General features: G+C 35.2%; 3 protein-coding genes across 3 annotated transcripts in view; all 3 read right to left on the reverse strand.

Moving 5' to 3' along the window:
• The window catches only part of LOC138328453 (cilia- and flagella-associated protein 337-like), a 47594-nt gene extending 20984 nt beyond the window's left edge, over positions 1-26610 (reverse strand). The window contains 4 exon segments of the mRNA XM_069275258.1: positions 469-534; positions 984-1124; positions 24610-25177; positions 26452-26610. Coding sequence (XP_069131359.1) covers positions 469-534; positions 984-1124; positions 24610-25177; positions 26452-26462 — 786 coding nt within the window. The 5' untranslated portion in view covers positions 26463-26610.
• Positions 26611-31025: 4415 nt separating this feature from the next.
• LOC138328454 (muscle-specific protein 20-like) lies at positions 31026-59520 on the reverse strand. Its single transcript, XM_069275260.1, has 6 exons — positions 59362-59520; positions 39655-39721; positions 38914-39000; positions 38159-38232; positions 37279-37483; positions 31026-36124 (listed from the first exon to the last, which is right to left on the reverse strand). The coding sequence occupies exons 2-6, from the start codon at positions 39703-39705 to the stop codon at positions 35924-35926; spliced, it is 618 nt and encodes a 205-aa protein (XP_069131361.1). The 5' UTR covers positions 39706-39721; positions 59362-59520; the 3' UTR covers positions 31026-35923.
• A 2396-nt stretch (positions 59521-61916) lies between these two features.
• On the reverse strand, positions 61917-69336 carry LOC138328455 (alpha-glucosidase-like). The gene is made up of 10 exons (XM_069275261.1): positions 69044-69336; positions 67526-67705; positions 66779-66939; positions 65697-65822; positions 65319-65426; positions 64699-64823; positions 64115-64298; positions 63534-63719; positions 63033-63164; positions 61917-62291 (listed from the first exon to the last, which is right to left on the reverse strand). Exons 1-10 carry the CDS (start codon positions 69279-69281, stop codon positions 61932-61934), a joined length of 1800 nt encoding a protein of 599 aa, XP_069131362.1. The 5' UTR covers positions 69282-69336; the 3' UTR covers positions 61917-61931.
• Positions 69337-72089: the final 2753 nt, after the last annotated feature.

Consider the following 72089-nt stretch of genomic DNA (forward strand, 5'->3'; position numbering starts at 1 on the left):
AAAAGGATGAATTCACACAATATAACCATAATTCTCGATACAGGAAATACGGCTATACACTTACATTCAAACCTGTCTATAAAGACCACCCACCCATTAGACAAAGGAAAATTAGTCTCTAAAGCCAAGTGGTCTTTATACACAGGTCAAATTGTGTTTTAAATTACCACCAAGAAATTGGCCTAATTAACCAGGTGATCTATTTACTATTGGACAGGTTGCACTGTAGTGCATTATATTTTGACGAATTTTAGTTCTGTTATGAAAAAGCGCTCAAATAAAATTACCGCTAAAATATGAACGTTCACATATCCAAATTTTAAGACAAACCAGGACTTGTTAACAGCGTTTACAGAAAGATTAACGTATTCACCGCTGAAAATACATTTGGACTCTTCTACTTCTTGACCTGGGACAGCCCATTATAAAATTTCAGGGGGGGGATGGGCTAAAAGAGGAAATACTTACACTAAGGACACTAGGGTCAAGTTTAGAGTGCAGTACGGGGACCATAAAGGGGGAATCTCTAAGAGTCTGTGGAAACAGAAGACAGTGCAGAAGTTTAGTGTCTTATATCTAAGACACTGTGGAAATACAAGATGGTGTCATGGAGTTAGTCTCGCAGGACTGAACATCCGACAAAAACAACCTCCAGAGGCAGAGAGCAGAGCACATGAGCGAGAAGAGAGGAAGCTAATCAGAAAAGGAAAGATCAGTGAGACATGAAGAAGAAATTTCGTATTAAATTTTCAAAGAATTAATGTTCAGATATTTGAGGAGAATTATGAAAGTATGATTAATTCATTCAGAGAAAGGAGAGTTAATATAAGGAAGGAAAGAAAAGTGAAAAAATGTTGTTGATTTGTTCATTGAATAATGATTTGTTAGTAATAGAAAGGAATGAAATGGCAGAATTTATCATGATTAAATGTACAGAAAAAAAATATTGAATGATAGCAACACTTTTTGAACTTGAGACATACTGTGGTTCCCTTGAGGTGTAGACGCTCCTTGAGCAGAGATTTAAACTCGTCAAGTTCGAGTTCCCCGGACCCATCTTCATCAGCTTCCACGAACGCCTGCTTCAGGATTTCCAATGTGTCCAAGTTAATCTGCTCCTCAATCTACAAAGGGAATCAATCACAGGAGTCAAGTACACATCATATCTTATACATGTATACCATGAATATCCCTATCATGATGGTAGTATATGATTTTAACAATGTATGTGCTGTTACCATTTTGCTATATCAATTTATAATATACTTATATATATATACTGTATAATAATGCATAAATTTGCATGTACATACCTGTCAGTTGAGTAAAATCATAAAGTAAAATGTGTATTTCAGAAAAAAAGTTATTTCAGGAGCCATTTTTTAACTAATTTACCCCTGAAGACACATTTCGACTCTCCAAAATCAAGTACTAGAACAGTCCATTGTGAAATTTCAGGGGTTAAAATGGTATTTAATAATTAGAATTTTTTTATCATTAATAGAACCCAAAATCAATGTTTTTTTGTCTGGATATTTTATTACAACTTATTGCAATAAAACTGGACAAATAACATAGATCATTATAAATCAGCGATATATATTTTGTCTGACTTAATTCATATGAACGAGATGAATAACAGACAAAATGATTTGAATTGCTACTGAAACAGTATATTGGCAATCTTGTTCTCTCAAATATCAAAAGAAAATAAAGAAAATAGTACAGCTGTACTGTATAATGTAGTTTATAATGCATTTGAAAAAAAAAAATACGAAAAAATCATTGAATTTTAGAATTACATATTAATTCATTATAACTACTTCTACAGCCTTTATAACATGCATGCTGTTTCCCACACCAACACACCAGAATTTTTTATCTTCTGTCTTTACATAGTTCAGAGTTGTCTGTCCTTGCAGGAAGGTGTTTATTGTGACATCATTAGATAACAAATGAAAGTTACATCATTTTTTCTGATCGTAACTAGTCCTTTAGTGTACTAACCAATTATACAGTATGTCGTATGTCTAATTCAAGGAGTTTCGAAAATTACAATGGTTATATACTCAGAAATTCTTATTGTCAAATCTAACACTAACCCATAAGGGTAGACAACTCTGTAATATGCAGTATACCTCTGTAGGCTCCAGTGGATTACACCACAGAACCTAAATTACAAACTTAACATTTTAACTGCTGGTCTTAATTGAATTTCACTCATTATTAGTTTAACAAGTTTAAATAAAGTAAATCAATATATGTTGGGTCATATTTGATGTATGTAAACATACTATAACAAATAGACAAAACCTTTTTATTTCTAAGACTATGAGAAGTACACTTTCAATTCCCTACCATTTTGCCTGGTGTATTTCATTTATCAATATTTAACAGTTATAAGATCTTAAAAACAAAAATGTTAAAATAATTTTTACATTAGCTTCTAAAAATTTTTTTTCTTGTTTCTAGGCCTAAAACTGTCTTTTAAATGTTTCAATTTCAATTCAACTCAAATCCAATTAGAGACTTTTAGGTACTTTTTAGTCTTTATGTACTGTTCAGATTTTTTTATTTTATAAAAGTTATTATTAGACCCATGCTCTCATGGATAGAACTCTTAAAGTACAAGATGCAAGATTTAAAATGAGTAGTTAAAACCTAATATGAAACCATCATTTTGCTACATTGATTGCTTGCCATTAAGCTCTAATCTCAGACTTTTTTTAAAAATTTCCCATCCTTGGTTACCTCCCCTTTATTTTAAACCAAGAAATAGATATATAATGTAATGTATTGATCAAAATGACAAAGCCATAATTCTAGGAACCAAAATCACATTTATTTCTTAAATTAAGCTCAGTATAGAAATTTAGCTCATACTCATTAATTTCCCCAGAAATAATTAGAAATATTATCAATCAATTACCCTCAATAAAGCATTTTTCTTTCATACCTACAGGTGTAATACTGACTGGTCTAGGGCAATACACTCATGTCACCTGAGGCTGTATTGCATGGCTACCCATGCAATAAAGCCTTGTGACATCACGGCGTCAACAAAATCTTTTTTTCCTCGGCAAAATTTGAACATTTTTTTTCGCAAATATGATACTATAAAAGATGCAAATAACGGAATTTGTGTTGAAAATATCATGTAATTTTTCATGTATGGAAAATTGACTTCCAGTCGTGGATTTCTTCGAATTTATTTCAAAATGGCGGGATATTATAGTTGCAAAATTGCAATAAAACGTCCAGGTATGAAAGAAAAATACTATTTCATAAGTGGATATGAAGGATAGGGATATTCTACCCCTGGATCACAAAATGTTGCAAAACCCTCGGCAAGCCTCTGGTTTTACTACATTTTGTGACCCTCGGGTAGAATATCCCTATCCTTCATATCCACATATGATAGAGTCTTATAATATATACCAGTATTTATTTCCAATAAATTAGGGATTCAAATAGCATTAGTCTAAGATTCAATTTTATTCATAAATATTTATGATATAGATGTACAATTGGTAATTATCTGACCATGATTGACCATCAGATGACCATGTACTGAAATATACACTTGAGTTATCCAGATGAAAAGCTGACAAATTAAAGTCTATAGCTAACAAATCCTGTTATTGTATTTTGATTGGTCTCACTATTTATTGTCTTGTGTCTGTTGTATTGGTCTCACTATTTATTGTCTTGTGTCTGTTGTATTTCGACCATTGATTGGTCTCATTATTTACTTGTGTCTGTTGTACAAATGTATTTCGACCATTGATTGGTGTCGCCTATTTGCTAGAGTCTTAATCTTCTGTAGTGTATTGTTTCCCATACACCAGAACAGCTCTGAACAATCAATGGTATTACAGTAGTCAACCAAATAATCACAAAGAATGCTGCAGAAAATCTGAATGTAAAAAGGAGGCATTTCCATGAATTTATCCATAAAAATGCATAAAGATAGTTATTTTTATATATATATCTGTCTAGGAGTCATTTGCAATTATCCATAAAAAGCATGGTCTTTTTATATCTATAAAAACAACTAAGTGCATAAAGATGTTATTTTTTATATATAATCTGTCTTGCAACCCCTACCTGGTGTCTCTTTATTTTAAAAACAAACTAAGTCATGATTTTAAAATGGATGATTTTTTATTGAAAATATATATACTTTGGTAGATTAGAGAAGGAAGCAACTTTAAAAACATCATTAATATTAATATATTTATATTAAACTTTTTTTTTCCAAGAAAAGATTTTAAGTTTGTTCAGGTATATACTATACTTCCAGAGTAAATACAATATGTACAGCTATGGTATGGTGCCTATACCTTATAAGATCAATCACGGTATACAGGTATCACCATTCTCCAAGGTCATATGGTCAAAGGGTGAAATTGGTCCAGATAGGTAATTAACTAAGACACCCCTGAATATACATTGGACTCTTCCTACTCAATGACTGAATCAGTCCATTATGAATTAATGGGGTGAGTCAGTTACGGTGTCTGATGATTCTTGTTATTTTTGTTATTTATACCCTTGGTCTTAGCTGGATCAATTAACCCTGAAGCTAAGTTTGCACATGTTTACATCACCGGTATATAAGTGCCTGAAACAGACGACCACTGAATCGGCAGTCAATATCATTCCCGAAAAAGAAATCTAACGTCGCTCTCTAGTATTTTTGTGACAATAAACTCTAAAACAATTTTGTTAAAATAAATTATCTTTTTTAATACACACAACTGATTTGACCTTTTTGAAAACAAATATTAGATTTTCTATGTTAACTTGCTACTTGTTAATAGCTTAAATTTTAACTTTTGCAATATTGGAACATTTTGTTTATTGATTATTTATGTATCATCGAAATAATTTTGTCAGTCTAAAGTTTTAAGTTTAAGTTGCTCGGTAACTTATTCTGTCTTTTTGTGATACAGAGTTAACTCCCCTCCCCTTGTGCACCACTAATGAAGTGAAATGTCATTAATAAATGTGAGAAAATACACACAAACTGATGACATCATCCTCATAATACACACAAATTGATGAGATCATCCTCACAAACAAATGATGCAAAATTTGAAGGATTCTGGTATATGATTTGCTAATGATTGCATTGGTGGGGAACAAAAGTAGAACCCATCAGAAAATTTGAAAAGGTAGATAACTCTGTATTACCAAATTAAGACAGAATATATGGTTTATAAGGTTTAATATTTTAGTTGCTTTGATCATGCTATTTTATGTTAATATTAACTTACCCGTTCCTCTTCATCATCTGAGTAATCTTCTAGAAAGTTCTACACAGAATAGTAATAGAGATTTAAGTTTTCCTTTGTTTAATTAACCCTACTAATCATGCCATAAAATTTTAAATACAATTTATTGTAATTATTGTTTGTTTTGTTTCTTTATAAGCGACATGCATGTTGATGATTTAGGGTAAAAAAGGTTCCAATATTGCAAATTAAGCAAAATGTGAAATAATATTCATTGTATCATAATTTAATGCAGCATTGTGTAAACTGGGACATTCATTTTTTCTCTTTTACTGTGTAAATCAGTAGGCTGTTTGCATTATTATGGGACAATTAAAGTTCAAGAGACAAGCTGTAGGATTTCAATATGAATTATATGCTTTATGGACTGTTTTTCATAAATGTATTACATAACTCAGATTTTTCAAAAATAGGTTGATCATTTAATCACTTTGTAAACAAGAGTAATGTTCAGTTACAGGGTTAACTCCCTTTGAGGCCAATGAGTTATATGAGTTATCCCCCCTTTAAGAGCATTGTAGAGTATTTCCCTTTTTGAGGCCTACAAATATGTCTTTATTGAAGATAAATACCTTTGACAGATTGTTGTACCCATTTCATAAACTACAATATGTATTGCGTCAGATACAAAACAAAACAAACTGTAGTCTTTATATTTTATAAAATTTAACTTCAAAACCTTAAAAAATCACAAGCAGATTAAAGTGTTAAAATAATTCAGTACACTTCAATCAATCAAACCTATTTATTAATAATCAAATCTGAAAAAAAAGCTTTCATTAAGTATCTAAACTAAGTTTTCAACAATTAACCAAAAATAAACTCTAATTATGAAAACATTGTCTATGTGTGTTATTTTCATTCTTTATCATTAGATTTCAATTTCAATACCAAACAAAATCCTGAAAACAAATTCAATATCACAATGAAACATATTCAGCCCAAAAACACCTCAAGAGATCTCGAGATCCCTTAACTCACCGCCCGCTGAAATGCTCCATAATCCTGAATCTGTAATTGTAAATATGCTTTGACCATCACTAATTGACCATTGGTCAGTTTTCTGTTTTATGTTGAAATGATTTGGACTCTTTAATGTTTTACGGTTTACCAAAAGATGAAATTGAACCATCAATTATCAAGACAAGAGATGCTACAACTGAATTAATAGTAAAGACTGAGGACAGAAAGACTAAAACAACATCAATAGAGTAGCAGAGTTATCTGCCCTGATGAGATCGAAATTTGAATTTGCTTCTCACAAATTTATGAAGTTTACATCAACAACAAATGAATTTATAACAAAGACCCAGATTTTACTTGACGTTTCAGTATTGAGATTAAAACATTCATGGAAATAAGAAATATACAAGATAACAGTATATTGAAAAGATGGAAACATTACATAACTGTACAGTATGACAAGCCATCAATAAATCAGTTGTCTCCCCTTATTACCAATCAATGCTTAAGTAATTAGGGCATCAAAGAAAAAGTAACACAAAGGTTCAGATACAACAATTATTGTACATGCATATAGATCAGCCAAAGTAACAGAAATGGTGAGGTTACATGACTTTTGGTTGTCTATATACACTGAAGAAATTTGATACTTCATCAAATGTACTTACATGTACATACAGTATACAGAGAGAAATCAGGAACGAATATCGCAGTTAATTAATACATAAAAAACATATCTTATTAGAAATATATAATGGGTACGTAGTGCTTTAAAACAAGAACAGTTTGAAATGAATTTGTTAGTATAGGGAACAATGTATTTAGATTAGTATAATGCTATCAGTGCATGGGTAAGGTAGGAAAGGGGAGACAACCAATATTTATTTTAGGCCTCTTCAATTAGCACTGTGTTAGTTTTTATAGATATAAATGTAATCATGTTTATAGATCACACTTTGGAACTTAATATATATATATATATAAAATTTGCATGCATAAAGTCAGAGAATGTTCAGATGTATTCTTTGTCTGAAATCCATGGATACCCCCCCCCCCCCCTCATCTTAGCTTTATTGACAGATGAGGAGGATTGTTAGAGAATCAGCTTGAAAAATTAATGGGAGGTCCCAGAGAAAAATCATCAACTAACTATCGGTACTTTTCATCACCAAAAAATCTTGGACCATCATGAGACCTTACATACCGGTAAATACATGACTTGGTCACCATGGTGATACCATCTTGGTTCCGAGGGAAAATACTAATTCTAAAGTTGCCATGGATTGATGACTAAGTTCAAGATATACATCTGTACATTTACATTTCATCCACACATTGAATGATTTCAAGTTCAAGTTAATCTAAAGTTGCAATTATGGCCAACTTGTGATTAAGTTTTAAAAGGACAACTTTAAAAGAAACCTCTATATATATGTAATTATATAAGGCTATATGAATTGGAATACTGCATGTATGCCTTATCAATGACTATCTATGTACAACTTCAATAATTATTTAAAGAACCAATTTTATTCATATAATTACCTGTAAGTTCTTGAAATTTAAAACTATGAAAAATTGAAATTCTAGAGATCTGATTGGATTATATTATTTTCAAATATTTTTTGACCAATCAAAACATTCTGTGTTCCAGATTTTAATTTGAATACAAGTTTGCCATTATACAATATACAGAATCATTTAATATGAAATTGTAGTGTACATTTTATAGTGAAATATATTCGTCATTGAACATCAGACGATGGAGGACGATGGAGGAAATGAGATATTCACACACAGGATGATATGATAAATTCCGCCACAACCACGTGCACGGAGTACTTACTGTCTTGAACTTTTTAAACTACAAAAAAATTGGGAGTTCAGCAATCAGTACTCGATCATTCAAAAGTCATAGAAATAAATTTTAGTATTATTACTGTCTTATATAAGTCCTGGATTCGTATTCAGAACTTCTATTGTCTTGTATATCCCTTGTCCAACTCATTCAAAAAAGCACACATATCCTTAAAAGGAATTAATAATTCACCTGAAATTAAATTGTATGTCTTGAAAAAAACCATCTGAAATATAAAATATGACAAATAAAACTTTTATTCAAATGAAAAATATTTAAACTTGGTAAATCTGAAAAGAAAAAAAAAGAAACCATAATTAATTGTCTACAACTACATCTACGAATCAATTATTTATTTACCTCAGATGTTTCACTATCTGGTTTTTTAATCCTATGCTCAGTTTTATCCTCAACAATATATTTTTCCCTGCGTGAAACAGGTTCTGTCAGAATACCATCCCCTGTTAAAAACGTTCCAACACTAAGGACACTGTGATGTTCCGACGAAACCCGTGTGGGAGACAAATAAGTTTTACTCTGGGCTCCCGAGAAATTACGGAGAGCTTCCTGTACATCCACCATACTGATTTTCGAAATTGAAAATCAGAATCTTCTACGAGTTTGAATTCTATAAAAGAATATCAGTTGGATACAAGTAAACATGGTGTAGAAATTTAACCTCGCTACACCTGTACTAATATAAACCCGTCGGAATTATTATCTCCCACAATATTAATGGAGAACAAAACGACATGTACACACGTTCAAATACCATATGTTGTAAATCCGAGGTATTTAAACTTTAAATCCTATAAATGGAAACAGGTTCAACTGAAATCCTTTCGACGTGCACATATGAACTATAAAACACCTTGATATTTAATAAGACGATATATGTTAGGAGACTAATAAATTAACTGTTTAAATTCCCAGTGCTTGGGTGACGACTGTCACGTTAATTAGCTAGAATATTAATTATACTAGGTCTAAGGGAGGTCTATATACAGGTACGCTGATTCTTTAGAAATATTTCTGAAGTGTTTCTCTCTGAGCTATGGTGTGTAACAACACACCCCTACAGTCTATAATGCCTGTATTCTATACAATTCTGTGTGACTACCCCATAAGGTGCTATATGCACCAAGTCTCATTGTTGATGAGAAATAGAACATTGAATAATTTGTATCTTTATATCTTCAAGCTAAAACACTTTGATCTGATATGATCAGAATAGAATTGATGTTAATTATAATAAACTCTAGCTGTCCTACAATACTCATTAGCTATCACCACAATGAAAATGAATGGTTCAGAAGCTCAAGACAACAAACTGTAAACCGACAAAACAACCCTGTGAATGCCATGTAAAAGTTAAACATACTCTGGTGCCTTGATTATCATATACATGTATAATAGCTAACATGACATAGCATCTTTTTAGGATGTGAAATTTTAGATCCTAAAGAGTTCTTCTGGCATAGATTGAAGGCCAAAATGTAGGTCGCAGTGACCTAATTTCAGTATATCATACATTGCCTTACCTCTGTTGAATGACCAATGAGCAACAAATAAGTTTTGATGTCAATTAAGTAGTTTAGGAGATAGAGCCTGCATGTGAACAAGTAAATGTATTTGTTTTATATCAAAATTAAAAATGTATGTCACAGTGACCTACATTTGGTAGCTGTCACACCATCTGACCTAGATAAATCTGAGCCTTACCTATATATAACTTACAGACCCAGAGAGTCCATTGTCACAAAGTGGTAAGCCAAATGCAGTCCAGTCTAGATCTGCTGACTTGAATGTCCAGAGAGACCACATGTGAGTGGTCAGTCCATCACCCTACCTTTTTCCTGTGTGAGGCCAGTCTGTTGACCAGCAGTTTCCACAACGTCCCCACCCTGGAGATAGTCCCCATCTTGGATTCAGCCAGCTATCGCTGTCCTTAGGTTACCTGGATTATCCAACCCACACACTATCCCCTGATCTTTGACAGCTGAGTCAGTTAGACATGATTTATATACTTATTATATACCTGAAATCTTACAGTTTTATTAGTTTGGTCAACATTACAAACTTGTGTAACAACACAAATTATCCCTATAATTTCCTCATAGATTTATAACATCTAAGTGCCATTTACAATCCTCCGTTATCAGCGACATCACTAACCGAGTCATAACCGGAGGGTGTATACCCGTATAATGATCATAAATACTGCTTTTCTCCCTGTAAACACTATAGAAATCACCGTCACATTGAAAACACTTTTAATATCGCCAACAGCAGCCAGTGGACATGAAAGTTTGGTAGAAGCGGGCGATAATTTGGAACCTAATTTTCTAATTAGCCGAAATAATTACAGAACGACAGTATTGTTTTGGTAAACAACCGTATCATTTCCTGGAGTTCAAAATCAGATTTTATCATCATCAGTGTCGCTGTTACCACAATCTTCAAGTACAGTACAGGCTTCAGGTAATATAATATTTTTTAAAGGTTGATTTTGAAAGGAATTTTCCTGCATTGCATAAATACTTAAATTAAAATGCACTTTATCTTCTTAAAAAATGTATTTCAATACATCTCTGCGGGTGTTATTTCTCAGTCTGAATGTAATCTGGTTTTGACTAATCGATGGGAGAATCATAGCACTCGAATGGAACAAAAAAAGAAAATCAATTCCACCTTCGCTTCATTTAACACTCGGCTGGAACTTATGGAAAATCTTTGTGAAATGCCCACAGCAGGAAACTCATTGGGAAACAGATAGCATAACAAAAGATTATTCGTGAAAAATCTATATCTGATACTGTTATGTATACATTGTGTAGGCGTTCGTCAAACACATCAGTATCGTGCCAAAATCATGAAAATGGAAAAGTATCAAAAAGTGATAATTTTTTTCTAATCTCTATCATGCTGATTTATTGATTTTATATCAATAATATTTCGTTGGATGCATAAAATAAAGCTTGGAGATAGAAAATGATAGTTGTTTGTATATATGTTAAAGTTTATCTCAAAAATCAACTGTGTCAAGACACAAAAATGTCAAATTCAATTTTGTAGTATTAAATCTATATCTTCCATCTGCTCGGACTTAATTATTTGTTACAATTGTTTACCAAAACTTATATTATTCTATTATTATCTCAATAAATAATAACTAAATTTATAATGATTTAAAAACATTGGAAAGGGACACAACTCTGTCTGTAATTTGACCCCTTTCATATATTGTACATAATACAAAAATACAATACAGTAGAGTGGAAGTCATACTAATTAAGAAACTAAAGTCAATTAAAGACTTCCCTCCCATTCTATCTCCTCTAATCACCCACCTGTAAATCCCCATACAGTTCCTCCCATGCTGAACCAGAATCATTTCCATCAAGAGTTATTTCCCCTTGAATTGTCTCCTCTCTTTGAAGGTCGTTACGCGATTCATCCGACCACGGACTTCCTGTACCATAGGTCAAAAACACACCTGATTTGGGGGTTGGCTCGTTTACTTCCATTTTTTAGTCACACAACACTATACTCGTAATTTTTTCTTAAATGAGCGGTTCTAACAACTAAAGATAATCGTAGATTTGAGTCCTCACACAATTTCTTCACAAAAATCCAAAATCAAGGAATCCAAAGTTTTTTTTCTTCAAATTCTGACTTTTTCCACCAATTTTTATACAACCAATTTTTATTTTAATCCTTGAATAAAGTTTTTTTTCAAATCCTGCTTTTTGGCGATATACTTTTTGTCTGCATCACTTTCTGATCTGTGTTCGTGGGGGAGTATAATGTATACACCCAAGGCGGTACCTACATTACCCAAGTGTCTTTGTGATTTGACGACACAATGTCACTTTGTAATGTTCCTCACGAGCACTGATAACAGCGTCAAATCGGCCATACACAAAATCTAAATCCAGCCAATTTGGATCATGTTTGCTCCATGTTTATCCTTCAATTGATTGTACAAAGACCATTATTGTCAGCAACAGATGAAAGGACAACAGTCAAATAACATATATGTTATATGTTACTAAGAATGAATAACACAGGTAAAAAAAATCCAGGTGAATACAAATTTAAGATATGTTCCACAATCCACATAGAAAATAACAAAATGTCACAAAGAAGAAATTACATTAGGCTGAATTTCATTCCAAAACTCAAATATCCTTTTTTCCTGCAACCAATGTCAAACATTCGGATAAGATCAGCAAACGTTGTATCGTCCATTCCCCATAGTAATAAAAATATTGTCTAAACACAAAATCTACGTTTATGCAAATATGAATTCATTTATCCATATGCGAAAGAGGAGAAAGTGAGATGGTTGCCATACAACGTTTCAATGGCCTTCCATACCGTACACAGAAAATCCATCATGTTTTTCTCGCTTTTATTGAGGACCGTATCACTACAGGAAGTGGATTTACACACATCAACGACAGAAATCTACATGAAATCTACGGTCCATGCCCGGGATTATGACAGGTGGGTGGCACTTAAGAATTGATTTTCAGTAAATCAAAGAATTTCTTATTTGACAGAAAAATAAACACCGTCGAATTACTCACCCAATAATCAGATAAACCTAATTAAATTGTCAGGTTTATTAGTCAATAAATAACAAAAATACAAGTTTTCTATCAACTAAATATTTATGAAATATTTCCTTTTATAATTAATTTTAATGATCCTGACTGGATAATTCACGCTATAAGGGCCAAAAATAATATGATCATTATTTTATGATAAACTTTCTCTGTTCATCCATTAAAGAATAAAACAAAATTAACTAAACAATTAGCAGATTTCAAATCAGATATGCAAATTTATCAAGCAGTCATACTAGATTTGAAGTACCTTTTGAGACTCTCTATATAGATAATTATCAGCCACTTGATTTGACTTGACAAGACCTGTCCTAGTCTGTGTACAAAACAACTAGTTCTTAAAAGTCCCTGGATTAACACACAAAGAGAACTTGCTCCAACAAACATCATGCTTTGACAAAACGTCTTCACATGGCTTAGTTGACCTTTCTTAAAAGTTACTCCAGACAAAGTTCCCTGCACAGTAGACATATTTTATACCCTATCTTGTAGCTCAGGTGAAGAACAGTTCTTTGTGAATCACATCGCAGATATCAATAAAATTGAATCATAAAAGGCCAATAGGCTAGTGCATTCAAATTAATTTGTATCATAGATGTACTGATTGCCAAAATATGTCTGTATGATTAATGACAAAGTCAATGTCACTATATCTGACAGAAAAAGGGACAAAAAAGGGCCCCCTAGCTCCTTTTAACCTAACCCAATCCCATCTACCTCTTTTAAAAAAAGAGACAAGTACAAAAAGGACCCCCTTGCTCCATTCCACGCAATCTAATCCCATCTACCTTTTTGAAAAACTAGAAAGGGACAGAAAAGGATCCCCCTTTCCCCCAAGAAATCCCCCTACCCCTTTTTACCATCCTACTCCATTTACGTCTTTTACTCCTAAGTTGTAACAGGACAGAATCTATAATTTCCTTGAAGTTGTCTCCCCTTCACTCTTCCTCATCTTCATTTCTAGTGAAGAGCATTTTGCAGCAAATGATTGAGTACAAGCATTCAATACTCATGATTAATTTTCTAAAAAGTTCTCTAGTCTAGTATCTGCTAATTAGTAATTTGGACCTTCTGAAAATTAATTCCTTCAAATATTTTACTATTTACAACATAACAACATCATATGTTTCAGTGCAAAGTCGAGAATAGTTACGATGACATAGCTCTGAACGACGGAGGAACAATTTCTGACAGATGATCGTCGTCACTCTGAGGGTGTGGAGACAGGGTATGATTATTTGTTTTAAGTCAAGAAGTACACATAATTTACAAAATTATTTTTTTTATTTCTTTTACAAATAGTGATAACCTAAAAACTTTTTTTCTTGTTTACACTATTGTAAATTTATTATTTATCTCAAATATCAGGATACAATTGGCCTTTTATTTTAAGTCAGAAAATTGCAACTAAAAGGCATTCTGCCAATGAGCACACACTTGGAAAGTGTATTTACATATCTGGGTTTCCAAGATGTTGAGGTGCTCCAAAGAGAATTAGTTGTCAGGCATAGGTATTAGGTACATTTTTTTCTATATTAAATCAATATCTACAACTTCAATATTTTGATGTTAAAAGAAAGCACCCATTAAAGTGAGTGACCATTGCATAACTCTACTTCTATAACTAGTTGTTTTGGTTTTTTTAAGGGGGGGTGGGGGTGTTGTTTCTGTCTTTTATTTTTTTATTTCCTTATTAAAGTTTGTTTTGAATACATACCAATACCTTTAAGTTATTACCAGATAAAGAAAAGAAATAAATGTCTGACAACTCAAACACGGAAAAATCTATATGTCAAATGTCATCATATGTCACCATAGGTTATCTTTAAAGGACAATCGATTTCTGTTTTGTTTAATCCTGGATTTTAGGAAACCTTAACTAAACACTATCTACGGAGCATTTTCCAACATGTATGTAAGACTGCTCTTGTTTGAAGTTTTCAAAACAGAAAATTAAAGTTTCAACTTAATTCTTCATCAAATATTGGAACCTTCAAGCACAATGCAGCTCTGTACTGTGTTCATTCCAACAAGCATCCCTGTCATAAAAAATGTCGATGTTACAATAAGCATCCCTGTAATAATAAGTGTCCATGTCACAATAAGCATCCCTGTAATAATAAGTGTCCATGTCACAATAAGCATCCCTGTAATAATAAGTGTCCATGTCACAATAAGCATCCCTGTCAAAATAAGTGTCCATGTCACAATAAGCATCCCTGTAATAATAAGTGTCCATGTCACAATAAGCATCCTGTCAAATAAGTGTCCATGTCACAATACCCTGTAAAATAAGTGTCCATGTCACAATAAGCATCCTGTATAATAAGTGCATGTCACAATAAGCATCCCTGTAATAATAAGTGTCCATGTCACAATAAGCATCCCTGTAATAATAAGTTTCCATGTCACAATAAGCATCCCTGTAATAATAAGTGTCCATGTCACAATAAGCATCACTGTAATAATCAGTGTTAATGTCACAATAAGCATCCCTGTTATAATAAGTGTCCATGTCACAATAAGCATCCCTGTAATAATAAGTGTTAATGTCACAATAAGCATCCTGTCATAATAAGTGTCCATGTCACAATAAGCATCCCTGTAATAAATAATGTCACAATAAGCATCCCTGTATAATAAGTGTCCATGTCACAATAAGCATCCTGTAATAATAAGTGTCCATGTCACAATAAGCATCCCTGTAATAATAAGTGTCCATGTCACAATAAGCATCCCTGTAATAATAAGTGTCCATGTCACAATAAGCATCCCTGTAATAATAAGTGTCCATGTCACAATAAGCATCCCTGTAATAATAAGTGTATGTCACAATAAGCATCCCTGTAATAATAAGTGTCCATGTCACAATAAGCATCCCTGTAATAATCAGTGTCCATGTCACAATAAACATCCCTGTAATAATAAGTGTCCATGTCACAATAAGCATCCCTGTAATAATAAGTGTTAATGTCACAATAAGCATCCCTGTATAATAAGTGTCCATGTCACAATAAGCATCCCTGTAATAATAAGTGTCCATGTCACAATAAGCATCCCTGTAATAATAAGTGTCCATGTCACAATAAGCATCCCTGTAATAATAAGTGTCCATGTCACAATAAGCATCCCTGTAATAATAAGTGTCCATGTCACAATAAGCATCCCTGTAATAATAAGTGTCCATGTCACAATAAGCATCCCTGTAATAATAAGTGTCCATGTCACAATAAGCATCCCTGTAATAATAAGTGTAATGTCACAATAAGCATCCCTGTAATAATAAGTGTCCATGTCACAATAAGCATCCCTGTAATAATCAGTGTCCATGTCACAATAAGCATCCCTGTAATAATCAGTGTCCATGTCACAATAAGCATCCCTGTAATAATAAGTGTCCATGTCACAATAAGCATCCCTGTAATAATAAGTGTCCATGTCACAATAAGCATCCCTGTAATAATAAGTGTCCATGTCACAATAAGCATCCCTGTAATAATAAGTGTCCATGTCACAATAAGCATCCCTGTAATAATAAGTGTCAATGTCACAATAAGCATCCTGTATAATAATTGTGTCATGTCACAATAAGCATCCCTGTAATAATAAGTGTCCATGTCACAATAAGCATCCCTGTAATAATAAGTGTCCATGTCACAATAAGCATCCCTGTAATAATAAGTGTTAATGTCACAATAAGCATCCCCCTGTCAAAATCAGTGTCCATGTCACAATAAGCATCCCTGTCAAAATAAGTGTCCTTGTCACAATAAGCATCCCTGTAATGAATAAGTGTCCATGTCACAATAAGCATCCCTGTAATAATAAGTGTTAATGTCACAATAAGCATCCCTGTAATAATCAGTGTCCATGTCACAATAAGCATCCCTGTAATAATAAGTGTCCATGTCACAATAAGCATCCCTGTAATAATCAGTGTCCATGTCACAATAAGCATCCCTGTAATAATAAAGTGTCCATGTCACAATAAGCATCCCTGTAATAATAAGTGTCCATGTCACAATAAGCATCCCTGTAATAATAAGTGTCCATGTCACAATAAGCATCCCTGTAATAATAAGTGTCCATGTCACAATAAGCATCCCTGTCAATAATAAGTGTCCATGTCACAATAAGCATCCCTGTTAATAATAAGTGTCCATGTCACAATAAGATCCCTGTTATATAATCAGTGTTATGTCACAATAAGCATCCCTGTAATTATCAGTGTTAATGTCACAATAAGCATCCCTGTTATAATAAGTGTTCCATGTCACAAATAAGCATCCCTGTAATAATCAGTGTTAATGTCACAATAAGCATCCCCTGTCAATAATAAGTGTCCATGTCACAATAAGCATCCCTGTAATAATCAGTGTTAATGTCACAATAAGCATCCCTGTCAAAATAAGTGTTAATGTCACAATAAGCATCCTGTCATAATAAGTGTCCATGTCACAATAAGCTCCCTTCACCAATGTCACAATAAGCATCCCTGTCAAAATAGTGTGTCCATTGTCACAATAAGCATCCCTGTCAAAATAAGTGTCCATGTCACAATAAGCATCCCTATAATAATCAGTGTTTAATGTCACAATAAGCATCCCTGTCAAAATAAGTGTCCATGTCACAATAAGCATCCCTGTAATAATCAGTGTCCATGTCACAATAAGCATCCCTGTAAATAATAAGTGTAATGTCACAATAAGCATCCCTGTTATAATAAGTGTCCTGTCACAATAGCATCCAGTGTAATAATCAGTGTTCATGTCACAATAAGCATCCCTGTTATAATAAGTGTCCATGTCACAATAAGCATCCCTGTAATAATCAGTGTTAATGTCACAATAAGCATCCCTGTTATAATAAGTGTCCCATGTCACAATAAGCATCCCTGTAATAATAAGTGTCCATGTCACAATAAGCATCCCTGTATAATAAGTGTCCATGTCACAATAAGCATCCCTGTAATAATAAGTGTTAATGTCACAATAAGCATCCCTGTAATAAATAAGTTAAGATTGTCCATGTCACAATAAGCATCCCAATATCTGTAATAATAAGTGTTAATGTCACAATAAGCATCCCTGTCATAATAAGTGTCCATGTCACAATAAGCATCCCTGTCATAATAATAAGTGTCCATGTCACAATAAGCATCCCTGTCATAATAAGTGTTCCATGTCACAATAAGCATCACTGTAATAATAAGTGTATATGTCACAATAAGCATCCCTGTAATAATAAGTGTCCATGTCACAATAAGCATCCCTGTCATAATAAGTGTCCATGTCACAATAAGCATCCCAGTCATAATAAGTGTCCATGTCACAATAAGCATCCCTGTAATAATAAGTGTCCATGTCACAATAAGCATCCCTGTAATAATAAGTGTCCATGTCACAATAAGCATCCCTGTAATAATAAGTGTCCATGTCACAATAAGCATCCCTGTCATAATAAGTGTCCATGTCACAATAAGCATCCCTGTCATAATAAGTGTTCATGTCACAATAAGCATCCCTGTATAAATAAGTGTCCATGTCATCACAATAAGCATCCCTGTAATAATAAGTGTCCATGTCACAATAAGCATCCCTGTTATAATAAGTGATCCCTGTCACAATAAGTTATCCCCTGTCATAATAAAGTGTTCATGTCACAATAAGCATCCTATAATAAGTGTCATGTCACAATAAGCATCCCTGTAATAATAAGTGTCCATGTCACAATAAGCATCCCTGTAATAATAAGTGTCCATGTCACAATAAGCATCCTGTAATAATAAGTGTCCATGTCACAATAAGCATCCCTGTAATAATAAGTGTCCATGTCACAATAAGCATCCCTGTCATAATAAAGTGTCCATGTCACAATAAGCATCCCTGTAATAATAAGTGTTAATGTCACAATAAGCATCCCTGTCATAATAAGTGTCCATGTCACAATAAGCATCCCTGTAATAATAAGTGTCCATGTCACAATAAGCATAATCCCCTGTATCATCCTGTAATAATAAGTGTCCATGTCACAATAAGCATCCCTGTAATAATAAGTGTTAATGTCACAATAAGCATCCCTGTAATAATAAGTGTCCATGTCACAATAAGCATCCCTGTAATAATAAGTGTATGTCACAATAAGATCCCTGTCTGTCAAAATAAGTGTCCATGTCACAATAAGCATCCCTGTAATAATAAGTGTCCATGTCACAATAAGCATCCCTGTAATAATAAGTGTCCATGTCACAATAAGCATCCCTGTAATAATAAGTGTCCATGTCACAATAAGCATCCCTGTAATAATAAGTGTCCATGTCACAATAAGCATCCCTGTAATAATAAGTGTCCATGTCACAATAAGCATCCCTGTCAAAATAAGTGTCCATGTCACAATAAGCATCCCTGTAATAATAAGTGTCCATGTCACAATAAGCATCCCTGTAATAATAAGTGTCCATGTCACAATAAGCATCCCTGTCATAATAAGTGTCCATGTCACAATAAGCATCCCTGTAATAATAAGTGTCCATGTCACAATAAGCATCCCTGTAATAATAAGTGTCCATGTCACAATAAGCATCCCTGTAATAATAAGTGTCCATGTCACAATAAGCATCCCTGTCATAATAAGTGTCCATGTCACAATAAGCATCCCTGTAATAATAAGTGTCCATGTCACAATAAGCATCCCTGTAATAATAAGTGTCCATGTCACAATAAGCATCCCTGTAATAATAAGTGTCCATGTCACAATAAGCATCCCTGTAATAATAAGTGTCCATGTCACAATAAGCATCCCTGTAAATAATAAGTGTGTCACATAAGCATGTCACAATAAGCATCCCTGTAATAATAAGTGTCCATGTCACAATAGTCCCCTGTAATAATAAGTGTCCATGTCACAATAAGCATCCCTGTAATAATAAGTGTCCATGTCACAATAAGCATCCCTGTAATAATAAGTGTCCATGTCACAATAAGCATCCCTGTATAATAAGTGTCCATGTCACAATAAGCATCCCTGTATAATAAGTGTCCATGTCACAATAAGCATCCCTGTATAATAAGTGTCCATGTCACAATAAGCATCCCTGTAATAATAAGTGTCCATGTCACAATAAGCATCCCTGTAATAATAAGTGTCCATGTCACAATAAGCATCCCTGTAATAATAAGTGTCCATGTCACAATAAGCATCCCTGTAATAATAAGTGTCCATGTCACAATAAGCATCCCTGTAATAATAAGTGTCCATGTCACAATAAGCATCCCTGTAATAATAAGTGTCCATGTCACAATAAGCATCCCTGTCAAAATAAGTGTCCATGTCACAATAAGCATCCCTGTAATAATAAGTGTCCATGTCATCACATAGATAATGTGTCCAATGCATCCTGTAATAATCAGTGTCCATGTCACAATAAGCATCCCTGTAATAATCAGTGTCCATGTCACAATAAGCATCCCTGTCATAATAAGTGTCCATGTCACAATAAGCATCCCTGTCAAAATAAGTGTCCATGTCACAATAAGCATCCCCCTGTCAAAATAAGTGTCCATGTCACAATAAGCATCCCTGTCAAAATAAGTGTCCATGTCACAATAAGCATCCCTGTCAAAATAAGTGTCCATGTCACAATAAGCATCCCTGTCAAAATAAGTGTCCATGTCACAATAAGCATCCCCTGTCAAAATATAAGTGTCCATGTCACAGTAAGTTAAAAAAATAAGCATCCACTGTCAAAATAAGCATCACTGTCACAATAAGCATCCCTGTCAAAATAAGCATGCCTGTCACAGTAAGTTACCCTGTTGCAATAAGCGCCTCTCCCCCTTTTTAAGGCATCATTCAAGTTATCTTAAATTACCTTGAATCAAAACCTTTATCAAACCCAGACTGAAATCATGAATACATTTGAATTCATTAAGCTTTAAGACCTTTTAATTACAATAAGCATCTGATTAGGTCAAATATTACATATTAGATCACACTTTCCTTTAAATGAAAGAGATCTTGGAAAAATAATATCCTACTGAATCCAAGTTTGTCTTATATGCATGGGCCTTGTCACACACACACACACCTCCTCCCCTATATTCAGTACTTGGTTTTCTCAGTATGGACTAAAATATATAAAAAGTTAAAAATTAAAAAAAAAAAAAAATCATCATTAACCACCTAACAGATAATTCACCTAAAACTTCGACCCAAAATATTTTACATCAAACACTTAAAACTTAGCTAACACATATTCAAACAGTACCAATCAAATGTAATAGATACATGCATATATCCCTAAACATAAAACTTTAGTCTCATTATATATAGAGGAACTGTATAATGTTACATATACCTTTTATTATATAACACGCCGATTAAGTTTGGCTGACTTAAATTGATATAATTAAATGGTTTCGTGTTACATTTTTGGAAAAATAAATATGGTGTCTCTTTGTGATGTGATAAACTAAATTGTGACATATTTTCACATGACAAATTTTGTGCTAATTAGAGTGATAATTAATAATTAACTCTTTAAATAATCCAGATTTCTTCAAACATTCCAACACCTTACCCGTATAATCTCCTCTTTTCCTTGTAACTCTACAACAGTACTATCCTTCCTTTGAGGAAAAACCATTGGCTTAGCAAGCTCCTTAAATGTTACACTTAGATTCATGATGAGTGTTTTGATCTAAAATTATCAGAAAATTTGCAATATTACTTTTGTAAAACTTTATAACTCCTCTCGAATAGATTAGATCTTGGCCTAATGGCTAGCTTCTCAAAACAGAATAATAGTAAATATACATTGGTACTGTATTGTTAATTACCCCAAACCCAAGGAGATCTTCATTAATATTTAAAAGTAATTGAAACTAAGGTAACCTGTTGGTTTCTCACCTTCATCACTGTCTCAATAAACCAACTCTTGTACAAGCACCTCATCCGTCTACCATATCGTAAACGTCTGGATTCATGAATTTTGCAAGGAAAGAGAAGCCGTTTAACCCTCAGGTACAAGCTCAGGTAAACAAATTTAATCAACAGGATGCTGTGTATGTGTTACCTTGGGGACTCGTTAAGGTAAAACCTTCTCCCACAGGTAAGAGAAGCGGGGTAGTATAGGTGTCTCAAATACAGCAGCCTTGCTGAAATATTCATCGCCTCTCCTCAGGATGCTGCGACCTTTGACCCAGCCTGTCAGGAATGGGGGTGTTATATATATCAAACATGAATACAGAAGTTTTTGCTATTTGATTTCCATTGTGGATCACGAGGATGGAGAAATTCTACGAGGATGGAGAAATTCTACGACTGTGTAGCTCCAGTATTTGGCTCCAGATCCAGAATTAGACATTTTACATAGTGCAGTTAAGGTAATAATCCTAATACAGTTTGGTTTGTTTTAGTTTTACATCCTATTAACAGCCAGATTTGCTGGGGAAGGAAAAACAAAATATCCGGAGAAAAACCACCGACCAGCAGTCAGTACCTGGCAACTACTCTACATGCTGGGATTAACTCGTGACCCAGAGATGGGGGGCTTGTGGCAATATGTCAGAACATCTTAACCACTCGGCCACTTAACTGCAGCCCCAATGCTAATACAGTCAAAGCTATTCCACCAAAGGAACCAAAAAATGGTCTCTACATCGATCAAAATGTGTTGAAATCACCATTTGGGACCCTGATGAGAAAGTCAGGTCTTATTAAGCAGGTGGTCTTTATACAGGGGTGTTTGTAAAGGTAGGTTTGACTGTATGATACAAAACATTGTCACACTTGATTAACTGTGATGTTTTCATATTGTTCATTTATTTTAAGGATATATCCAGTTTCAACATGGAGGAATTTAAGTACTGTAGCTGTCAATTCTGATGACTTGTGGAAATATATCTGGCCAGAAGGTAATGTTGATTGTTGAGTGGTCAAATTTCAAGAAAGGTAAATTATATATAGCACAGGAAGTAATTACATAAATAGTATATATATAAGCAATTTAAGGAGTTATAAAAAATGAATTTACATCATATTTCAAATACCACCACAGTATGTTTTATTTTATATTAAAATGATTGTTTTTATAAATCCAAGTAATTAAGTCAAATTAGTGATAGTTTACATTATTATAGAATTAATAGATATTTAATTGTCTATCTATAAATACACTGTCCATAGTTAACTTTTTAACTTTCTTCCATTCATTTCCATTCCAGAAGTTCACAGAATTAAGCCCTGCTATTGCGGCAAATGATCCCTTAGGCAGGTTTAATTATACTGACAAATTTTAGCCTAAGTTCTTTCCGATCCCATCTGGAATCACCACCAGTCTTGTTATTACCTCCCCTTGCCACCAGCCTATTGATTATTTCCCCTTGTCACCAGCTTTGTAATTACCTCCCCTTGCCTTTTTGTTAAATTCATTGTTAAATTACTAAATTATTCAAAACTGCATAAATACTCAATAAGCATATGTTCTAATCATTGATCACACATTTTGACAAAAGATTTTAATCTGTCATGCCACGTACGTTACAAAGCTGTGAAAAACTTCTTTTATTATGTACAAATATAGCTCTTAGGAACATACTGTATGGTACTGTAAATATTCATGGCGAATACATGTTACATTGGTAATTTTCCTTGATAAAATGCCTCAAAGTTCTCTTGACTTAGTATTCGATGTAATTGTACAGTGCCCACAGTACAAAATACCTGTATCCTAATCATATTATACCATTATTTGTGTGAATTCGAAACTCTTGGAGTCAGAACAACAGATGGTATTATAGTGTATATATTAATTGTTATGTTTTCTTTGTTGAAAATATGCATGAATAAAAAAGAACAGACACATGACAGCGACCTGATATAAAAAAACCACAGTCTGACATATTAAGAAATTTAAATATTGAGATATAATTGATCCTCTTTGACATTTAGAATTCTTTCTTGCTATATAGACATTTAACTTTGACTATAATATAGATGTATTGTATCAATTTTGTGAAGTGGATACAAAAATAGTCACATTATGAATTAGTCAATTTGAAATATCAGGAATTATACAAAAATTCTGATCATTTTGTTGTCATATCTATAGTAACAAAAATAGCTAAAAAGTAACAAAATAAAAATGAAATAATTTGTATCAATTCATTTATCAATTAAATGTATATTTATACATGTACTTTTTGCAACTTTGTATAATTCCTTATTTTCCATAAAAACAATGTAGCAATGAACACAAAAAAATACAACATACATGCAATGTATACATTGTAATACTATCTATATGGATATCAAGCATACAATGCATGTATAATGTACATGCTAGCAGCTGAACAATGCTACTATGTACTGTAAACAATTTTACAACATGTGTAATGCCTGAAAATGATAAATGTGTTATTTCTTTAATAACCAAACAGTTTTCCAAGTTTTCCCTGTTTTCCGTGAGCTGTTGACATGTATTACAACTACCTGAAAAGGAACAACAGAAAAAATCACTGCTTGATCCCAGGGGACACGCCCCCTTTTGTCACCGGAAGTAGTCAAGTTGCTACAACAAATCGCCATTTTGAATAACAAATTAGTCCGCCTAGAGCTTTCAATCATACACACGACAGTATCGATTAGATTTGCTCACATCCCCAGAGATTAATGGCCGTTCAGACACCAATCTGGAGTAATAAAATCATACATTAATATACGAAGTCACGCTACAATCATATGGTGCTCGTAAAAAACTTCTCCGAGTACCATAACGGTTTGTTTACACGTGCTACCGTGCACGGGGCTACCCCCAGCCACCATAAACAAACTATGTAAACTTCACAAAAAATGAACATACCTTGCTTTTAAGTTGTGCAGAGATTGCCCCGTGTCCCATGGTGGGGCGGGGGATATTCTCAAGTTCACTGATTCCATCTACAGCTCCTAGAGTAAGTCGACGAGGTTGTTTTGCGATCTCTTTCAGTCGTTCATCCTCTGGGGGTGCCCGATACTGCCTCCTCCCCGCGGCCGCGTGAGTGACGGGACGCTGCCCAGCCTCTGGGGACCGGGTACTTGTGGTCGCTGTGGCCGGACGGGAGTTGTCAAAGATGTTGGAATAAAAAGATGGATGGCTTTGAAGCTTGGCTGCTGCCGAGCTCGGCCTAATTTTCTTCTTAATTCCATGGATGGTTGTCGTGTCAAACTTTCCCGGTGGCATATTGTAGACTTTGGGCCGGGTAAACGTTGTCCTTAATAATAATATCTCCTCGCTCGGTGAGAACTTACTCTCATTCCCCCATGAAGGTCTCTCTATGGTGAGTCCCCAGGGGTTATTTACCACGGCAAGGCTCTGTCGTCGTTTCCTCTGATAACTTGGCTTCCTGTCCTGCCTACTGGGCCCTAACAATGTGCCTTCCGCCTCGATTCTGAACACACAAATAAATACTAATAGTGACCGCTGATTGATTTAAACGACCTCCTGGGGTCACCGGGTCGGCGGCGGTTTAGTCTCAATTAGCTAACCGACAAATCACTTTCTAATAGACTATATATATGTGAAGTATACCTGTACATATGGGTAGACAAATTGTAACAATTACATTGTATATATTCATGCAGACATCGATTTAAATTCAATCTATTTACATTTAAATTTTAATTGAAATTTCTTAACATGTAAAATATTTCAATTTAGCACACAACTGATTGAATCACGATCGAAAGGCAGAGGCCTGATGCCTCTGGTAACCATGTAGTATGAAACTGATGAATTATTTATGAACAAATATTTGATTTGCTCCTGGGTACATTATTTTTCAAGTTTAATCCCCTACCGTCACTTCTGTTTATGCTTGTCAAATTATGAAGTCTGTATATGTTTGAATCGAAGTCAAACAAACAGTTTCGCTTCAAAAGAAAACATTAATTTTCAAAAAAATTAATTTTGAAATTAAACTTATCTAGCTAGCCTCGTTAAAGTGCGTTAAGTTATATAAAAAAAAAACTTTTCAGTGTACAGGTTGAATTAGTAATGATATAAGAAAAATATTAAGTCTATGGAAATACAAATGTACCTTCTGATAAATGTATTCGGAAATTATTTTGCCATAATTCATTGTTGGAGTATAATTTGTCCGAAATATGATGATATCTCTCACTACGTCGATCAGTAATATCCGACTATTAGATATTCATTTTATTTTAAATGTACACGTATGATACAATATACATGTATATGAACATGTAAGCAATAAGTAACTTTAACGAAATTTGCGGGCCCATACATGGTTATTATTACCTACTTTAAGGAACATTTTAAATATTGTACCATACCTACCAATGAAAAATAAAAGTGCTCAACGACGTTCTATTAAGTTTCATGTACATGTGTATATCTAAACAAATAATAATTAATAATCCAACGCAATCGGCGACTATTTTTAATTATTGGAGGACCTAACACATTTTGGTTTTCAGAGATACGCAGGAGTCGACTTCTAATGAAAAAAAATCCTAAGGTCAATATTTACTATTGTTTTCAATCTAATTTATATCCCCTACGAACTGTAAAGGAAAACGTTGTATAAATGGATTCTTTTGTTATAAATATTGGTTTTATTTTCACTATTGTAAAACAAACACACTTTTAAATATACATGCGTGGATTTATTTTATTTCAGAAGGTACAATAAAAGTTTACCTGTTCGCCATCTTTGGTGTCGTTTACATTATTTCCTTAACCAAATCATTCTGACATCCACCTCTCTCTTTGACCTTCCCCTTAGGCCCAGCCTCTACTTCTCCCGTCATCTGCAGAACTCTGTTTCTTAGCGACGATATCGCTATTATGACGTCACAGTTGTACAACAGCGACACTATCGCTATTATGACGTCACAGTGTATTTACGTTATAATAAGTTCTACGTCAAGATTTATGTATACCTTTGTCCCAAATACAGCCTTGTACCACGCTAATGTTTAGAGTTGTGTTCGAGGAATACATTTTCTCTCTAGAAATGTGTCAAGCAAATACACATGTATTTGGAAAAACAGTTACTCGGTGACCATATTTTATTTTATTAGCACAAGTTATAACAACATACACCTTTCCACTACTTCTGTGTTGGTATCGTGTCATTGGGCATGCTTTTAATTATTCAGTAATCTTTATAGCTTCACAGGAACTTATGGTCTCATAATAAAATCAAGGTAAAAATGTAATACCTGTATATAATCGGATTGTCAAAAAAGAAACAAACATGACACAATAAAGAAAGTTCGTAGCCGAAAATAAGCCACCTTGGGCATATTGCGAGCGAAGGTTGTACGAGTAATCTCCCTTTAGCTCACGAACCACAATGTTTCTATACAGTGTAGTTGCATTTTTATGCACGTAGCAATTGTTGTCTAAGCTGATTTTTATGTTAGCTATTGATTTTGTACTTCGCCCATCATCATATACTTTAAGCTTTTATATTTTCGTATCGAACTTTCCACGTTATGTTGTGTCTCGTAAGTCAAATATATATAACTATAGGCATGTTTTGTATATGCTAATATATTATGTAAATAACTTGTGATATATGTGCGAGACTTACAGTATACATATTTGTTCATAACTATATCAAAAAATCATAAGACATGCATTTATAATATATATATATATATATATCAATGATGGGCCTTTGTTTCGGTTCATATGGTGTCATACCACCCTGGTAAAATAAATTATACATCCTACCAGGCAGGTATAACACCATATGAACCGAAAAAGGTTCTTTTTATATTAGATATGCACATGTTGTTTCTTTGGCAAATGATTTTGAACATGTTTTTATTTTCATACATTCAAATGAAATTAGACACACACATTTAATGATTCGTTTTCTATCAAACTAAAAAATATCTATCTTTTGCCTCATAATACATTTTCACATGAAATATAATCGTTTTTGTTGAAAGAGAGAAATTAATTACTTTGAAATGTTGAGTTCCTCAGGGTGGTGTCCTATGGACAACGTTGTTCTTGTTATTATGCATATTAATGAATGTTTGTTAAAGGCCCATTACATTTCCGGAGCAAAATATAAAAGTTTCTTGAAAAACATTAATAACATCAGAAAATGCATACCGATGACCTAAAATAAGGTTACGACACCAAACATATGCAAGATTTCCTGCATAACATATGAAAACAGTGGAGAGTCAATTCGTTGTTTTGCCGTCTGGCGCAGTGATAGTCAACTACCGCGCGGTATTTAGGACGACGGCGGGAAACATAATACGACCCGCGTTATGAAAACAAATATGTTATTTATTTTAATCAAATCGTCCAGAAGGTGATGATAAATGTAGTATTAACGGTAAGTTAATAATTCTTAAGCCTCTACAAAATTATCGATCTTGTTTTACATTCCCATTTTAAAAATTAAAAGCCGTTTAGGAAAGGTAGTGGGCCTTTAAACGCAACTCTATATTGTTGGCATTTCGTACACAGTAAAAGCTCGGGCATGACGAAGATATACTGGAATAATCTATAACCATGGCTTCACCAATCCAGAGTCGAATAATATAAATACCAACGACAACTCACCATGATAATACAATCTCAAATTCCTTATTTCAATTTACAAAAGTTTTTTTCTCATACCGTACTATTACTAAAAACGCATGCCAGTGCCTAGTACATATATCTTCTGCAAGATATTGCAAAGTAACACTCAATGTAAAAAGTTTTATCTGGTGGATGTGATATTTCTGTTTATCATATTGTATTTTAGTCCGCTAAACCTGCTTATATTATTAGGTCTATTTTGCCACATACATGTATATATATTAGGTAAAAACAAAACAAAAACAAGTACATGTACATGTATTAGCTTCCCAAAAACCATAATGGGCTACGCGGAAGCTTAACTTTTGATTGAAAAAAATATATGGAAATTAAACAATGATATGATAATATTGCTTAGCAATTTCAAATGTTGGAAATGAAACCACGATACGCGGGGAAGTTTCCCCATAATGGTACAAAACACACGTTCTTTGTAGTAAAACGAAGCAAAACAAGTCACGTGCTTATACCTCATTCATGCCATTGGTCGAACTAGTAACTGCATCCGGAACTCCTCGGGGAATAGATATTGTGTATTCTCGGGATAATACCTGATGAGTTTAGGATGGGGTAACTAGTGATCACATGATTGTGTGTTTAAATATTACTACCAAATTTAGTGATTTCTCTGATCTGGTGTTTAGTATATATAATTAGGCCTTTTGACGGAGATTTTCTTTGTGGTATATATATTTAGAATTCTACGAATTTAGCCGGGAGTAGCCGATCTTCGCTTATCCTAGATTAGACGGTTAGACTGATTGAATTTGTCAATTGGCATTATATCATTTATAAATAAAACGTGGAAATGACAGCTTTATAACTCATTTCAGTCCATCAAACCGTACATATGAGAAATCAAAATGGTATGCATGAAATATATGATAACATTTTGGAGTCTTACTATTTACAAATAAATCAATTTTACTGAAAAAATGGCAAGCAAACTATCACTATATTTGGAAGTAAACACACAATCACGTGATCACTAGTTACCCATAATACAATTTTATATTTCGACCAATGGCATGAATGAGGTATAACCACGTGACTAGTCTTACTACGTTTTACTACGAAAAATTCAATGTAAAGTTTACTACGTTTTTACTACGAAAAATTCAATGTGGTCCCCGACTTTGGAGGTAAAGTTAGTTCCCGGGAAGAGTTTTAGCCCAAAGGTTGAACCTGGCCATTAAGACCGTAATGAAAGTTCGTTATGCCTTTATACAAGTGTAGCGGGGGTGTAAATATTTATCAGAAACATAATATGTTTCTGTATTTATGTACAAGTTAAACTGGTTTCCCAATGTTTATTGTGTACCTGTACTGTGACCTTTGTATGGCTCTATACTTTATTCCTCGTGAGTTTTGTCCTACATGTGTGTCTGTGTTTCCTCTGTCAAACAGAACAAGGACAAGTAATCACATACTGGGCAGTCTATCCTTCGGAAAGGACATTAATCAGGGGTCCGGTGTACGGTCAGTCACGCCACGTACGTTATTTAGATCCTTTGCTGGTATTCGAAAAGAGAAGGCAAGTCGCCACAGAACAGGTTGTAGGTTTTATGAGGTTAATATAGATTAGGTAGAGTAATGTAGGCATAGGCAATTCTGTGACAGTCCAAAAACACCAAAGTTATTTATGTATTTTTTCTTATTTACTTACATTTTAGTATAAGGCACAGCTATCGCGTGCCGAACGTTGCAAAATTCAATAAGTAAAAGCGTTTGCGTAAAAAAAATGTTTGCAATATATCGTTATGTATTTGTTCAATATTTTATATTTAATTTGTGTTTAAAAACAAAAAAAAAATGTTTGTATAATTCTTTTATATATGTGTCTAAAAATGGTTTGTGTGTAAAAAATATATATTTGTGTGTGATTTTGTTTTATATTTGTATGTGGAAAAAATGGGATATTCATATGCTAATGTGGCTTTTGTAACGGCTCGTCCGATTGGCTAATTTGTTAATGGCCGCTTCTCTTCACTGGCGGTGAAATTTTGCTTATCAGATGAGCCGTTACAAAAGCTACATTAGCATATTTTTTCCTCAGTTTGAAACAGCTTTAACTTGTTGCAGGGAGCACAGAATATCCCTTCAGCCTAGAAGAGGGCAATATTTTAGATATCTATTCCAGAATGGGAGTGAACCCACATATTAAATTTGAGAAAGATCCCTTCAGTACTTTCTAAGAAATAGCGGTAATAATCTTTAACTATTAAAATTCAATTCTGTAACTAATGAAAAAGTGACGTCTTGAGTGGTAGATAGATATCAGAACAAGGCGTGTTGTTGGTTTCAAATATTCTGATCCATTCAGAGTTTTACTCCATTTTATTTTACCGTTTTTAGTACTGGCGGAATAAAATAAAGGAAAGTAACTCACTAGATCAGAATAGTTTCAGCGGGATCACAGGCTTACGACGCGAATAAATACTAAAAATACTGGAAAACAGTATTTTTAATTGCTTTTTTTTTGCGTGTCGTAAATTAAACCTGTGGCGGGATTGGCGTAACTACTACTATCTTCATGGCGCTATCTCAATCAACAGAGGCTGAACATACAAGACTATTGTGTCTCCATTCATGAATGCACATAAATGTTTTATTTTTAATTCTGTGGCATACGTTTACAAATGAAATACAGACACGAGATATATTATTCATGTGTTTATTATATAAAAGGATAATGGTCACAAAGCTAATTTACATATTGACATTCAGCATATGTCGACCATTATCACGTGCGTACGTTATGCAGTTTATCGGAATGTATTGTCAGTTATACCGCAAACCAAATTATTTCCGCGGTGATTTTATTTCACGCTTCCATTCCTTACGACGTTTTAATTCGCTATTTCCTTGTTTTAAATAAATTTCATCCACGATGACTAATTTCGGCTGTGAAATACTCGGAAAAGATTGGCTTACAGTACACATGATGAATGTCACAATTTTTTATCATCACACATTTCCATGAAAAAAAATTTGAAAATGTTGCATGTAAAAGTTCAGTAAAAAGGGAGTTTTGTTGGATACACTACGGTTTTGTGTCCCCTAGTCGATATATTTCATTCTCCTGATTAAATGGCAGCAGAAACAAGTGAATGTATTTATCTGTTAACCTCCTTTGATTTTAGAATCACAGACATTCTTTTGTTTATAACAAGCATGTCCATTGGCTGAAGAAAACGAGCTGTGAGTTGTAACGTCGCTTCTGATTTGTTGAAATAAAAGTGGAATAATTTCTACTAGAAACAGTCTACCAATGAAAGAAGTGGATTTCGACAGGGATTGTTTAAAACAAAAATGTGTTTTCAATGAACTTACACTATAGTTTTCGTACGATTTGTAACTAAAATGACGACGCAGCAGAGATCATGGTTTTCAATAAGAATAAGTAACTGTGGTTTTTTTTGACAAGGAGGGGGACGAACTCGAAGTTTAAACACCCATTGCTCCCTAAAGTTATCTATGTAATAAAAAACTAAACGTATCTACATCTTCTACACTTGTTAGCTAATACTATATCATTATTTGTTTGAGGTAGAGTACCATAAACCAAGAAATATTTTTTTTGTGATTCATTTTCGAGAGTTTCGCATGTCAAAAAATATCGCAAAATTACTCAATGAGATAATGTTACACCAATTTCTTTGCACATCCTTTCAAGAAATAGTATCTGAGTAGCTAAATCTACTCCATGCCCCACTAAGGAACATTTTGATCCATCAGAGTTACTTCCATTTGTAGTCAAACGAAGGGAAGTAACTCTAATGGATCAGAATGCGAAAAACGAACACTCAAATATTATTTGGTTTACAGTAAAATCAAATTAAGAAGAATATCATTCTTAAATAATGACAAAATTGTTTTTCGAGCACTTTGTTAAAACAATTCAGCATATGTTTCTCAATACTACTTTCTGAATGGGTATACATTTCTACAATAAAATATATTTCACAATATAAAATACACGATAGCATGAAAACAATAAAATGTATATGCATATCAAAGATTATATAGACCGCTTATTAGTAAAATTGACAATGTATAATGTAAATTCAGAAGTTTCTCAGATCTTTCAGAAAAATCTTAATCAACTTTCATCAATGAAATATGCACACAAACATATATGCAAGGCGAATAAATCTTTCATTTATGAAATTTGAACAGCAAGCAAAGCAAACATAGATAATTTATTTAAAAATCTATACCAGATAAATCTTTTCAGGAATAAACTTCATTGATGAAATTTACAAGAAGAATTCTTGTGCAAGCAAAGTAAACGCATTCATCAATGGATCTGTCCCGCAAAGAAAACCTGGTTAAAAACGTTGCTAGGAGTTAATTTCGTCAAAAAAATGTACATCACTGCATATTATTCATAGCTCAATTAAGTAGTTTGTATTATTATTAATGCATAAACCATGTGTTGATTATCTATGATTATAATGCTATTTAAACACTATTTAATATTATATATACACCATCGTCTAAAACACTTTAAACATGGTTACACAAAAAAAAAATGATTGTAAGCTCTTAGTACAATGTACAATGGTTTGTCTTTCAGGGGAAAGGGTGTTATTAATTAACATAGGCTTGCTAGACTAGATGAAATTGGCTTTAGGAATCACAAGTTTTTTGTAAGTTCCCAATAGAAAAAAAATAATGAATTATTAAAATTTATGATCTCAGAAAACGTCAAAAACATTAGTTAAAAGAACATTGAAAGGTGAGTTTTACAAGGAACATAATAATACATCATTAACAGAATATATACTGCAAGGCTACCAATACAGGCATTTTTAAGTCTGCATATCTTTGTTAAGGAATTCATGTGTATCAGGTATAGAAAGGATTATGAAAATTAAATCTGCAAAAATTATCGAACAAACAACACTTATCCTAATGCTGAGAGAATCTAAGGCACAATTCAATGTCTATTTTTATTGTAAACTACTTTAATTTTACAAGTTTCTTTTTTCAGACATTATTGTAGATTTTTTGCAAATGTCTATTTTCAATGGCTGACTGTAAGTCAATGTTCAGGTCACTGCCTTGTTCATAATTTCATAGCAATTTTTACACAACAGGGATTTGAATTCACTTCCCAGTGAATCAAAGCGAAAAATATGAACCACACAAAAAGAAAGCTTTTAACATTAATAAAAAGAGGAAAATTCTGCACAATATATACAGCTTTCTTTACACCTTTAATTCACATTCCTACACTGGACAAGCTAACTTATCCATCCCAGAATACCTATTTGAACTATACCAATTCAAAGTATGGAAGAATTCATTATAACATTTTAGGGGGCATTGGAATAAAAGTTGGTAAAAGTCAGATAACACATTAGGCCTACACCATTTCACAACCACATTTTTTTACATTCCAAATATTCACTTTAAACAAAAAACATAATATATCAATGGTTGGAAGTGTTACCATGGTACTGTTGGTACATACATTCTAAAGCAAATCTGAATTCAACATGTAATTACATACAGAGAAAGATCTAAATTCAGTCCATGTTTGACAGATCATATTCAGTCAATGTTTGACAGATCATATTCAGTCCATGTTTGACAGATCATATTCAGTCAATGTTTGACATATCAAAGACAGATAATATTCAGTTATTGTTTGACAGACCATTTTGACTATATAAAAAGATGCACCAATTAAAAGTTAAGACAGCTTACAGAATTGTTATATCTAACCAAAACATACGTCTAAATATAGATTTCAAAATATACACATCCAAACAAAACAGGTTTAAAATACGGTTAATAAGAAGTAAACAGAAATGATGAGAAATCATATAGAAAATATTTGTCATTTAAAAGAAATAATGCACTCTATATTGAAAGAAAAATTGGAAGTTCACATAAAGATAACACAACTTGTTTAAATCCAGAGCATGAGGAGGACCACAGGCGTTTGGCTCTATAGGCATTTTTTCTATATACACAGTATTACCAAAGGAGTTTGATGTTCTGTCAATAATATATAGTATTCATATAAAAAATACCCCTATACACTATATAAAAACTTTGGCCGGCGATACATTTCATTCCTGGTGTTTTTATATGGTATTCTAGGGGTATTTTTTATCTATGTATACTATATAATATTATTGATAGAACGTCAAACTCCCGTGGTATTACATATATATATATATAGAGAGAGAGAGAGAGAGAGAGAAAATCTATAGAGCCAAATGTCTGTAGTTTGATATTGAAAGAGGTGACAATTGAACTTAAATGGAAAAATATGACATGACTTTTAAAACTAAGTTAACTGCAGAAAAGTCTAATCCTTATAAAATCTGTATAGGAAAGAATCTTACATTACAGTTGTATCAAGTAAAATTACATTTTTGCTTAAAATATCTTTGATATGGAAAACTGGTACTAACAAGCAAATCAGATAACTTTAAAAGCCTTGCTGAAATACAATAAATGAGACATATACAAAGCAAGACACAATTAATTAAACTACACAAATGGTGATAAAGGGTGTTTCATCCCTGAAGACATATTTAGACTCATCTAAATCAAAGACTAGACCAGTCCATTATGATATTTCAGGTGTAAATGATACTGGCTACTTTATTTGAATTTTGGCTCATTTAATTTAACATGAGAAGTTATTTTGAAAATTGATTCCACACACAATTGTACCTTTAACAAGTGTATTTTATGGATATGTTTTTCAAAATTATTATATATTAACACGTGTAACATATAAATTTAAACAAATGTCTATCAGAATTCTTCATAGAGTTTCAAAAAAAAACATGAATTAAATCAGCTGTTTGATGATAAAATCTAGACATCCTACTTGAAAACCTTATAACAAACATACAAAATAAACTGTTCTTACTTTAATTGTCGGCTCTTTTACCCATTTTTTCTATCAGAGTTACTTCCCTTTACATTATGATATATGAGAGTTACCTCCCTTCGTTTCATTGTCGCACTGACGAAAAGTCATACTATGGTACTGCAAATCACCAATTTCGCAATAACTGTATTTTGGAGAACAGATTATCTTTTAACTTTTCAATAAATTATATGAACATCTATAAGACTGCTGTTGACGCCAATATAAAGATTGTGAAATGGTTTTTTTTCTGTTATTAGAAATGGCTACTAAGTATTGGAATTCTAGTTCGCTTAACTTTCCTAAATATCATTAGGCTTTTTTTACAGATTATATATTAGGCAAATTAAAAAAAAGAGTCTAATAATATAGGCAGGGTTAGCGCATTATTTGTATTCATGACTGAATATCCTAACAAATAACCAACCCCGCGAAATGTAAGTGATTTACAGTATGTCATTGGCTAGATCCATCATCCAAACAATATAATTCACCGCCAAAATAATTGAGACAAACGAACAGCAACACGACTATTGTATGATATTGAAGACAGACGGATCTGGATCTAGACTATCATTAGGCCTATACAGATCTCACTTAAGCAAAATGACTTTGTATTAGATGACCTACAAAATTGTTAAATTCCTACAGAGAACAGCTTCAGCTCGACCCTACATAGGGTTCGTTGATGTTCCGAGATCGACCGAAACTCATACCGCTTTGAGACGCTCCTTTGTTTGACCCTGCCTGTAGCCCTATCACTGTCTGACCTTTGTTCATCACCTCCTCATCAAAGTTTCGGGGATTGTAGTCCGCTTCTTTGGGACCAAGAGTCGGTCCTGAAAATCCATTCTTCTGAGCCTACAAAGTAAATGTAATCCTCAATTTTCGTTCTCGAAAACACATTTCATTCAGTTTTCCATAGCTTGGATTATGAACTTTAATTTTTGTGTTAATACATGTACATAATTTGAAAACACGCAAATTGTGAACTCATTTTCCAACCTTTTTGTATTTATTATGGATTTGAAATAATTCTGAGAAAGAAATACATGTAAACATTTTTTGATAACGTAAAGCTGCATAATCCGTATATTGGAGGTCGTAAATAAAAAAAGAAAAGAAAATTAGGGTACATATATTATAAAAAGTTACTAACTTTCCCCTAATTACACGCCAAAAAAGTCCCAAGTTCAAAAGAAATAAATGATTAAAAGTTCGCTATTCACAGTGCTTGAATATGCATGTAGTTCGAGTTACTTGATAACCAAATCCCAGAGAACAAATTACGTAATTATATGCATGTATTATGTCAATGGAAACATTTCTTATGCAAATGGGAATCTATATATATGATTGTATTTTTGATATGATCAAAACGTCTGGAAAACAAAGTTTAAAAACATTTTCACAGTAAAAAGGATTTCTGGGAAATAAACGTTAAGCGAACTTCGTTAGTCAGAGGTATTTAATAGGATAAGATTATTCTAATCGATCGGTAACATTACCGTATTTTATTAGAGATCGATCGGTACACAGAGAGTATAGGTAGGACCATGGCCTAACGTCTATGTGGACTTATTTACCAATGCGACTTATACATGTACGAAAACTGTACGACTTAAAGATGCTCCACCGCTGACAAATGGTATTTGTTTACTATCAAAAACAGGAGCAGACGATATAGTATTTTTCTTCAGTTACAAAAGTTACTTACTATACACCATTACCACCATTGAAAAGTTTAAGCTTCTAATTTTACTTCAAGTTAAAAATATGAAAAATAATTAATTGCATCCCGAAAAAATTCCGTAGCACTATATCCTATATAGAATGAAGTAATGATTGCGCATGCACTAATGGCGTAACAAATTATTTTATGTTATTTTTTGTGTTAATTAGGCATATATATACACAAATAAACATCAAGTATTGTTCAAATGATGAATATCATTTATGCTCTATCGGCGGTGGAGCATCTTTAATAGCCGGAAATACATATCTAGAATACTCACTGCTCTGCCTAAGCTGTGAATTGAATTGACAACAGCCAACATATTAACGCTCTCGAACAGGTCGGGTGTATTAAACTGATCTTCTTTTGATACGCCATATTTCTCTATTGCTTTCAGGTAATTTGCAATATTCTCCATCATATGGTAGTTTGACAGTGCCCCATTTATTTTCTTCACGGAACCCGGGGACAAGACGTTTATTAATCTGAAATTAGAAAATGGTGGAGTGTACAAAACATATGAAAAAGACATTTATAAAGTCATTCTTGATATTCCATGGGTTGCTATCACAGTCGTTTTTTCCACCCCTGGACAAAGTCATTGGAAAACTAAGGATATCAAAAAACACACCCCTAGCCAATCACAGGCGTACAGAGACTTACATTGAAGATTAAATTAAGAGCGCCTCTCAACTTCAAAGATATAGTCAACTACACTGTACTGTTAAGTGTGATGATAATATTTTAACGAATTTGTTTGAAATAAACTAAATTGAATAAATGTAAATCAAAATTCCAAACTACGTGTCTCAATAATGGTCGCACAGAAAGTCTTTGGTTATGCTGAAGCGCAAGATTTCAGGCATTGATATTTGAGATAACTTTAAATGATCATAAAACCTTACAAAATTATTAATTATATTATGGTTAAGACAATGCATTTTAAAGCCAGAACTTGCATAAACGACACTATCACTAGATTATCATTAGACCATATATATTTATGTCATAGGCCGGAATATCTTAGTTTAAACTATCGTATATTTTATTTAATAAGGATACAGTTCAGCATTCATGTCATGAAAGTTTGGATTCAGAGACAAGTACAATGCACTTTAATTTGCTAACCATCTCCATGAACTTTAAAGGTCATTACTTACTTGCATAATGCGACACCACTTTTGAGTCCCTGGTGCAGTCCATCCCAATGAAGGGGTGTGTTGGGATCTGCGTCCTGGAAAGAATCAACAGTTGTGATTATAATTTTTTTTTTTTCATTTTCTTTTCCCTTTGAAGGAATGCTTAAGATGTATAATCATGTAACACCTTACATCATAAATACCTCGGTATGCGTTATATTAGCTGTTCATCCCCAAGTAAAGTAAATTCTACGGAAAGAAAAACTTTCTTACCTAAATAAAAAATTAATTCTATGTTCACAGACTACCATAATTTAGTAAAGTTTATGTCATCTAATGAATCAAAACTTGTTGTTCTTTTTTTATTATCATTGTGTTATACATGTAATGTTATCTTCGTAAATTTGCTATGATCCTTGTTTGTGGATGTAAAAATGCAAATAAATGAATTTAATTGAATAAAAGAAGCTAAATGACAGAGTGTGTACAAGTCACACTGTCCCGCTCCTTTTATATACCAAATTTCAAAAGTAATACAATCTTTGTTCTTGGTATGATATCTTTTTAAATATTTTGAAAAGTTTAACATTTTATCAAATTACAAAAACAATATTCTATAGATATTATTACGAAAAATATATGATCAACGACCGGCTTGACCTTACCCTATGGACTCATACTACACATTAATCGTGAATTGTCAGTATATTTCGTAGACTAACAGTCGGCACTTTCCGTAGACAGAACCGATGATTCCCGATTGGACATACACCTACCTTGACCAGTTCACACCCGACTACATCTTCTACCCAGCGCCGGGCTTCCTGCTCTCTCTCGATTTCGTTGTCGTACTGTTCTCGTCGCTACAAAAATTTGTGTTCACAAAACATTATTTTGTTAATAAAGTAAATAAATGAGAAGAAAAAAAAACGTGGCACTTCATACATACTTGTTGGTTAGAATGTGCAAAAAAAACAGAAAAACTATTCAGTCACGATTAATTTAGTTGTATGCACAATATTTCTGATTACAGATAACGAAACAGATATTTCCAACATGTACATTTTGTTAAAATAGACATACAGTAGATGCTCCACCGCTGACAAATCGTATTTTTTCACTATCAAAAATAGGAGCCGACGATTTAGTATTTTTCTTCAGTTACAAAAGTTACTAACTTTACACCATTACCACCATTGAAATGTTTGAACTTCCAATTTTATTTTAAGTTGAAAATATAAAAGGTAATTAATTGCATCCCGAAAAAATTCCGTGGCACTATATCCTATATGGAATGAAGTACTGATTGCCCATGCAACAAAGGCAAAATAAATTATTTTATATTATTTTTTGTGTTAATTAGACATATATATACATGTTTAAACCACAATTATTGTTCAAATGATGAATATAATTTATGCTTTGTCGGCGGTGGAGCATAAACATGTAACTTATGGTGATTCTTGTTACATGTGAAGGGAGGTAACTCTTACAGGCCTAGCACGGTTAATATTTACCTTTCTGTCTATTTCGGCCGAAAGCCCATATCCTCGCATCCGTTTCGACATGTTTTCCAAGTAAAGCCTGAAAGTACAAAGTATGATGTAATTTTAATAAACGACCTAGATATTTGAGGTCGGCGACAAGGTGGAATTTTATCTTACTTGTTTTTATAAAATAAAGTCTACAGTCAAACCTTGATAACTCGAAAGTCTATAATCCAAATGATTTTACCTTAAAAACATGAAAGTACAAAGAGTAATGAAAATTTCAGTTAAAGTTGATTGAATTGATAAATTCAACACTTGATCGACACCAACAAAATGATTTAACTGTAAAAGGTTTTCGAGATATCGAGGTTCAAATATACTTTCAATCTTCTCACTTTCCTCATTCCTCTAGATTTGTTTATTTTGTTTACGACTGAGAACATTTTGATGAAAACTCTGAATTTAACCAAATCATGTCGCAATGCATAACAGCTGTCACCAGCTTTCAAAGGCCTTTTTTAAACATTGCAAATATCATAAACATATTATATCAATTTATATGTCTGCCAAGTATAAATGTATATAAAAGTTAAATATATCACTTCTATCTATACTACCTATAAATAATGGTGAACTAAGATAAGTTTCCAACCGCAGAAGCTTTAGATAAATGAAATAATTTATATGTACATGTGTAATCATATGCAAATACTATAATTAGTATGCAAATACACTTCCATTAATGGAGCTCGGTATGACCCCGAGGTCATTTACTTCCATAGTGATGCTAGCGAGATGATCCGGGGAGGTGTATAATTTACCGATTTACGGATATTGATTGATTAACGGACCTGATTTCCGGATCTGATCAGAAACATTGTAAATCATATCAAATAATCTAGGCGTTTAATCGGATCAATATTCGACACACTTAATTTATACTTAAAGAGAATATGATGTCACGTGATCCGACATGACAGTCCACAGGTAATTCTAAAACACACTCACATACCAATGTACTTTAGACATGAATAATGTATATTTATAAATAAAATCATTAATTTTGAAACAGACTATAACTATAAATTTTGATAAGGACTATATGATTATTAATTATCGCATTCTCAGTCGGGAGGCAGCTGTCATACATATTTTTTATCATTTTATCATTCTTGATTTTAGTTTAAAATAAAGCATTCCTGACCATTAGATAAAGCAAACCCCAGGGGATTGAAGAGTCATTCAATTGAGTTATGATGCTTGTTGGTGAATACCAAATAATACATTAATTTCAATAGCTCATATGAAAGAAATATATGTACTAAGCATAATACAACTTCAAGTGTGCAAAAACGAGCTCGTTAATTCTATCTGGCTAACGGCCAACCCATCTTACAAATGCGCTTTTTACATGGACTTTGACTTCATTCATTTGCATTATATTATTTAGTTTAGGAGTCCGTAAATTGAATTTCGTCTGAAAATAATTCCAATTTATTGGGAGACACTGTTTTCAGTATGCCGTTAATGCACAAGGTTTATTTATTTATTCAAATAAATAGAACCATTTAAGGAAATAGTGTGGTTATCCGCGGAAAAAAAACACCTTCACATGTGAACCTGTATGTTACAAGACCGTATTCGATTATATATGTCAATTGTATACTTTAGTTTAAATTCACTTTCTAATTCAAACACAACAGAAACGATCATCTGATCCCCCGTTCTGGGTACCACAGAAACAGGGGAGATAACTAGACTCCGATTACAATATCCCTGCATTGATAATCCTGGCTCCACAGCCTATTCTAGCGGCGACCTTCGCCCCCTTAACACGAGTTAACTGTACACTCTAAACGTTCGTAAATCAAAGATGTCAACAACAACAACAGCATCCGGTACAGTTCAGTGGTATCTGGTGCGGAAAGAGTTCCTATCTTGTGACAGATATAACATTTCAAGCGGAAATCTTTAATACATCATTCCATAAAAACAATGATAACAAAAATGCCACACATAACTTAAATTAGATATCGCTTTGACCAGATCCAAAGTGGCTATCAGTTACATCTATCACTGTTTTCTTGTCTCTACCGCACAAGTACATACATGATTTCTTTTTTCCAGAGTTTTGTTCTCACTTCCGCATATAAATGAAGGCAACGAATATAATATCTCGGGATTGAGACCAAAGGACAAACAATGAATGACAAACTTAAATCAGTTATTGCATATTCTCCAAATGGAGTCGAACCCAGGACTTGTGATTTGGATTTTATGATCTGGTTCACGCTAAAAGATACCATTTGATTTTATGAAGATATTTCTATGTGTTAACCATTTGATTTTATGAAGATATTTCTATGTTAAATGGTGTCTTGTCCCTGTGTAAATGTCCTGAACTGTTATTGTTATATAAATGACGTCGTGTCCCTGTGCAAGTGTCCCGAACTAGTGGCGTATTTATTAACACCACCGAAGTGGACTGAAAGGATCACTTCAGACCAACACGCATCATTGTTGACCTGTCCAGAGTAAATACGGCCAGGATACAGTCCTACTGGTGGTCAGTTGACCTTAATGGACACTATGCCCACTTGTGTTTAGCCGATATTGTGTCCAGTCACATGTGTTCGGCCTAAGAAGCATAAAGAACTACATAATATAGCAATATTATAAGTGATCTCATTTATATTTAGACATACGATTATCTTATCAAAAGGCTACCAGGTATTTTCAAAAACAAATATCAATGCCTATTGGACTTAATGATGATTCAAATATTGTTTTATAAGAAAATAAATAAAATGATTATATAAAAGACATGCATAATTATTAAAGCTAGCTGGTTAAACTGAGTTGGAACATGCAAAAACAAAACCTACTGCGCTGTCACTGCTGTCCGTCAACTGTGACAGGTTACAAGTCAAAGACTTAAAAATGCAGTGAACTTTATTTAAACAAATATAAGTTGTTGGCTTCACCCTGCACAATGGAAACAATCGATAAAGGATTAGTTCGTGTCCCTCTAAGGTCGTGCGTGTGATCCAATGCATTCTCATTCAGCATTTGCATATCACGGAGTTATCTCCCCTTTTGGCTACAATTTGTAATTGTTACCTCCCGTGTCTTTTACAGTACCGATTAACGTCACATTTTCAGAGAAAACGACGTAATGTTCACTCATAAAACTAACAACATCACAATCGACACTTACACGTAGGGGCAGATAACCGCATAAAAAGACGGGACAGACTTCAGTAATAGAAGGTAAGCGTGTTACAGTAAATGATATGGTAAGCGTGTTACAGTCAATCAAAGGTAAGCGTGTTACAGACCTTCCCGATTCATATTATCATCTAGATATAAAATAAAGACAGTGTAAGCTACTTTCCTTTTCACCAAGACAGATAACCCATTAAAGCTTTCTATATTGAAAACGATAATCCACAACTCGGCCTATAACATAGCGCCCTACTATTGATGTTCTCGGGGGAGAATCATAAACAAAGACCATCATACAGACCACGCCAGTAAATATCGGGAATATCGACTTTTAGATAAAAAAATGTTCTTGCCATTCACCCAATTTATGCCCAAAACAAAGGTTTCGATAATGCAGTGTTCCATTCTATTTCCTTAAAAACTCCATACACAAACATGAATATATCAAACTTTATATATATATATGAATCTCGTAGAACATCGTATCTATAAATGTACATGTATACAAATGTTGGTACATACAAAATGTATGTATATAGGGTCCAATGACAGAGAGGTGAATAAGTCTTACTTTTTAAACAAATTTCACACAATATGGGCATAAAGTCGATGTCCACGTGATGCAGCTATTTGGGACTAACCGTAGGGCGGTAATATTATTTCGAGAACTCAGGTTTTGCTATACCACTAATCATGATATTATTATGATATAAATACTCCAAGATACAGTCCATTATATGGCTAAACATATACATAAAATGACCATATGTTGTTGGAGATTGGTGACAGGTCCCTTTGACCAGTGAGGTGATGTTGTTCTGATTGACTTCTGTTGTTAAGCATGCTCGGACATCGCTGACCACATCTCCTTGACCGCTGACTACTTCAGAAGCCTTTGTTGTTTTATCTAAGTTAACGCATTCCTTCACGCAAGCGTATACTATGTATCAATATTTGATGAATTCTATCTACTTACGTATAGAAAACAGAATTACATACCGACAATTACTTATCTTGCGGGGCTTTAAGAGAACTCGAGCACCTGTAAGGGTTACATACCTATGCAGTGATACAACGGTATTAATAATGCAAAATCAGAAAGACCGGAACTCATCGATTTGAATAAATAGTTTACATATTATCGTAAAACAGAGCAACTAGTAAAAAGCATTTCCGAGTAAAATTGAGAGACTAATGTAGCTGATAAACTTTAAGGAATCGTAAAAGATCATTTTACAGTGTAATTGACACTGGAAAAGCTTAAACATGTATTCTACATCGTATAATTATAGTAGTTTAGATATGAACAAAAATGTTATCTATCTTACGGTATAAAAACAACGGACTAATGACATCCCCTTGGCGTACATATTTGAATACATTTGAAAAGAAATTCCCACTAACTTGTACTAAAATTGTCTAATGATACGTTTTGACACAAAAAGAATTGTTTTACTCTACATTGTTTTGATATCAAGGTTATAGTCTAAGTGCCCTCAAACCAATCATTGCACGTTGGTTTTAGGTATTGCAAGTATATTGAAAATTCTTCCGGATGCTTCCACTGGTCGCGAAAGTTATATCTGAGAAAATTTAAAACCAGTAGAATATACATTGACAACAAACCTGTATATATAGGTAATGGATGGGGCCGTGTGACATTAGAAAGGTCAAACGTGAATGTCAAATATAATTTGTGGGATAAGAATAAGGTTTATAAATACCTTCCCAATAGCGTCGTAAAGATGAACGAGCGCTATTTCCAGAATTTGCAAAAGGTTTGAGATTTTCATCCACACATGTCTACCACATGTATACATTGAGGACACGTGGACAGAGTAAGTATGTCGTGTTTGTATAGGTGATGAATCTACCTGGTCAGCTGATCAACTTTAGAAGATCTAAGAGGATTCACCGCCGTAAATGTCTAATTCAGCTGTTACAGTAACGTGGGGTGTCTAAAGAGGTGAGAATGGTGTCAGGGCGTGATGGACGACTTCAGAAGGCTTATAAATACAGATACACTGACGAGTATGATATGTACAATATATCCATAGACATGGCAGTCGATGTGCCTAACATCTATATGCACAAATGAAATAAAGGGCGCTATAAGAAAGTTGCCTGATCTGGACAAGAAATCTCCATGTCCTACACGAAAAGGAATCGCCTATATTTTTCTGAACTGTTCGACCTCCTATACCAACAAACCTCTAATATCCCAAGGCATATTAAAATGAATCTCATTCCAAATATACTGTATAGGTTAGTAAAATGGTGAGTCAAGATCTGGATAGAATAAGACTTCTCTATCATGCGTTGTTATTTCAACATAAATCGTTGCTATATGTCAAGAAATAAAGCTAGACTTTACATAGTCATGAAATTGCTCGACTTTGTGCAGAATTGAAGAGCAGTGTCTCTCGCATGCGTTCTTTGGTCAAGAAATAAATCTAGTCGTTGCATATTGTTAGACCTTGTGATCGATGGAAAAACAATGTCTCTTTCAAGCTGTGTTGAATTAAAAAATTAAAGCTAGACGATACATATTGCTAGACGTTGTGAACAGTGGAAAAGCAATGTCTCTCTTCAGCTTTATTTGGCCAAGAAATAAAGCTAGACGTTGAATATTGTTAGACCGTGTGAACAATTGATAAGCAATGTGTCTGAGTTATAAACATTTAATCTGTTCATAAATCCGTATTACCTTTCAGTGAGATAGCATCATCTACAAGTTAGCATTGGATGTGCATTTTCGCAAGAAGACGAAACTTCCACATTTTTTTTCAGAACACACATTTTTTGTACAAGAATATACGCTTACTCACGTATTCACCAAGACACACACAATTAAATAAGGGATGTGGTAGCCAAACGGTTAATGTATTTCGTCATATTTAATACAAATAGTATATATCTAGTGAGCTTGAAACCCACATGGGGCAACGTCCAGGTACTGACCGACCGTAGGTAGGTGTTTTTTCTCCGGATATCCTGGATTTCTCTACCTCCTAAAACTTTACACGTCCTTAAATTACTCTTGTTGGATATAGAACATTATAAACCCATGTAGAAACCTCCAGCACATTGACAAGATGGGTATGAATGGAGTGGATGTTGACAGGATGCATGTTAACAAAACACTAAAATTACCTGAAATGGACAGTAATAGTTCGTAGGCGACCTAATTTGTTTTCCGGTCGGTCTAAAGATGACACCATTTTATCTGTCTAAAAGTATTTTGAGCTACAATATTGCAGCTAGAGCAGTAATTCATTGATCGTGTCTACCAAACAAGAGATCCCAGAGGGATCTTGGCGCCCACCAAAGAATGATCTATGTCTGACAACAGAAAGAGGGATCTTTTCCCTGCTTTTCAAACTTTTACTACATACTATATATGAACCTTGAGAAAGATCCTTTCAGTACTTTCTGAGATATGTAGCAGTAACAAACTTCAATTATCAAAATTCAAGATGGCAACCTGTCGATCATCTTGCTGACCGATCTGTCCCAAAATGCAATATGCACAACTAGGGTCGTAGGGGAACCTACATATGAAATTTGAGAAAGATTCCTTCAGTACTTTCTGGAAAATAGTGTTAACAAACTTTAACTATCAAAATCCAAGATGGCCGCCGGTCGGCTATCTTGTTGACCGATCACTCCCAAAATGCAATATGCACAACTAGGGTTCAAGGGGAACAGGAATATGAAATTTGAGAGAGATCCCTTCAGTACTTTCTGAGAAATAGCGGTAACAAACTTTAACTATCAAAATCCAAGATGGCCGTCAGTCGGTCGGCCATCTTGTTGACTGATTGGTCCCAAAATGCAATATGCACAACTAGGGCCCTAGGGGAACCTATATATGAAATTTGAGAAAGATCCCTTCAGTACTTTCTGAGAAATAGCGGTAACAAACTTTAACTATCAAAATCCAAGATGGCCGCCGGTCGGCCATCATTGTTGACCGATTGGTCCCAAAATGCAATATGCACAACTAGGGCCCTAGGGAAACCTACATATGAAATTTGAGAAAGATCCCTTAAGTACTTTCTGAGAAATAGCGGTAACAAACTTTAACTATCAAAATCCAAGATGGCCGCCAGTCAGCCATCTTGTTGACCGATTGGTCCCAAAATGCAATATGCACAACTAGGGCCCTAGGAGAACCAACATATGAAATTTGAGAAAGATCCCTTCAAAACTTTCTGAGAAATAGCGGTAACAAACTTTTCAAAACTTTCTGAGAAATAGCGGTAACAAACTTTAACTATCAAAATCCAAGATGGCCGCCAGTCGGCCATCTTGTTGATCGATTGGTCCCAAAATGCAATATGCACAACTAGGGCCCTAGGGGAACCTACATGTAAAATTTGAGAAAGATCCCTTTAGTACTTTCTGAGAAATAGCGGTAACAAACTTTAACTATCAAAATCCAAGATGGCCGTCAGTCGGTCGGCCATCTTGTTGACTGATTGGTCCCAAAATGCAATATGCACAACTAGGGCCCTAGGGGAACCTATATATGAAATTTGAGAAAGATCCCTTCAGTACTTTCTGGGAAATAGCGGTAACAAACTTTAACTATCAAAATCCAAGATGGCCGCCAGTCGGCCATCATTGTTGACCGATTGGTCCCAAAATGCAATATGCACAACTAGGGCCCTAGGGAAACCTACATATGAAATTTGAGAAAGATCCCTTAAGTACTTTCTGAGAAATAGCGGTAACAAACTTTAACTATCAAAATCCAAGATGGCCGCCAGTCGGCCATCTTGTTGACCGATTGGTCCCAAAATGCAATATGCACAACTAGGCCCCTAGGGAAACCTACATATGAAATTTGAGAAAGATCCCTTAAGTACTTTCTGAGAAATAGCGGTAACAAACTTTAACTATCAAAATCCAAGATGGCCGCCAGTCGGCCATCTTGTTGACCGATTGGTCCCAAAATGCAATATGCACAACTAGGGCCCTAGGGGAACCTACATGTAAAATTTGAGAAAGATCCCTTTAGTACTTTCTGAGAAATAGCGGTAACAAACTTTAACTATCAAAATCCAAGATGGCCGCCAGTCGGCCATCTTGTTGACCGATTGATCCCAAAATGCAATATGCACAACTAGGGCCCTAGGGGAACCTGCATGTGAAATTTGAGAAAGATCCCTTCTCTACTTTCTGAGAAATAGCGGTAACAAACTTTAACTATCAAAATCCAAGATGGCCGCCAGTCGGCCATCATTGTTGACCGATTGGTCCCAAAATGCAATATGCACAACTAGGGCCCTAGGGAAACCTACATATGAAATTTGAGAAAGATCCCTTAAGTACTTTCTGAGAAATAGCGGTAACAAACTTTAACTATCAAAATCCAAGATGGCCGCCAGTCGGCCATCTTGTTGACCGATTGGTCCCAAAATGCAATATGCACAACTAGGGCCCTAGGGGAACCTACATGTAAAATTTGAGAAAGATCCCTTTAGTTATTTCTGAGAAATAGCGGTAACAAACTTTAACTATCAAAATCCAAGATGGCCGCCAGTCGGCCATCTTGTTGACCGATTGATCCCAAAATGCAATATGCACAACTAGGGCCCTAGGGGAACCTGCATGTGAAATTTGAGAAAGATCCCTTCTCTACTTTCTGAGAAATAGCGGTAACAAGAATTGTTAACGGACGGACGGACGGACGGAAGGACGGACGGACGGAAGGACGGACGGACGGACGACGGACCACGGACGAAAGGCGATTTGAATAGCCCACCATCTGATGATGGTGGGCTAAAAATGTCAACATTTTGGAAGAAACCAGATATCGGTAGACGTTTTCCAAGGGGAAAACAGAGTACTTTGAATATGACTGTATTTGTGTGATTTGGCTTTCAGGATCAAAATGTATTTCGTAATGGCAATTACACAATTTGGCGTGATATATATAGTTATCTTTTGTTATTCACCGTATACCGTGTGTTTTGCAAAATGTCGTTGCTATGCGTAGACGTGTTAGAGATAGCATAAAATGTCAACTCAGCACTTTGTTACAAGAACTTCTCAAATTCGTGATATCAGATATACGTGTACCGTTATAAATACGCTTTAAGTGACATATCTTAAGCCAGATTTAACTTATAAGCAGACGTGTTATTTCAAGTGGACACGTGTGAAATTAATCTGCAGCAAAAACAAGGTAAATGCATTAGACATGTTAACTTTGTCAGCCTGACCAGTACGGACGGTGGTGATAAATAGGACCGACTCGTTAAAGTAAAATCTACCTGGTATTTTACCTGCTGATTTACATACATGTACACCTGTGTATACCAGATTTGATACAAAGAAAATATTTTCATCATCAGTAAAAACCATTACGTGATAAGGGAAGGTTAAATTATGTAAAATTGCCAACGTAGACTGGTAGATACAGTAACTGTTTTAAAACTATAAAGCAATTTTGATTTTTATGTCCAATGAGGACATTGAAGACTGGGGCAGGGCACACGTTTATTTTGCATAATAGCTTTAAACACTTGATATTACTTAATCTGAGATGTGACGAATATTATTATAATGATCGACATCGGCGACGACGACGATGATGATTGATGATGGTGGTGGAGGCGGTGATAATGACGATAATGATGACTAGGAGGAGCAGGACGATGGAGTAGCAGTGGTAGCAGGATGAGGTAAAGATGAGGAAGCTAAATTCTAAAGGATTATATCAGTTAGGCTCAATACATCCTTACATCGTCTGCTACAATTTGATTGTATTATTTCAACGTCCTAGGCCTTTTAACAGCCAAGGCCGTTTAAAGACGTGCCAGGTATATGTGATAGAGGAAAGCCGGAGTACCCGAAAAAAAAATCGGCCTACGGTCAGTACCGGGCAACTGTCCCACATGGGATTCGAACTTGCGACTCGTAGGTGGAGGGCTTGCGGTAATATGTCGGGACATCTAAGACGTCTGTTACAGATACTAACTCACGATGCTTATGAAGACATCTTCATTGAGTGAGAAATAAACATGAAGTGAAAAGTTACGCCCCTTAGAAACGATGGTAGGTGTAATTCTATACAATATTGACTTAAAGCTGTGACAGTGTTTACTGTGATGGGGTGAAATTACACCTGTCTCTGGTCTCTGTAGCTTTAAATGACTTTAAAAGTTGTAAGAGTAGACATACACCTGCTAAAACGTTACACCCCGGGTACAGAGGTCAAATGAACACTAGGTAGCACTTTCCATTCTTGGCCCAACCGTTACAGTCACTTCGACACGAAATCGCGACCATTTGTAACCGTTCCGTGCTCATTGAGGCGGAAACATCATAGTCTAGTTTAAATCCAAACATAGCGTCCCATTGTTACAAAATCCCGTGCGGAAACATTGTCACTTGTACCGTAAGAGGATCTAGTAGAAATACACTAGAGGGATGTGCACTGAACCGTGAAATATTTGTTGGAGATTGTGTTTCACAGAGAAAGTTTATGTCAAGAAAATATCTTTCTTAATGTCAGCGTGAGGTTGAAGTGTAAAAATATCTTAATGTCACATTACCACCAAAATTACAATACATTACACAGGGGACTGTCAGTGTCTACAATAAAATACACAGGGGACTGTCAGTGTCTACAATACATTACACAGGGGACTGTCAGTGTCTACAATACATTACACAGGGGACTGTCAGTGTCTACAATATATTACACAGGGGACTGTCAGTGTCTACAATACATTACACAGGGGACTGTCAGTGTCTACAATACATTACACAGGGGACTGTCAGTGTCTACAATACATTACACAGGGGACTGTCAGTGTCTACAATACATTACACAGGGGACTGTCAGTGTCTACAATACATTACACAGGGGACTGTCAGTGTCTACAATACATTACACAGGGGACTGTCAGTGTCTACAATACATTACACACACAGGGGACTGTCAGTGTCTACAATATATTACACAGGGGACTGTCAGTGTCTACATTACATTACACAGGGGACTGTCAGTGTCTACATTACATTACACAGGGGACTGTCAGTGTCTACAATATATTACACAGGGGACTGTTAGTGTCTACAATACATTACACAGGGGACTGTCAGTGTCTACGATACATTACACAGGGGACTGTCAGTGTCTACAATACATTACACAGGGGACTGTCAGTGTCTACAATATATTACACAGGGGACTGTCAGTGTCTACAATACATTACACAGGGGACTGTCAGTGTCTACAATATATTACACAGGGGACTGTCAGTGTCTACAATACATTACACAGGGGACTGTCAGTGTCTACAATACATTACACAGGGGACTGTCAGTGTCTACAATACATTACACAGGAGACTGTCAGTGTCTACAATACATTACACAGGGGACTGTCAGTGTCTACAATATATTACACAGGGGACTGTCAGTATCTACATTACATTACACAGGGGACTGTCAGTGTCTACAATACATTACACAGGGGACTATCAGTGTCTACATTACATTACACAGGGGACTGTCAGTGTCTACAATACATTACACAGGGGACTGTCAGTGTCTACAATACATTACACAGGGGACTGTCAGTGTCTACAATAGAATACACAGGAGACTGTCAGTGTCTACAATATATTACACAGGGGACTGTCAGTGTCTACAATACATTACACAGGGGACTGTCAGTGTCTACAATACATTACACAGGGGACTGTCAGTATCTACAATACATTACACAGGGGACTGTCAGTGTCTACAATACATTACACAGGGGACTGTCAGTGTCTACAATACATTACACAGGGGACTGTCAGTGTCTACAATACATTACACAGGGGACTGTCAGTGTCTACAATACATTACACAGGGGACTGTCAGTGTCTACAATACATTACACAGGGGACTGTCAGTGTCTACAATACATTACACAGGGGACTGTCAGTGTCTACAATACATTACACAGGGGGCTGTCAGTATCTACAATACATTACACAGGGGACTGTCAGTGTCTACAATACATTACACAGGGGACTGTCAGTGTCTACAATACATTACACAGGGGGCTGTCAGTATCTACAATACATTACACAGGGGACTGTCAGTGTCTACAATACATTACACAGGGGACTGTCAGTGTCTACAATACATTACACAGGGGACTGTCAGTGTCTACAATACATTACACAGGGGACTGTCAGTGTCTACAATACATTACACAGGGGACTGTCAGTGTCTACAATACATTACACAGGGGACTGTTAGTGTCTACAATACATTACACAGGGGACTGTAAGTATTTATAATGCATTACACAGGAGACTGTCAGTATCTCGACTGCCATACAGATATATGTGTGGTAATTATATAAACTTACTTATTAGCTAGTGCTGAATCAAGGAAACTTATCTTCAAGAATTAGACTTCAATATATTATCTTTTATTAGACAACATATTATCTCATTATTGTCTAATCTGGATCATGTACAATGTATGCGTCAATAAAGGATACATATTACTACGGCTATATACCATTCAAACAACGATGGGATATTTCGGCAATCTTCTGCAACTGTTTTCCGAAGATTGCCGAAATTCTTACCTTTCCAACTTTTAGGGATCTACTTCAAAATGAAACATACTTATACAGAGATATACTATTAACGGTTTTAGTATGAACAGCGGTCAAATCCCTGTCTAACTTGTAATAACTGTTTTGCATTTCTACTTCCAATGTTCAATGCGCAAGAAAGCTGGCTATTGGAACACAGGGTTTCCATACTGTATTGATAGTAAATGCCACATTTTACGGGACGTTTTATTGTCTCGTCATCACGCACTATAACCGTCCCATGCACGTGAGCAAGACACGGTTACATGGTTATCATCGATTTCTTGAATGGATTGCGTCATCTTAGCCACGACCCCTTCCAATCAATCATCGTATGGTGCAAGGCCATGTGTCTCAGAACAAAGGCACGGTGGACGAACAGTCTGGTTACCCTGACGACGGAGTGTCCGTTCTCTCAGATATGTTTGCATTTTTATTTTTGGGTGATGATGAATGGTTAGAAAGCTGCCGTTTCCAAAAACGAAGACATGCACAGAGGCCCCATACGTTATTGAAAACAATTATCTTTGACTATCAAATTAATCTTCCCTACAGCTTCCTAATAATACATGTAACATGGCATGTATTGGGACAATAAATGATTTGCATTTCTCAATGATATAAGCGTCAAATTTGTAATGACGTAAGGAACACCTGACAAAATCGCGTGTAGCCGATTGAATTCGGCAAACATCGGCCGATTCCGGTACCTTATGTTAGATGTAGGGTACCGGAATCGGCCGAGGTTTGCCGAATGAGCCGATTGAATACGCATACATTGCATATACATTATGTATCAAGTAAATATCGTAATCGTACACAAATTCTGTTTGAAAGCTGCTTATATAAACCTACATATATAATGGCTTAATAAATAACAAACAACATGTTTATATGTAATGATACAAGAGCTGCGACCATTTCCCATCTTGTTCATATGTATGCAGACCGGTAAAGTGAAACTCTTAATAATCAAAATATGGAAATCAAAATGATGTATACAACAATGTCACTTTTGATATTATGGACTGTGTATATTTATAGTTAGCAAACAAACATTTAAGATACACACAGATCTTTATGAATAAAAACGGCGTGATGTGACAAGCTTCCGGTCACGTGACTTCATGTCGATGAGCGAATCAGACTTCATCAAATTGTGAATGCATCTGTTTAAGAGATGTAAATATTTATCATCATAATTTTTCATACATGTTTAAAATATGTGTATTGTTCAAACTTCCTATGTCAAGTAAAAGGAAGTTAAACAGTTAAACACGGAGTGCAGAATTTACATATATTAGTATACATGTATATGTCTTTTGAAACCAGCAGTTTGAATGAAATTATATCTAGATTGTTTAGCGGTACGATTGCAGCCTTGAACGGATCGGCAATGTTTAATTCATCGTCGGAGATCTCAGATTACTTATCAATGTGTACCTTTAGTATAAATGATAAAGTGTGGCGGTCGTTACCGATCGAGTACGACCTTTCAATACCAGACAATGCCCAAATCTCACTCCGTCACGATCCATTCATTGGTTTAAATCATAGCGATGGTTTGGCTGATATTAAACTGAATAAATTCTCACGACTTCACAAACCTACAAGTTCTGCCTGTCGACTGATATAACGCCCGTAGTATTTATACAATATAAGTACACAAGGTACACATACACACATATATATAGGTAACGGCTGTTTGGGACATGTTTTAGATTGCACCTCAAACGTCGGCAATAAAGATAATACAAATCGATGTTATCTAATATTACGTCACGAAATTAATGGCAACATTCAATCATACCTCGCCACAGGGATATTTGGTGTGGAACTAAACAACTTAATGACTTGTATGCATATTCGTCACAAATTAGTTAAGTGTTGTGCGAAAATTGGAATCGGTTTATGATGCGTATGTTTTTGTCAAAAATATTCCGGATGAACATCACACTATTTTGAGACTAGCCACAATAAAAAATATTGTACCTCAAAAGACTTTAAACAGCAAATGGTGTCATCTTTAGAGCTACATTTGGCGCCTATTACTGCTAATGGAGAAAAGTTATGATTGTACAAATTATTATCAAAACCTTTGTAAGCATTTTATTATACTTGTTTTATTCTCTTACCTACAAGACAATAAAAATGAACCGTATAAAATATCAAATTTTCAGCGAGACATTATTTTTTACGTATACAAATGAAGATCTTTTTGAAGAGAATTTATACGGCAAGTCTACAAATTGTGATTTTGGTCGTTATGTTTGTTTTGGACAATAGTAGTATATAAATGCAAGTATGCAAATAAAATACTTGAAACTTACAAAATAAATATCGAAAATTGTGCCCGAGTGATTTTCTGAGGCACTGCTCCACTAGGACATATAGGCACCATTTCGTACCCGGCCGAAAGATATAGTGGTATTCGTTCTATTTTGAGACCAGAAAAAATAAACATCAAGACAGGATACAGAATAATTGTCCGATGCTATATATTGTACAACTGTTAATGTTTTAATGTGTTCATAATAATAAACAAAGTTTGTCTTGGTTTCGACGGAAGACTCGGACGTACAATGTACCATAGTTGTGATCCCGAGATTGGATACCTACAAGGCAACATGTTTTAAAACTACGCCCGCCTATTCTTGGGTTAATCTCTAATAAATTAAAGATACATAGCTTGCGATTATGAGAAGATCCTTGTTCAGAAATCCCCAAAAAAAACTTTTCTGGACAACCGTTGGGGAAAATGCGTTTCCTTATCACTCAGACAGCAATTGCAAGCGTTCCTAAACATCACAATGTTGAATCGTTTGAAACCCAAGACTCAGTTTTGCCAACACAAATGCATAGTACAGGGTTTAAAGCTTATGCATCAGAAATGTCTCTAACCATTGATGGTAATACATGTAGAAGAGTATGAATGTGTACCGTGTATAGAATAACTGTGGCCTACCTTTGAAAGACTCTTACGGGGTGTATTACACGTCTATAAATATCACGAAAACCTAACGTTTAGAGGACTCGGATGTGTGGAGTGTATCAGGAGCTTAACACCTGAAACCATATGGTCTCGTATGGAGTACATCAAGTCAACACTTGACAGGGTTCTACTCATTATCGTTTTATTACCCAGATACCCGAGACAAGCTCTCCTCTCAGTCTACCGACGGTGACAGAGCAAATACCGAAAGTAAATAAAGCCACATCTACAGGGTGGATAAAGGGAAGGGTATCAAACCAAGTACGCCGATTAGGAAAGGGAAACAAACCAAGTACGCTGATTAGGGAAGGAAAAGAAACAAATCAAGTACGCCGATTTGAGGAAGGAAAAACAAACCAAGTACGCCGATTTGGAAAAAAAGAAACAAACCAAGAACGCCGATTTGAGTAAACAGAGTAACAAACCAAAAACACAAATCGAGTATACCTTTTCAACATTTCATGCGACATATTTTGCTGATGTATGCATCCATATTCCAGGAAGATCTAAAATGTTGGCTTTCATCAAATGATTGACAGACAAGAGTCGCTGACCCCGTCGAGGAAAGACGGGATGGCAATTTATATACTACGACCCATTTGACCTTGAACGAACACACTATACACACTACGTCGTATACAATAGACGCCATAAAATAAACGCAACATCTTCACAGCCTTAGATATACTTGACCTTACCACACGCCAACAAACCTCCTAAAATCGCGCTTGACCCCGCGAGATCGCCTTGAAAGTAAATGGCCCTAGCACGTAATGCCTTTGTGTACATGTATGGTGCATATATATGCAAACATGTGTAGCAAAAACAGCCCCAGGTCACCAAGACCTGCAACGTATGACGTATTTCACATGTGCAGTAAGTACATTAATGTTTTTAAGAGAGACTTCTCAAAATGACACACTATCGGAATATTATCTAGACTAGTACTCCAGGACACCAGAACAAAAAATATATACGCAAATCAGGCAAGACATTAACACTAAGACTAAGTAATAATATATTTTTGTCGTCAGAACATATCAAATAATAATATGAATTTTCAATGATCAATAAATGCCCGTTGTGGCCAAAAAATAAGGAGCTCCGACATACTGCATTACCACTAGGCCATCTTTTTTGGGTTTCGAGTTCGAATCTTATGCGGGGCAGTTGCTAGGTACTGACCGTGGATCGCTGGTTTTTCTCCGTATCTTCCAGCTTTCAACCAGATCCTAAATGTATACGTATTACACTTCCTTACTGGCCCTGTCTGTTAATTATATATAACAAGACCATAAACCAAATTATCCGTCATACAGAGCAACGTTATCGCAAGTAAACCTTATCGCGAGTGTAGTAAAATAATAATAACGCCTGTATTTTATCTTCCCTGTCTGTCATCTGTCACAGTTTTAGTTTAGGTGGACTCAGTGGAGAGGTAATGAGTATAGAAAGGACAGTAGCATGGCAGTGGGTAATTAGCATGGTCGGTCGACATGGGGACTTTTACCAATATACGGTATGGAATGTCGGTATGTGTGGAATTTCACTCCCACGTGTATTTATTGACAATATCGGGTTCCAGTCGCATACTTCAGACTTATGATAAAGCTAAACAAAGACATTTTTAACTTTCACTTGCATATTTAACAATGGGTGCATTTACTGAAAACGAAAGTAATTTAACATGCTAAGTCACTTTATACTTCGGAGTGAAAGACATATTACAATGATTCATTTCACTGAGAGTCAAATTAACTTTATGAACTGAATCACTTACAATTGAAACCAGAGAAAAACTTCATTTTCGTATTTGTAAGTGAATTCTTTCACATACTTTCTGTTCGCTAATCTTTGTAGCACAATAAAAGTTGTATACTAAATCAGTAATAAATTCATCCGATACCATCTGTTCATTCGTTCTCAGGCCCGACAGCTCGTGAAATATAAGACTGACTCGTTTTATTATATTCTATACATGTGTATATAGAAGATGATTTCATACACATTATCTGTGATAACTATGAGTAGAAAGAGACAGACTCGGCGCGTGAAATGTTTTAATCCAATTTCCGGCTGTTCCGGTAGTGAACGCAGTTTCCCTTACTTGATACATATATTGTGTTTTAAAGCTGTTCGATATGACTTTGCAATTCTATTTGAATCCGGCTGTAGATACATGTATGTTTTTGTGGACCATTCACGTACATGACATCAGACATTATAAGGAACATCACATTGTTGATTGTCTAATCACGGAGACAGGGTAAGAGGAAATTTCAGAACTTCTGAATATTAATCAATTCAGACCAGAAACTCAGATCCCAAAACAAAACAAGGGCCTTTAAATCAGTCACTGTTTAAATTTAAACCGACAGAAAAAAAACTACATTTAAACAACAGTCACTCACATTTTAATTCCCTGTAAATGTGAACTTTAGAATTGTAACGAGAGCACCCTGAACAAATGCCAACAACTGTACAGCTTAGCAGCAAACTCACTCAATCATCCTTTCCGAGTTCTACACACAAGCAAACGACGGATTACTCACTCCAGACCGAATACGTACACAGAACTAATTTATTCAACTCCATATACGGTCAACGGTCGTGGTATTTTAATCACGGAAAGCCTGTCTGCCTAAATTTAGCCCCTAGTGGAAATGTTTGGATCTCTAGGCAGAAGGTTGTGATTAGCTAGATAGATTTATATCAGATACAGTGACCATATATCAACGTAACCTACCCGACAGACCGTTTAATTTCCAGATAATAAGAGCCGTGTATGAGATGATGACACTGTGCGTCATGCATATGTATCAAAATATAATCAGTATTTTAAATAAAATTATAAATTTTAGATGTACAATTGTCAAAATTCCCTATTTGATTCGATTCAACACAAGTTCCTACGATTATATGACCGTTGATGTATTGTACATGTATATATTTCTATATGTCTAAGTAAATGACAAGTTGGTAGTAATAAAGAAATAAATCAATCCATATTATCAAAAACACTACACATACATTTGTACATGAAACTCCTGTTACATGTGTTATAGTTCAGACAAACTATTGCTACTCTATCGGGTATTAACTAGCCACGAGGCACCCTGGGGCCTACTGTCTGAGTTGAATAAACCGATCGGAAAAGCTTCCTGCTATTAACACGATAAAGCGATATCTCCAATAATAGCCTGCCCCAGGAAGTCCTAACGGAACAAATTCGGAAATATATCGATCTCCAAGAAATCTATATGTACATAATTGCGTACAGCCACCTGTAAATCTGAAGCACGCGCGAGATTTCATTCTAGTAGATGTTAAGAGTTGGTATCAATCATACTTCCAAGTTACTCATTAAAGCTCATATGTATACGACAGGTGTGCGATATTTTGAATACACGTTTTTACCTTATACGGTGATTACCGTCTACAGGTATTCGGTGATAGTATATACACACCTGTGTTATTTTTGATAATTTACCTATAATGTGGGTTTAAGTATTTGTATACCATTCCTAATCCTAGATTATCTTCCTTTCTTTTAATGTACATGTATACACATACTGTACCTTTGAACAACAAAACGGAAGTATACATTATTAAATCATGCTACCGTATATACATGTAGCTCGCACCTGCTGAACATATATAAACTGTAGATCGTTTTTACCACTCTTTTGTGAAACATTCGATAGAAAGACATTTCACACATTGGTGTCAGAAATAATGCAAAATTCATGATAATAGTATACACGTGTGTCATTTCCCCATATACAAAAAGGTGAATTGTCGTTTAAGGCATGGGGGTATAGGTAGGGCATGTGTCATATATTTAAGGGGAACGGTCCCGGACGATGGTATGTGCCGGTGACATGTTAAAATTTGTACTTACCTGATCTTGTGCAATACAAAATGGGTAATCCAAATGTCCAATATTAAAACAAAGTATTTGTATCCTTGATCACGCTAGGTCCGTCACGCGAGCTCGTGAATGACAGTCTCAATGTACTGTGTGTGTGGTCACGAACCAGACTCGGTATGTTCCGAACGAGGGCGTTGTACGGCCTTGTACGGAAGCCCATGCGTAACGACCGAGGCTCTCAGGATACCGAACGGATCAACGTTAAAACGTACTTTAATAGGAAATGCATGACGTGTTCGCGACGCGGACAAGCACGTGAAAAATGTGCATATATTTGAACAGTATTTTTAAAGATACAACTAGCATTTTGTTGCTACTACATCTATTCATTTAGATATTTGAATTGCCAATAGGTTCTATTGTAACAGACACAAGAAAGACAACTCCCATACAGCTGAAAAGCAACATTATAAGCTTTAAGGTCAAAATTTATTTACTGGTCCCAGGATCATAAAACAGACTTAGACTTTAGTTTGTGTTTAGTTAATAGAAGATGACGGAACGTTCGAGTGAAACGTAATTAGAAGTCTTGGTTAGCGAGGATGAGTGTTAACCATAGGGGCCTGGCACTAACATTTTTAACCAACAGTATACATATATATATTACAGTAGATGCTATAACATATATACTGTATGTATACTGCTGGTTAAAAATTTTCGTGTCAGGTCCCTGTGGTGTTAACCAGATATAATTTTCTTCATGAAGACCTAATGATAAAAACATAACAATGAGTCATGTCTAAAACAGCGCCTTGTTGAACGACCTTTTCTAAAATTATTTGAAGGCATTAAAAATGGTTAGGAATATTGTATTAAATAAGATGCAGTCTATGGAATCATCTGAAATGATTTTGGTTGGCAGCTAGGACCATTTATGGGTGGTCACATGTGTATATAAATGTGTTTTGTGTGTGAATGAATGTTTGTTTCGGGAAGTTGCGATATATTCCACAGGGATTTGAGAACTAGTTACAGTTTATATACTTATGGACCCACCAGATTGCCCATAGACCATTTTTGATGATGTTTTAGGGGTCTAGATAAAAAAATCGGTAAAATCATACTTAAATACTAGTAATATATACGTACATATGTATATGGATATAGTACTATGTCACATGATTTTTACCGATTTTTATCTAGAGCCCTAAAACGTCAAAAAATAGTCTTAGGGCACTCTATTAGGTCTTTAATTATATAAACTGTAACTAATTATCATATCCCTGTGGTATATCCATGTTTATCGTTTCTTGTAATATCAGGACTCCTGCCTTTTTATAGTACTACATATTCTACTGTCACTGAAGCATGCTTCCAAAGACATCAGACAGCACACTCCTGTCGCTCACATTTTACTGAAAATGAGCAAACAAGTTGACCCACTTCCTTTATGTTGCGCGTTATCCAAGAGCAGAAACTATCTTTTATAGACTATGGTGTATCTTGCCCAGGGGGTCAAAAGGAAAAAGCTTAATTATGTTATGAAAATAATCTTAATAATGACTTGTATCACTTCATCTTCCTTTTGAATCTCACCATCCATTGTCTTGCATGGTTTCAGAAATATAATATTAGCGAAACTTGCATCATTTAAAGGAAAACGCAGTGCAATATACCGTAAGGTATTACCATGTGTTTGAAAATGAAGCTAAATAAAAATGATTTTAATATTTCTTTAAGCATGCATACATATCGGTGCATAGCAATCAAACCGAAAACGTATGGTATTATTCCTCGGTTGCGTGTGACAAGATGATTTTAGTGATATGATAAGCACAATCAGCATCCAGGTTGTGACATCGAGAGAGAGAAAAATACTAAGAATCATAAACATTACAGTAATCACCATGAGTTGTCTCCCTTACCATGAAATTACTATGCTACTGTATGTACTATGCTACTATGCTATGTTTTGACCAAACATAGGAAAATATTTCATCTAGAGATCTAAATGATAGCTAATTATTCAGCTTTTACGATGTCATATTTCTGTAAAGTATATGTAACAAACCTTTTGAATATCATCAACATTAGTGTGGGTTTTTTTTTAATCTTTATAAAAAAAACTGAGGTTACCCTCTCGACATCTCGGAGAAATTTCCGACAATCTTTTCTCCCTAAAGGTTCCCGGTATTTTCTGTTGCGATCTCATTTGATTGATACGGCATATGAGGAAATGAATCCTCTATACTCTATGGGTTACTTTCACTGTCGTTATATCTACCTGGACTATTTCATCGTAAAACTGAAAGCAGTTCATTAGAAAAAGAACGACCAATCCCAGGCCAGCAGAAACGTCCTTTGAATATTACATAGAATCAGTATATACATGTTTAGAAGTATTTTGACTGAGAGCGACGCCCAACTTCAAAGACATAAAGTGAACCACAATGATTTACCTGATTCTTTTCATGTACATAAAAGGGCTAAAATAAGTGTTCACAGACATTGCCTTCAGTTTTGTTATAACATAGTCCGATTGTGGATATAAGGACAGTGATCAGAGGATGGAAGATATAAAAAAGTTAAAGTAACACTTTTTAATTCCCCTGGTATTTTACAGCAACAACCAATCCCTGCCCAGGCCGTAACGTCACTTCCATGAGCGAAATTGTATGTCCAATTTGAATATCGGAAGATTTGAAGTTGCTTGTCTTGGCAACTATTTTTCCGGAAGTCGAGTCGACGGGGCTCTTGGAATAGTCGTCCGTACTTCCGGTTGACCCGAAATTTATCAAAACGAGGTACTTAGTCCAGCCCCTTGCCACTCTGACGTAAGATACGATGTTGTCATTGGTTACAGCGATGTCGAGGTTCCGATTCTGGAATGATGGGTACTTCCGGAGTTTTGCCACTGTTCTATACAAGTTCATCAATGAGTCAGAATCATTGGCTTGCATCTGCACGTATAGAAAAGAAAAGTTAACCCATATTCATTTGGTATTTGAATTGCAGTGCATGTACATTATTATTTTATCTAGATAAAGATATATATAAAACAAATGTTATTGAAGTTATGATTTTTCTGGCCAATTATAGCAATTTATCAAGGCTAAGTCATTCCGTTTCTTTCCAGAGATTCCGATGCTTTTACCCTTGCTCAAAAGATACGTCGAGCCACATGGACCTGGCACAAAATTTTTTAACCAACAGTATACATATATATATATTATAGTATCAAGGGTATGAACTCGGCGGTCGAGAAAAGCGGACCTATTTTTTTTAAACCGTGATTATTTTAATAAATGGGCCCTATACACCATTGACGTATATCTTACCTTAAAGAGAAAATAGTTTATCTTTCCATTGAGTGCTTGATGAACAAAATTGAACATATTTTTCGTAAATTTCCCGATTCATTAAGCCATAACTTCGTCAATAGATGGCCAATTTTGTTCATCAAGCACTCAATGGAAAGATAAATTACAAATTATTACTCTTTAAGGTAGTATACGTCAATGGTGTATAGAGCCCATTTATTAAAATAATCACGGTTTTTAAAAAATAGGTCCGTTTTTCTCGACCGCCGAGTTCATACACTTGATACTATAATATATATATGTATACTGTTGGTTAAAAATTTTCGTGCCAGGTCCCTGTGCGTCGAGCATTGTCAAGCATTTAGCAATGAATCAAATTACCTTAACATTTGTTCGATTGGAGTTATTATGCACGTGGAGCCATGGCGTGCTATTTGAGAACCCTGCATTTATTCCATCTGACCACTGCATTGGTGACCTCTCTGGGTCACGTGACCGACCCACGTAACCTTCCTACCAACAGAAATATCATTAGAAACAAACTCTCAATATGATTGTGTATAGATATAATCAATTCGCGAAAATAAACTTTTTAAAATTTATCTTGAACAGCGAAAGTAATTTCATCGCAGGCGAAAAATAAGTTAATCACTTAATAATTATTCCATGAATAGGCCTATATTTATCCACGCCCTAGTTGTAAGTTCAATCGCAACATTTCGGAGCTGGAAATCTTCGAAAATTATCATATTTCCAAAAAAAAACATTGCCGTAAATTTCTCCGAGATGTTGCGATTGATAGTAATCTGTCTCAGCTGTTTACGATTCAAGGAATGTTTAGGGAAGTGGTTATATCAAAAAGTTAAATATCAAAATACTTACTTCTCCAAAATGAAGTCCAGCTGGGTCGCGCGTTTCTGCGAATGTATAGAACACATCTTCCATGCCAATCTCATCCCCGTAGTAGGTTGTAGGTGTGCCCGGGAGAGTAAGCAGAAGCATGGTCACGGCACCCGACTTTTCCTTTCCCACACGGGACGCGACCCGGCTGTTGTCATGGTTACCAACCTGCAGAATATTCAAAAGGAAGCTGTCGCAAATGGACTTTTAAAAACATGTTCGCATATTCATGTATATTTCTATTAGGAGTCCGGGAAGTAATAGAACTAGTTTGTCTTACTCAAGAATAAGTCAAGGTAAGGAATATGAATAAACATGGAGAGCCAAAACAGATTGCATTATGATCTACCAGAGTTACTTCCCTTCGTGAAATGAAGGGAAGTAACTCTGATAGATCAGAGTGAAAGAATTATTGCAAACAATTTAACAATTTTCTACCTTAATGTTTGACCGTCACGCAAACCAAATAAACCTGCTTCAGTAATGAACAGCATTATAATCAAGAAATTTATATTTTAGGTTTAATCGTTGGAATCCAATTAACCAGGACATTTCTGATTTACCTGGAAATTCGGCCATGCATCGTCAGCGAGAGTATCGAGTCCCCTGTAAATCAACTTTCTGACACATTTTCCGCCACAGGTCGAGTTCATGCTAACAAGAGCAAAATTGAAAGGAATAGCTCCGGCTTTGTAGTGAGAGTTTCGTATCTCGGACGTGAGCCCGTAAGATTCTTCCGCCATGAACCTATATACACAACCAACATACTAAATATAGTCAGTCATATCTTCATATCCAGTAATGCCATGTTTCACCGTCACATTGGCAACTACGACAATACACTATGCGAAGAGCAATAATGTGCCAAGAGAAGAGCGACAGTGCAACAACGCGCCGTGCGACAGTGCAACAACCAGCCATTAATGTGACAATGCGCCAAGCAAAAAGCGACAATGCGCCAAACGATAATACGCCTAGCGAAGTGCAACAATGTACTATACAAAAAAAAACACGTTGCGATCTTTGCAAGACGTTTTCTTATTGCTCTTCCTATTGTGCATTGTTGTTCTTCGCTTAAAGCACTGTCACAGTGTCGCTTTTTACATAACAATTTTATGACTGTTTTACAATCAAATCGAAGGCTTACTTTGGTTCATGGTCAATAGCAGTATATTCGTCAAGCACTGATCTCCAGCCTCTTATGACGTCACTGATTTGTGGGAAACTCGTCGTCAAATTATGTGGCCCGTCGTCATGCCATTCATACTGGTTCTGTCCGAAACAGGAGTAATAACATTCTTAATTTGAATATTAAAATATTTCCATGACAACAAACAAACAATTTTTAAGATATCAAGGAAAACGATGGCAATAACAACAATGAGAACAGCATTGGACAAACAAAACAATCCTATGGCACTGGTATATAGCGTTATTAAATTCACCACCATGTATAAACATTCCTACCATTCCTGAAATTTATAATGGATTTCCAAGATCTTGAAATAGAAGAGATCAAATGTTTAAACGTATTTTCATCACATCGTAATAAAAAATGTTCAAAACAATACATACTTTGTGCTCAATTTGGATCTCTCGACACTGTCGACTAAGAAATCAAAATGTTACCAATTGCCAATTGTGCTCTATGTCTATTGACCAATGAAATGCGTCAAACAACTTAAATTATAAATCCAATCGAAGAAAAAAAATCGAAGTTCGCCAGAAATGTTCTTGGTTATCTAGTTACGGTCATCGTCAACTTACTGGCAATAGCGCCTCGTTCAGCGTTGTGTTTTCGGTTTCAAATATAAACTTAAGTGCATCCAAACGAAATCCAGAAACGCCTCGGTCCAACCAGAACCGTATGACATTCTGCAAGAAGGAACACATCAGTTCGATACAATGTGTTTGTCATAAAAACAAAATGGACTTTTCTCTCTCGATCTCAGAGACAATAGCGAGAGCAATTACTAGTATTAAAAACTTATTTTAAGATTTGAGTGAAATGTGGAAATTGCCGAGAAAGCGTTAATTGGCAAGATTTGTAATTTGTGTCTTATCATTTTATAGTTTTCTCCAACAAATGATAAATTAATAAACATATATGTCAAGCGATTTAATATCTAATGTTGAGTTCGTTACCTCAAGTTCCTCAATGACCTTAGGATTGTAGAAGTTGAGGTCTGCCTGGGATTCCAAGAAGGCGTGGTAATAGTATTGTCCACGTGACTCGTCAAACTTCCATGCTGAGCCCCCAAATACACTCAGCTGAAAACAATATAATATTGTAATGTCAGATGTGGTAATTTAAGAGCAAAGACTAAGTTCAAAAAGTATCTGTTTATGGTATAATAAGGACTACCTTCATTTAGTTGAAGACTACATATGTCATATGAATTCTAATAGAATGGTGAAAGAAAAGCGCGGATTGGAGAAAGAGAAATGATAGAAATTAGAGCATTTTAAAGTTTATGGTTGAGTTTATATGAAGGATATGGTTTATGGCAGGCTGTTGCTGATACTCATTGGAAAAAAATGCTTTTGTGTGTCCGTGTGCATGTAATTTGTTGAAAAGGAGTTCTGGTGTGCATGTCTGGCCAGTAAAGCGAGATGGCGAGGCAAGCAAATCAATACGTATGTTTACTTAAGTTCATGTATTATTTTGTAGAGTGAGAGTCACATAATTCTCCGTCCGTCTTCAAGTGACTGCCAGTTTAGGTGTTGTTTCGAAAGGATTTGTTGGTGACAAGTCTTGCTGCTCTGGCACTGCGCTGTACCATCCCTATCTTGTTTCATGTAAGAGTCCCAGGCCGAGCAAAAGCATACTCTTATTTTGGAGCTTCTTCCCTTGTAATTCAATAATATTAGATCTCGATATTGAGAAACTTAGACACGACGTAATGATCAAAAGTGTCTCGTCGTGCTATACCTCTAACATTGTTGGAGGTCTTCCCTTGCTGCTCCAACAATGTTAAATGCATAGCACGACGAGACAATTTTGAAACATGACATCGTGTCAGCAAAATATTGTCCGATAAGAAAGGCTGACCAGTCGACCCTCATGTCATGAGAGTACCTTGCAGTGTATTCATGTATACTGTATTATTTTACCGATTTTTATCTAGACCCCTAAAACGTCTACAAATGGTCTTTGAACACTCTAGTGGGTACATTTTGATGTAAACTGTAACTAATTCTCTGATTCCTGTGGTTGTTTCCCTTACCCAATTGTTCGGAGGCCCTCTGGACCCATTCGAGAGGGTGACGCCATCTCTCCAGATGTAGTAATCGCTGTAGGTGTTATTGGGTCCCTTCCTGCTCTCATTGAACCACATGCTTTCGTTACTGGTATGGTTAGGGACAAAGTCAACAATAATTTTCAGGTCTACAAAGGAAGATAAGATTAGACAATCAACAGTTAGGCATTCAGCGAACCAACGCATGCATTGAAAAGAAAAATACTGATGTACACTTACATAATAATGTGTATGTAAATTTCATTTTATCCATTTTCTAACAATTGTGAAACTACACAAAGAATGATTTATTGGGATTAAAGTCGCTCGGTAGCGGCCATATCGGGCTCGAACCCGGGATCTCCAAACACCATAGTTGGACATGTCATATAAACATGTATAAACAGTACCATGTAGAATACGATTTTACTGATTTTATATAGATCTAAAATGGTCTATGAATACTCTGGTGGGATCCAAATCAATATAAACATTAAATGATTCTGAGATTTCTGTTGTCACCAACACAGGGATCTGGCACGAACATTATTAACCAACAGTATACATATACATAGTACTAGATACTATAATATATACAGTATATATACTGGTGGTTTAAAAAAATCGTGCCGGGTCCCTGTGGTCACCAATACTCTAGGAAGGGAGGTGGGAGGTTTGTTCGCTTACATGTATACACGTATGGAAATATATGCAAAGAAATCCGTGTATCTTTACCTCTCTCTTTTGCTTCCTTCAGTAGAGTATCGAAATCGTCCAAAGTTCCAAATATAGGGTCGACTTCTGTATAATTCGAGATATCGTATCCGAAATCCCTCATAGGAGACGGATAAAATGGACTGATCCATATCGCTCCTATCCCAAGGTCAGCCAGGTAGTCAAGTCTCTGTGTTATACCTGGAAAATTATTCAATTTTCACACCTATCTGAAAAAAGTGGACTGTGCCATTCAAACGGGCTGACACTGGGGAGTCGATGAAATCGAAATATCAGGTATTTCACTAGTTGTAAACGCATTAAGAATTCATTGGTCAATACTATATAAAATGAAGGACTTTTATAATTTTCAATAATTTTGATGTCCTATATTTTGAACTTTAACAAGCAAAAAACAAAAAACAAAACAATCCTTATCCATACATAATTTCGAATTTGCAATCGAGTTACAATAAACTTTTAGCACTTAATAAACCGCCAACAAATTTGATATCTGTCAACTGAACTGTACATGTTCTATCTCGGTATTCTTGGAAAAACCAATCAACTACTTTACATATTCTATCTCGGTATTCCTTGAAAATAAAACAATCAACTACTGTACATGTTCTATCTCGGTATTCCTGGAAAACAAAACAATCAACTACTGTACATGTTCTATCTCGGTATTCCTGGAAAAAACAATCACCTACTGTACATGTTCTATCTCGGTATTCCTGGAAAATAAAACAATCAACTATTGTACATGTTCTATCTCGGTATTCCTGGAAAAACCAATCACCTACTGTACATGTTCTATCTCGGTATTCCTGGAAAAAACAATCACCTACTGTACATGTTCTATCTCGGTATTCCTGGAAAAAACAATCACCTACTGTACATGTTCTATCTCGGTATTCCTGGAAAAAACAATCACCTACTGTACATGTTCTATCTCGGTATTCCTGGAAAATAAAACAATCAACTACTGTACATGTTCTATCTCGGTATTCCTGGACAAAACAATCAACTGAACTGTACATGTTCTATCTCGGTATTCCTGGAAAATAAAACAATCAACTACTGTACATGTTCTATCTCGGTATTTCTGGAAAAAATAATCAACTACTGTACATGTTCTATCTCGGTATTCATGGAAAATTTTTTAAAAATTATACAAACTTGGAAATTGCATTTCAAGAAAACGAATCCACAGGGTTCGATATATACATCTATTTCTATCACAAAATATCTATATACCATTAAGATTACTAGTGTCTATATATTATAGCAGGTACTAAAAATCGTTTGTTTGACCGAATTTTATTGTACGAAACATACACATCGGGTCCTTTTATAATCGAGGATACAACTTTGTCCGTGCCTTTAAATGATTTTCACAGCTAATTAATTCATCAAATCTTATGGTTTTCAATACATTACTGAAAAAGAAATATAACATGTACTTTTTTCGTCGAATTATATATGGCATGTGCAACTTAACTTCAAACTGAAATCAAAACACTGCATCATCTTTACCTTTTAGATCACCAATCCCGTCGCCGTCCGAATCCTGGAATGACCTGGGGTACACTTGGTAAATAATGGCCGTTTTCCACCAGGTCAAACCGGACGGGTCGTATTGGATTTTCATCCGCACGTCATCATCTTCAAACGTGACCACGCAAATAACAGCGATGCAATCGACGACGACTATAGCGATGATAACTGAGCAAATAGTTCTTCTACATATCCCTTTCTTTGGTTCTTTATCCATTTTGAATTATGTTTAGAACATTCTAGTAAGAAGGAAGTACATTGTATTTATAGTACACTGTGGGTGACCAGTTATTTCGGGAACACAGGGATCTGAGAATTAGTTACAGTTTAAATGTGTCAACAACAACAATGATGTTGTTATATTATTAGACAGTGTTGAAATACCTATCTGGGATCAATTTTTGAAGATAAACTGTATCAAAAAACCAGATTTTGAATTAAAATCAATTTTTGTGGACCTTTAGAATTAGTAATGTTCAATCAATAGTTTTTTTTAGGTTTTTTTAATGCATAAATACAAAGTGAATATTTATCAAAACAGTTACATATTTGGTATATGCTACACATAGTATATAGACCCTTCATGTTGCTAACGTTGGTATTCTTATAAAAGTTGGGTATTTGTTATATACATTTCTTGCATTTAAACAAACAATGATATTCGTCTCCAATGTCGTTAAAACAAATATCACAATGTCCAAGTCCATCTTCTAGTTCCTATAGGTAAGCATATGATCGAAGTTCTAAATTTTATGATAATTTGCTATAGTAAATTTATTAATAAAAATCATACTTTGCATGGTGCATGATAGGAAAATGAATATCAATAATATGAGTACTGTATTATTTTTGAAACGAGGTTGCGAATGGTTGAGTATGGTGATTTTGAATGGAAAATTGTCGATTTTTCCAACGGTAGTAACCCGCTATGGGTGTGTGTGGGGTGGGTATATATAGTGTAGCGTATACGTAGTGTAGTGCGAACACCCATAGGATAAGTGTAGTGTGTACGTAGTGTCGTGCGATCGCCCGTGTGGTACATGTAAGTGTAAGGTATTACGTAGAGTAGTGCGATCGCCCGTGTGTGATAGGTGTAGGGTATACGTAGTGAAGTGCGATCGCCCGTGTGTGATAGGTGTAGGGTATAGCGATAAGTGTAGTGTGTACGTAGTGTCGTGCGATCGCCCGTGTGGTACATGTAAGTGTAAGGTATACGTAGTGTAGTGCGATCGCCCGTGTGTGATAGGTGTAGGGTATAGCGATAAGCGTAGCGTATACGTAGTATAGGGCGATCACCCGTGGGATAAGTGTAGCGTATACGTAGTGTCGTGCGATCGCCGGGTGGTACATGTTTGTGAATGGTATACGTAGTGTAGTGCGATCGCCCGTGTGTGATAGGTGTAGGGTATAGCGATAAGTGTAGTGTACGTAGTGTAGTGCGATCGCCCGTGTGATAAGCGTAGCGTATACGTAGTATAGGGCGATCACCCGTGGGATAAGTGTAGTGTGTACGTAGTGTCTTGCGATCGCCCGTGTGGTACATGTAAGTGTAGGGTATACGTAGTGAAGTGCGATCGCCCGTGTGATAATTGTAGTGTGTAGTGTGTGCGACCCCTGTATGTGGTATACGTAGGTAGGGTCCCGTAGTGTGTACGTAGTGTCTGCGAACACCCATGGGATAAGTGTAGCGTATACGTAGTATAGGGCGATCACCCGTGTGATAAGTGTAGTGTGTACGTATTGTAGTGCGATCACCCGTGTGACGAGTGTAGTGTGTACGTAGTGTCGTGCGATCGCCCGTGTGTACATGTAAGTGTAGTGTATACGTAAAGTAGTGCGATCGCCCGTGTGATAAGCGTAGCGTATACGTAGTATAGGGCGATCACCCGTGGGATAAGTGTAGCGTATACGTAGTGTCGTGCGATCGCCTGTGTGTGATATATAGTGTAGTGTATAGTGATAAGTGTAGTGTGTACGTAGTGTAGTGCGATCGCCTGTGTGTGATTAGTGTAGTGTGTAGTGTATACGTAGTGTAGTGTGCGATCGCCCGTGGGATAAGTGTAGCGTATACGTAGTGTCGTGCGATCGCCGGGTGGTACATGTTTGTGTAGGGTATACGTAGTGTAGTGCGATCGCCCGTGTGATAAGTGTAGGGTATACGTAGAGTAGTGCGATCGCCCGTGTGTGATATATAAGTGTAGTGTATAGTGATAATTGTAGTGTACGTAGTGTAGTGCGATCGCCTGTGTGTGATTAGTGTAGTGTATACGTAGTGTAGTGTGCGATTGCCCGAGGGATAAGTGTAGCGTATACGTAGTGTCGTGCGATCGCCTGTGTGTGATATATAAGTGTAGTGTATAGTGATAAGTGTAGTGTACGTAGTGTAGTGCGATCGCCTGTGTGTGATTAGTGTAGTGTATACGTAGTGTAGTGTGCGATTGCCCGAGGGATAAGTGTAGCGTATACGTAGTGTCGTGCGATCGCTGGGTGGTACATGTTTGTGTAGGGTATACGTAGTGTAGTGCGATCGCCCGTGTGATAAGTGTAGGGTATACGTAGAGTAGTGCGATCGCCCGTGTGTGATATATAAGTGTAGTGTGTAGTGATAAGTGTAGTGTACGTAGTGTAGTGCGATCGCCTGTGTGTGATTAGTGTAGTGTATACGTAGTGTAGTGTGCGATCGCCTGTGTGTGATAAGTGTAGTGTATACGTAGTGTAGTGTGCGATCGCCTGTGGGATAATTGTAGCTTATACGAAGTATTTTGCGATTCATAAGTATTCTCAGGTCCCCATGATCTGATGATGTAGGGCTAGGATACTTTGCTATGTTGGCCATGGTTGTTAGGGACCCCGCCAGGTTCAGTGTGTCGATAATTTAAGTGCCCTATTTTTATTATTTACGTCACTAGATAAGGAAGTATGTTATATAAGTAGATCTACGTTCAGTTCAAGATTAATACATTAACAACATATACAGGTGTCTGACCCATTTACCTTTTGGTACCTGTCTAGGTACCTGTGGTAT

Source organism: Argopecten irradians, chromosome 7 (genome assembly GCF_041381155.1).
Source record: "Argopecten irradians isolate NY chromosome 7, Ai_NY, whole genome shotgun sequence".
Taxonomy (NCBI): Eukaryota; Metazoa; Mollusca; class Bivalvia; order Pectinida; family Pectinidae; genus Argopecten; species Argopecten irradians.

Coding starts and splice junctions, on each gene's coding strand:
- LOC138328454 (XM_069275260.1), bottom strand. CDS start 39,705: ATGTCGAAACGGATGCGAGGATATGGGCTTTCGGCCGAAATAGACAGA. Junction 38,233..38,913: donor TCGGGTGTGAACTGGTCAAG/GTAGGTGTATGT, acceptor GATTCTTTCCAG/GACGCAGATCCCAACACACC. Junction 36,125..37,278: donor TTCACAGCTTAGGCAGAGCA/GTGAGTATTCTA, acceptor TTTACTTTGTAG/GCTCAGAAGAATGGATTTTC.
- LOC138328455 (XM_069275261.1), bottom strand. CDS start 69,281: ATGGATAAAGAACCAAAGAAAGGGATATGTAGAAGAACTATTTGCTCA. Junction 67,706..69,043: donor CGGGATTGGTGATCTAAAAG/GTAAAGATGATG, acceptor ATAATTTTCCAG/GTATAACACAGAGACTTGAC. Junction 64,299..64,698: donor GCTATTGACCATGAACCAAA/GTAAGCCTTCGA, acceptor TTGTGTATATAG/GTTCATGGCGGAAGAATCTT.